This window comes from Dendrobates tinctorius, unplaced genomic scaffold (assembly GCF_039654945.1).
Source record: "Dendrobates tinctorius isolate UK_male_01 unplaced genomic scaffold, ASM3965494v1 ptg000184l, whole genome shotgun sequence".
NCBI classification, from domain to species: Eukaryota; Metazoa; Chordata; class Amphibia; order Anura; family Dendrobatidae; genus Dendrobates; species Dendrobates tinctorius.
Genome location: NW_027361851.1, coordinates 15,656,199 through 15,728,287, shown reverse-complemented (window position 1 = coordinate 15,728,287; position 72,089 = coordinate 15,656,199). Strand labels below are relative to the sequence as shown.

General features: G+C 45.5%; 1 long non-coding RNA gene across 1 annotated transcript; it reads left to right on the top strand.

The window, feature by feature from the left end:
- Nucleotides 1-24,756: 24,756 nt before the first annotated feature.
- LOC141055138 (uncharacterized) lies at nucleotides 24,757-58,077 on the top strand. Its single transcript, XR_012221479.1, has 3 exons — nucleotides 24,757-28,772; nucleotides 55,286-55,451; nucleotides 57,141-58,077. It is a non-coding gene; the product is annotated as an uncharacterized lncRNA (long non-coding RNA).
- The last annotated feature ends 14,012 nt before the right edge of the window (nucleotides 58,078-72,089 follow it).

Here is a 72,089-nt window from a genome sequence, read left to right as displayed (position 1 = left end):
TTTGGACACTGGACACTTTTGGATTGTGTGAGGCCCACTGATATCTGAGCGCTATGTGACAGGCTCGATGGCACAGCTGTGACCAAAGTGACTAGAGGATAAGGGAGATTTTGAATCTCTGCACACACTTTTGGACACTGGACACTTTTGGATTGTGTGAGGCCCAATGAATATCTGAGCGTTATGTGACAGGCTCGATGGCACAGCTGTGACAAAAGGGACTAGAGGATAAGGGAGATTGGATTGCTTTTAAAAAAGCAGTTTGCAGAGCAGTGGGTAAACAGCAATGCCAGCCTGTCAGGAAGCCTTAAAAGGCAGCCCAACAACCAACACCACTGATACACCACAATATAGCCTCCCCTTGCACTGCACACACAGTGACTGGTGTGTTGTGCAGGCCAAATTGCTAGCAGCAGAAGCAGTTTTTTTTTCTTCTCAGGACAAAAAAAAAAATTGGGATTGCTTTTAAAAAAGCAGTTTGCGGAGCAGTGGGTAAACAGCAATGCAGGAATGTCAGGAAGCCTTAGAAGGCAGCCCAACAACCAACACCACTGATACACCACTATATAGCCTCCCCTTGCACTGCACACACAGTGACTGGTGTGTTGTGCAGGCCAAATCGCTAGCAGCAGAAGCAGTTTTTTTTGTCTTCTTCCCTGCCTAACGCTCTCTCTACAGAATCAGCAGCAACCTCTCCCTATACTGAGATCGGCAGAAGTAAGATGGCGGTCGGCGTGCACTCCCTTTTATACCCCCTGTGACGCCCACCAAAGCAAGCCAATCACTTGCATGCCCTTCTGAAAGATGGTGGTGACCCCTGCCTATGTCATCACGTTGCCCACAGTGTCCGTGGATCCTGATTGGCTGAAAAAGAGCGCAAAACAAACTTTTGAAACGCGACTTTGGCGCGTAAGTCGCCGACCTCGTGGCCGACCTCATCCTAGGGTCGGGTTTCGTTTCATGAAACCCGACTTTGCCAAAAGTCGGCGACTTTTGAAATTTTTCGACCCGTTTCGCTCAACTCTACTCACTACACCCCTAGATGAATTCCTTAGGCAGTGAAGTTTCCAGTATCGGGTCACCTGGGGGCACATCAGGGGCTCAGTCTATTTAAATGGTATCTGCATTCTAAAAGCCAAGTAGCCCTCCTTTCCATCCAACCCTGGCCACTTGCTCCAACAGTAGTGTTCACAACCACATATGGGGTACTGCCAAATTCAGGAGAAATTGCTTAAAAAATTGGGGTCCAATTTCTCCGAGTACCCCAAGTGTACCAAATTATAAATTTGGTGATAAAACAGTATTTTAGTGGAAAAAAATACATTTTTTGTTCTCACATCTATTTATTATAAAGTTTTGTGAAACCACCTGTAGGATAAAATGCTCAGTACGCTTGATAAACAACAATTGTGTTTGAAATGCATCGCTTGTTCCTGTCCATTATATTTTTAATTGTTATTTGATGGAATAAAGATTACTCTGAAAATGTTACCAGAAGCTAGAACATTTCCTCTTTTTCCTGTAAAGTGCTCATTACACCTCTAGATGAATTCCTTGAGGGGTCTAGTATCCAAAATGGAGGGTTTCTTCTATTTTTGCATGTCAGAGGCTCTCCAAATGCGTTATGGCATTTAGGCTAGTCCAGACAAATAACACTTTCCTTTCCTAGCCCTGCCATCTGCCCAAACAGATATTTTTTACCACATATGGGGCATCATCAGTGTTTGGGAAAAATTGCCTGGCAAATTATTGGGTCCATTTTCACCTATTATCAATTGTGAAAATTACATTTTAGGGTTATAACAACATTTTCATGAAAAAAAAATGGAAATTTTCAATATGACAACCTAATGTTATCAAATTCTGTTTAGTACCTGTGGGTTCAAAATTCTAACTATACCCCTGAATAAAATCCTTGAGGGGTGAAGTTTCCAAAATGGGGTCACTTCTGGTGGGTTCTCATTGTTTAGGCACATCAGGGACTTTCCAAACGCTACATGACACCCCCAGACCATTCCATCAAAGTCTATGTTCCAAAACGTCACTCCTTCCTTTCCGAGCCCTGATGTGTGCCCAAACACTAGTTTTCCCTCACATATGGGGTATCTGCATAATCAGGAAAAATTGCACAACAAATATTGAGGTCCATTTTACCCTTGTGAAAATAACAAATTTGGAGATAAAGTAAAATTTTTGCGAAAAAAGTTAAATGTTAATTTTTTTTCCTTCAACATTACTTTAGTTCCTGTGAAGGGTTGATAAAATTCTTGAATGTAGTTTTGAGTACTTTGAGGGCCCCCAAAGACACTTCAAATGTGATGTGGCCCCTAAAAATGGTTTTGTAAATTTTGTTGGAAAAATGAGAAATTGCTGATCATTTTTTAACCCTTCTAACTTCCTAACAAAAAAAAAGTTTAAAAAATGATGCAGATGTAAAGTAGACTTGTGGGAAATGCTATTTATTGACTATTTTGTGTAACAAACTTTCTGATTTAAGGCCATAAGAATTAAATGTTTGAAAATTGAGGCATTTTTTAAATTATCGCCAAATTTCTGATATTTTCACAAACGCAATTGAGCAATATTCTGATAAAGAGAATGGACAGCATCTCCAAAAATCATGCATTGATCTAATGCTGCTAAGCAAAAATATATATGTAACTAAACATGAGGTTCTTAGTTTAACATTCTGATCAGTGGCCCACTGCCACTTCAAGTCGAACCTCTTAGTGGGTCCCTATTGCCTTAACGAAGCGGAGCCGTGGGCCAACCACCGTGACAGCAGCAATGCAACGGCAGACTGCAAAGGAAGGGGTCCAGCCTATTTTTGCTCTCACTGCAGAGCTTGAGGAAGATAAGTTTCAATGCCCCTTTCATTTGGTGTTGGTGCTGTGCGGTGGCCATTGTTACTGTGGTTTTGTGCTGGTGGAGATGTGCGGTCTGGAGTCATGGGGACTCGGCCTTGCAGAATGGGCGCTGTGAGGCACCAGGTCATCTGCCATGCTGGTGCATTGCCACTGTGGTGGTGGTCAGTGCATTTCTTCACGCCATAAGGCGATAGGGACCCACTGAGAGGTTCGCCGTGACATGGTAGTCGGCTTCATACAGTCTGATCAGAATGTTAAACTAGGAACCTCATGTTCAGTTATATATATTTTGCCTAGCGGCATTAGCTCAACATATGAATTTTTGGAGGGGCAGTGCATGCTCTTTTTTTTTTTTGGTGGATAGTAATATTGAACAAATGTTAGGACTATCATGAAGTACAATATTTCACAAGAAAACAGTGGGATTCGTTTAAGTGTTCCAGAGTTATTAATTCATAAAGTGACAGTGGTCAGATTTAAATATGTGGCCTGGTCATTAAGGACAAAATTGGCTCTGTCACTAAGGGGTTAATGTGCACATTGTTAAAACCTGTTTCCTAGGCCACACTCTGGCACTAGGCAGGGCCGGTTTTAGACAAAGTGGGGCCCTAGGCAAAAGTTTAAAGTGGGGCCCCAAATGTTAACATTGTAAAACCACACATTTAGGTTACATTACATGAGCAGGAAGTGGATACAGGTGGCAGAGGGGCCTGGAGCCAGTGCTGGCACTGTGGCCCCCATATTCAGGGGCCTTATATCGGTCAATGGGTCTGCCACTATTAGCATTACACAGGAGCGTGGCTAGGATCAGAAAAGATTGGAGGGCCAGGCCCCAAGACAAAGAGTTGTCCCCCAACCCCCTCTTAATTTTTTTTTAACACTGTAGATAACACAGCAGGGCTCCCAACTGTCCTGGATCCAGCGGAACAGTCCTGATTTTGACACTCCCACCCGATATCCAGGCCAGGATTGCAGTTTTCCCGCACTGCGAATCAGCCACCACGCCCACCTGTCATTTCAGAAGGGGCTGTGTACCGATCGCCATACAATTCCCTTAATGCATAGCACACTCCAGAACAGAAGCCCTCCCCGGCTCATGTGACCAGTCACATGACTCTGACCTCATCTTATGTAACACCAGAGATAGCAGTAATAACTCTTGGAGAACAGAGAATGTAGTAGATGTCACCTGCAGTCCTATGTAACACCACAGATAGTCTTACTCTGAAACGCTATGGCTATGTTCACATGCATTTTTTTCAGTAGCCAAAACCTGTTCAATTGGCAGTAAAAATGTTGCGTTCAAAACACCTGTTTTTCAGCTTGTTTTCTGGGGTTATTTACACTTTTCTCAGCTTTTTTATAAAGTGAGGATGATTGCTTTGTCTACAGTATGTTTAAGGCCACGTTCACACGTTGAGTATTCGGTCAGTATTTCACATCAGTATGTGCAAGTCAAAACCAGGAGGGTGAGAAATCCAGAAGTGGTGACCTGTTTCTGTTATACTTTTCCTCTGATTGTTCCACTGCTGTTTCTGCATTACAAATCCTGATTTGAAATACTGACCAAATACTGAACGTGTGAATGACACTTAATAGTTTAATTCACCAAAACCATTTCAAAAATTGCAGCAAAAAATACCGATGCAATATCTGCAGCTTTCTTTTTTATTCTTTCATTGCTTTCTAAAGGTGAAAACACACTGAAAGAAGTGACACGTTGTAGATTTAAAAAGTGCTACAGTTCTGAAATTCAGTCAGAAAAAAATCAAGCGCATGCAGGAGATTTCGGAAATCTCATATGTTTTGCTGGCACTTTAAAAAGCCGCTCTTGGCCACGTTCATATGCAGAATTTCTGCAGCTTTTTCTTCTGCAAATAAGAAGCTTACAGCATTTTACAGCACAAGCAAAGACTGAGATTTTCAGAGATCTCCCGCACACCCTTTTATTTTCTCCTGACTGAATTTCACAACTGCAGCGTTCTTTAAATCTGCAGCGTCACTTCTTTCAGCAATTTTTTGCACCTGTAGAAAGCAATGAAAAAGTTTTAGAAAATCTCACCCCTACCATGTACTGGACGCAGTGATTTCGCACGGTTCAGTGACCACATGTGGAATCACCTGCGTTCAAAAGATGGCAGCAGTTTAGACGGAGCACAAGTCCGCTACGTTCAAAGTGCTGCCATTTCCGGATCGTCTGCACATACCCTAAAAAATGGGCATTTTGAAAGCAGTGTTTTTACTGCCAAGAGAGCCAGCTTTAACATAGTAACATAGTTTTGAAGGCTGAAGGAAGACCTTATGTCCATCTAGTTCAGCCTATTTTTAGTGCAGCTGTTCTGCATTGTTGATCCTGGGGAAGGCAAAAAACCCACAGAGTAGAAGCCAATTTTCTCCATAGGGAAAAAAATTCCTTCCCCTAAGCTGGGTCAACCATCTACCTATAATATTATGTTATTCGTAACCTTCTATACTGTTACTCACAAGAAAAGCATCCATTCCTTTCTTAAATTCATTCAGTGAGTTGGCCATCACCACTTCCTCAGGAAGAGAATTCCAGAGCCTCACTGCTCTTACCGTGAAGAACCCTCTTCTATGCTGGTGCAGAAATTGTCTTTCCTCCAAATGAAGAGAATGCCCCATTGTTCTTGTCACAGTCCTTGGTACAAACAGTTCATTGGAGAGATCTCTGTATTGCCCTCTGATATACTTGTACATATATATTAAGTCTCCCCTAAGTCTTCTCTTTTCTAGAGTAAATAGACCTAATTTTAATAACATTTCTGGGTATTGTAGTGAACCAACTCCATTTATCATTTTAGTAGCCCACCTTTGAACCCTTTCAAGTTCAGTAATGTCTTTCTTGAGCACCGGCGTCCAAAATTGCACACAATACTCCAAGTGTGGTCTGACGAGTGATTTGTACAGAGGGAGAATTATGTTTTCATCTCGTGTCCCCAGGCATCTTCTAATGCAGGGGTCCCCAACCGCCGGTCCGCGGCCCAGCACCGGGCCGCTGCAGTGCCCTTGCCGGTCCGCGGACACAAGGGGAGCCAGGGGCGGTCAGTGGCGTAGCGGGGGCTGGGGCGGCGTGTGTAGCGGCGGCAGGGAGCGATCCAAGCAGCTCCGCTGCCTGCAAGAGGGAATAGCAGGAGCGGAGCTGCAAGGACCCGTCCAGCTTCCTGCCCGCCGCCCGCGCTTCCTGTCTCTGACTGACACAGAGAGGAGCGCGGCCGCTGCTGTGTCAGAGCGAGGAAGCGCGGGCGGCGGGCAGGTGAGAGGAGAGAGGTGGTGTCTGTGTGTGTGTGTACGTATAATATGTATGTGTGTGTATGTGTATGTATGTGTGTATGTGTGTGTGTATGTATGTGTGTGTTGGTCTGTGTTTGTGTAGCCTGGCCCTGGAGGAGATGGGGACATGAGGAGAAGGCCATGAGGGGAGTGATGGAGAGACAGCAGTGATGGGGTGAAGGCAATGATGGGGAGAGGGGAGTGATGGGGTGAAGGCAATGATGGGGAGAGGGGAGTGATGGGCTGAAGACAATGATGGGGAGAAGGGAGTGATGGGGTGAAGGTAATGATGGGGAGAAGGGGGTGATGGGGAGACGGCAGTGATGGGGAGACAGCAGTGATGGGGTGAAGGCAGTGATGGGGTGAAGGCAGTGATGGGGAGACGGCAGTGATGGGGTGAAGGCAGTGATGGGGAGAAGGGAGTGATGGGCTGAAGACAATGATGGGGAGAAGGGAGTGATAGGGTGAAGGCAATGATGGGGAGAAGGGAGTGATGGGGTGAAGGTAATGATGGGGAGAGGGGAGTGATTGGGAGAAGGGAGTGATGGGGTGAAGGCAATGATGGGGAGACAGCAGTGATGGGGTGATGGGGAGAGGGGAGTGATGGGGTGAAGGCAATGATGGGGAGAGGGGAGTGATGGGGTGAAGGCAATGATGGGGAGAGGGGAGTGATGGGGTGAAGGCAATGATGGAGAGAAGGGAGTGATGGGCTGAAGACAATGATGGGGAGAAGGGAGTGATGGGGTGAAGGCAATGATGGGGTGAAGGTAATGATGGGGAGAGGGGAGTGATGGGGAGAAGGGAGTGATGGGGTGAAGGCAATGATGGGGAGAGGGGAGTGATGGGCTGAAGGCAATGATGGGGAGAAGGGAGTGATGGGGTGAAGGCAATGATGGGGAGAGGGGAGTGATGGGGAGAAGGGAGTGATGGGGTGAAGGCAATTATGGGGAGAAGGGAGTGATGGGGTGAAGGCAATGATGGGGAGAAGGGAGTGATGGGGTGAAGGCAATGATGGGGAGAGGGGAGTGATGGGGTGAAGGCAATGATGGGGAGAAGGGGGTGATGGAGCACTCATTCAAAACCTATGGTGAGTTGAGTCACATTATAAATGTTATTTAATTATAAGTATGCACTGCTACACTACAACCGTGTTCATAGCCCCGCCCCCTTATGGCCAAAGCCCCGCCCCTGCCACACCTCCATCCCCGCCCTGCCGGGCCATGGAAGAATGGTCTTGCTTGAAACCGGTCCCTGGTGCAAAAAAGGTTGGGGACCACTGTTCTAATGCATCCCATGACCCTATTTGCTTTGGTGGCAGCTGCCTGACACTAGGCACTCCAATTTAGCTTCTTATTGACTAAGATGCCTAAGTCTTTTTCCATGTCTGATTTCCCCAGCAGTTTCCCATTTAGTAAGTAATTGTAGCATCAGTTTCTCCTTCCCATGTGCATAACCTTACACTTATCTGTGTTAAACCTCATTTGCCATTTTTCAGCCCAATTCTCCAATTTACTCAAATCTGTCTGTAGTTGCAAACTGTCCTCCTTTGTGTTAACTACCTTACATAGTTTTGCATCATCTGCAAATACTAATATTTTACTGTGTAAGCCATCCACTAGATCATTAATAATTTTTTGGCTGCAAAAAAAAAAGGCACCAAAAACGCTGATTCCTATGCAAACCTGTACTAGTACTATATATATGTATGGTTTACCCTTGTTATTTCACATGGGAATTCATTTATTTCTATATCATAAATCCCCTGATTCAGCAGACAATATCCTTGTCGTGTCATCCAGACAGTAGTGACAGGAGGTCGCCCTGTCACATTACAAGCAGTGATAAGTGACTGTGGTCAGAGCTGATGCTGATCGCTGCTGTATGTGGCTGTGAATCCTGATCCTACAGCAATCAGCTCAGAGCTCTGGGACCACAGTGAGTAAATCACTGCACTTTGACCTGATATTGCTGCTCTTACCAGGTTCTGTGGCTTCACTTAGGCATATCCATTCTCAGGTCAGTGCTAGGAGCAGCCATGACACAGGAGGAGACATAGAGCTGCAGTCATCTGCTGTGCTGTAATCGGACCCTCCCCCTCACTCTCAACTTTTAACCTAACTGCAGGGAGAGACAGGGGGGCTCAAGGGGCTTTGCGAGAGACACTCCAAGACTTCAGAGCAATGCACAGCGTTATTCACTGCTGTACACCCTCTGGGCACTTCATAAATGGACTGCAGATGCAGGGGGCCCCCTTTGTAGGTGGGGGCCCCAGGCATCTGCCTGGTCTGCCTGGTCCAAACGCCGGCCCTGGCACTAGGTTACTACTCCTATGACCGACATGATAACATATAGAGATTTGTAAATGTAATTGATATATGAGCTAGGTATGATTTAATATTACCCCTAAAGTGATGTCAAATGGCATTCAGTAATAGAGAGGTGGAATGCCCATCTACAGCTAATACAGGAATAATGAGTATCGAAAGAATATAAAAGGGGTAAGTAGTGGCACTGCACAAGAACGTGCCATGTGCATTGTCACCCGTGTAAATTATCTCATAGGAAATTTATCATACGGGAATGAGAACACCCCAAGGAGACCCCTGACAAAGCCACCTCCTGTGGCAATACGCGTGGGATCCTCATTCCTATATAATACTTTTCTCATGATTAACTTTACCTGGTTAACTATGCACACGGTACTTACAGTTGTGGCCAAAAGTATTGACACCCCTGCAATTCTGTCAGATAATACTCAGTTTCTTCCTGAAAATGATTGCGCAAACAAATTCTTTGGTATTATTATCTTCATTTAATTTGTCTTAAATGAAAAAACACAAAAAGAATTGTCCTAAAGCCAAATTGGATATAATTCCACACCAAACATAAAAAAGAGGAAGGGTGGACGAAAGTATTGGCACTGTTTGAAAAATCATGTGATGCTTCTCTAATTTGTGTAATTAACAGCACCTGTAACTTACCTGGGGCACCTAACAGGTGTTGGCAATAACTAAATCACACTTGCAGTCAGTTGACATGGATTAAAGTTGACTCAACCTCTGTCCTTTGTCCTTGTGTGTACCATATTGAGCATGGAGAAAAGAAAGAAGACCAAAGAACTGTGTGAGGACTTGAGAAACCAAATTGTGAGGAAGCATGAGCAATCTCAAGGCTACAAGTCCATCTCCAAAGACCTGAATGTTCCTGTGTCTACCATGCGCAGTGTCTAGCCCATGGCACTGTGGCTAACCTCCCTAGATGTGGACGGAAAAGAAAAATTGACAAGAGATTTCAACGCAAGATTGTGCGGATGTTGGATAAAGAACCTCGACTAACAAAAAAACAAGTTCAAGCTGCCCTGCAGTCCGAGGGTACAACAGTGTCAACCCGTACTATCCGTCGGCGTCTGAATGAAAAGGGACTGTATGGTAGGAGACCCAGGAAGACCCCACTTCTTACCCCGAGACATAAAAAAGCCCGGCTGGAGTTTGCCAAAACTTACCTGAAAAAGCCTAAAACGTTTTGGAAGAATGTTCTCTGGTCAGATGAGACAAAAGTAGAGCTTTTTGGGCAAAGGCATCAACATAGAGTTTACAGGAGAAAAAAAGAGGCATTCAAAGAAAAGAACACGGTCCCTACAGTCAAACATGGCGGAGGTTCCCTGATGTTTTGGGGTTGCTTTGCTGCCTCTGGCACTGGACTGCTTGACTGTGTGCATGGCTTTATGAAGTCTGAAGACTACCAACAAATTCTGCAGCATAATGTAGGGCCCAGTGTGAGAAAGCTGGGTCTCCCTCAGAGGTCATGGGTCTTCCAGCAGGACAATGACCCAAAACACACTTCAAAAAGCACTAGAAAATGGTTTGAGAGAAAGCACTGGAGACTTCTAAGGTGGCCAGCAATGAGTCCAGACCTGAATCCCATAGAACACCTGTGGAGAGATCTAAAAATGGCAATTTGGAGAAGGCACCCTTGAAATATCAGGCACCTGGAGCAGTTTGCCAAAGAAGAATGGTCTAAAATTCCAGCAGAACATTGTAAGAAACTCATTGATGGTTACCAGAAGCGGTTGATCGCAGTTATTTTGGCTAAAGGTTGTGCAACCAAGTATTAGGCTGTGGGTGCCAATACTTTTGTCTGGCCATTTTTGGAGTTTTGTGTGAAATGATCAATGTTTTGCTTTTTGCTTCATTCTCTTTTGTGTTTTTTCATTTAAGACAAATTAAATGAAGATAATAATACCAAAGAATTTGTGTTTGCAATCATTTTCAGGAAGAAACTGAGTATTATCTGACAGAATTGCAGGGGTGTCAATGCTTTTGTCCACAACTGTACCTCTTTTTTGATAATTCATTATTCATGTGTTTTCTGTACATGTGCATTCCACCTCTTCATTATTGAATACTACTAGCTGTCACATTAGGGGTAATTTCCATTCATACCTAGCTCATATATCCATTATATTCACATGACTTGGCTGGTTATCCTGTCGGTCATAAGGGTTTTATTTCAGTACCAGATTTTGGCCTAGGAAGCGGGTTCTGGAGCAATGTATGAATTCCTAAATGTTTTTATTTGTCTTCTTTAGGTTTGTGTTTTCTCAAATGTACGTAGAAAGCTCAACCTATCTTTTGTACGTCTTTCCTTTTCTATGACTTGCATATTATTGCTTGACATCATTATATTTATAAATGTTGCTACTAGTGATGAACGAGCATACTCGGTAATGCTCGGTACTTGCCCGAGCATCACTGTACTCGGGGAGCGCCGAGCATTTCCGGGTTTGCTCGGCGGGAGTTTGGGTCCTCGCCCTGCATGTTTGGTGCTCATTGAAAGAATTGTCTGCCACGCACTGTAATTCTGCAGCAATGTTGGTTGTGGTATTAAAGTGATTGGCTGGCTGCACAGCGTCATCCGGTCTATAAGAGACCTGCCACCGCACTGCTCATCACAGTCACCTCCGGAATCAGATAGTGTATTGAGAGTTGCTGCCGAGATAGGGTCACGTTTTGGGGTTTATAAGTTAGTGTGGGTATACCATAATAGAATACACAAATCCAGCTAAATCAACAGTCCTTCTAAGGGCTAATTACGGGGTATATAGACTGCAGTGCTAGGTAGGCAGGGAGTGTCTGTGGTTATATTGATATCAGTAGCAGGCAGGCATTGTATGTGGCACACTTCATTGCATACATCAAGAGGGTCCATTCCATTACTATCTACTGCAGCCTATTGCACATATTGACCGTATATACATAGCCCCAGGTATCAGTGGGCAGGAATATTTATTTTGAAACTTAATCCTGATTATTTTATTCCAAAGCAATCCAGAGCCCCCCCCTTTTTTTTTTTTTCTTCATTTGCTTGTTGACACTGCAGAATACATCCAGATCCTTTTCGTAGTACAGCGTGAAAATCCATTTTAATCTATTTCAAACGAGTTTGCCCGTCCCAGCCATCACATTTGAGTGCGCAGAAAATTCTGCCATTTCGTGGTACTGTAAAAAATGCTGCCGAAACATATTTAGCTGCCAAAATAATATTAAGCTACAGGGCAGATATTTTACACTGGGTTTTGTCCGCCACATGGATCGCATATCATTGCGCTCAAAATTATGCCATTTCAGGCCTCCATGGAATTTTTTGTTGTGTCTTAGCTTACTTATTGACACAATTTAGCTGGGCAAAAAGATACAGGCCAGATATTTGAAAGTGGGCTATCTCCGTCAGACGCCTCATCTATATGTGGGCTACAAATTGTGGCATTTCAGGCCTCCATTCAACCTACAGTCCAGATATTTTAAACTGTGGTTTTTCCGCACACGGCTCACATATAAGTTCGCTCACAATTCAGCCTTTTGTAGTGAACGTGGAAAATATTGTAGTCCATTTAAAATGGGCAAGGCGCGTAGCAAAGAACGGGGAAGTGGATGCTGATGGTGAATTACTAGTGGATCGCAGGACACCACTATGGAACCCAGAGCAGTGTCAAAAGGTTGTTGGTTGGATAGCGGATAATGCTTCCAGTCACTTTGCCACCACCACCAGCATGCTGTCTTCCACACGGTCAAGTCTGAGTAGCCGTGAGTCTGAACCGCATATTCCTCACTTGATCCTCCTGCCATGCTGAGGGCACGGAGACAGCTGATCCCACACGTGGACACTCCGAAGAGCTATTCATTTTTCCATTCACCTGTCGTTGCACACACTCAACTGCCACCATCATCAAGCACGTCCACGTCCTTGTCCCAGCGCAGCCTTCAGTTGTCCATACCCCAGTCATTGGAACGCAAGCGGAAATACACAGCCAAAGCCCCACAGGCCACAGTACTAAATTCACACATTTCTCAGCTGCTTGCTCTCGAAATGTTGCCTTTTAAGCTTGTCGGCCGTCCCAAGGTACTCGGTCTCCAGCCGCCACTATTTCTCCTGGTGTACCATCCCGGCATTACACAAGCACATATCCCACAACATTACCCAGGCCCTCAACAATGCTGTTACTGGGAAAGTCAACCTAACCACAGACACGAGGACAAGTGCATGTGGGCAGGGACGGTTCATCTCGCTAACGGCACACTGGGTTAATAGTGGAAGTTGGGACCCAGTCGGACCTTGAGATGGAACATGTCCTCCCGACGCCGAGGATTGGGGGCCCTACGTCAGTCAGGGTTGCCCACATAGTCTACAGCTCCTGCACCTCCTCTTCAGCCTCCATCTCCGAAATGAGCACATCAGTCACAAGCTGGAAGCACTGCCTCAGCCAAACAGCAACAGGCTGTGCTGAAGCTAATATGCTTAGGTGACAAACAGCACTATGCTGAAGAGTTGTGGACAGCTCTGAAACAGCAGGCTGATCTGTGGCTTACAACTCTGAACCTACAGCTAGGCATGGTTGTGAGTGATAATGGCTGGAATCTGGTGGTGGCTCTGAGGCGAGGCGAGCTCACACACTTACCATGCCTGGCACATGTGTTTAACCTCGTGGTTCAGCGGTTTCTCAAAACCTACCCGAGGCTGCCGAATCTGCTTGTCAAAGTATGCCGCCTGTGTGCCCATTTTAGAAAGTCAGCTACAGCTTCAGCTGCCCTTGCCATGCTTAGTAGCGTTTGCAGCTTCCGGCTCACCAACTGAGGTGTGACGTCCCCACGCGTTGGAACTCTATGCTGCGTTTGTTGGAAAGGATTTGTGAGCAGAGGAAGGCAGTTGTTGACTACTAGCATCAACAAGGCCGTTGCTATTCAGTTCAGACTCCACACATAAGACCTCAGGAATGGACTTGGATGTCAGACATATGTACCATCCTACAACACTTTGAATACTCCACCAAGATGGTGAGCGGCGATGATGCCATAATTAGCATCACCATCCCGCTTCTCTGCATTCTGAAAAGCTCTCTGCTCACAATTAAAGAGGATGCATTGAAGGCAGAGCACGATGAGATGGAGCAAGGAACCATACAGGGTGATTTACACACAGCCCTGCCTCATGTCATCCGAACGTGGATTGGTTGACAATGAGGAAGAGGAGGAGGAGGAAGAACAGGAGCTAATTTCATGCGCTATAGACGGTACTACAAGCACAACTGTCATACCGTCTGTTCAGCTTGGATGGCCTGAGGACAGGGAGGTGGAGGAAGAGGACAGCATGGTTAGTCGTCCTGTTGGGGAGGACACGGAAATCTTGCCTGTTAGCAGTCTGGCACGCATGGCAGACTTTATGTTGCGCTGTCTTTCCCGTGACCCTCGCATTATCAAAATTTTTGGTGACCCTCATTACTGGTTGGTGACACTTCTAGACCCATGCTACAAGGAGAAATTTCAATCTCTTCCAGAGGCAGATAGGTGTACAAAAGTGTTGCAGTACCAGAGGGCCATTGTTGCTGAATTATTAAAAAAATTAACATCTGAAAACACTGGTGGCAGAGGTCACAGTTCTTTGGACAACCAAGGAGTAGAGGTGAGAGAGACACAACTCCAATCCAGCAGAGACAGGGAAACACTGGCAAAGTTCTGGGAGAGTTTTCTTAGACCCTCCCATCGCCCTGGCCCAGAGGTGCGGGGTATTCTCGCAAGGAGTTCAAAGTTGCTGAGGGAGTACCTTGCTGACTGTACCAACATCCTCCATGTTTCCTCTGTGCCTTTTAATTATTGGGTATCCAAGCTGGACATGTGGCATGAACTGGCTCTCTACGCCTTGGACGTCCTGGCCTGCCTGCTGCTAGCGTTTTACATAGTAACATAGTTATTAAGGTTGAAGGAAGACTATAAGTTCATCTAGTTCAACCCATATCCTAACCTAACATGTTGATCCAGAGGAAGGCAAACGGTAAGTTTCACATTGGGGAAAAGAATTCCTTCCCGACTATACGGCAATCAGACTAGCTCCCTGGATCAACGCAATATCAAGGAAACTAATGTATATAACCTGTAACATTATACTTTTCAAGAAAGGCATCCAGTCCCCTCTTAAATTTAAGTATGGAATCACTCATTGCAACATCATATGGCAGAGAGTTCCATAGTCTCACTGCTCTTGCAGTAAAGAATCCGCATCTGTGATTATGCTTAAACCTTCTTTCCTCCAGACGTAGAGGATGCACCCTTGTCCCTGTCTGAGGTCTATGAGTAAAAAGGTCATTAGAATGGTCTTAGTACTGTCCCCTCATATTTTTATACATTAAAATAAGCTCACCCCATAGCCTTCATTTTTCCAAACTAAAGAACCCCAAATGTAATAACTTGTCTTGGTATTGCAGACCCCCCAGTTCTCTAATAACCTTGGTCACTCTTCTCTGCACCCGCTCTAGTTCAGCTATGTTTTTCTTATTCTAAGTGTGATCGCAGTAGTGACTTGTATAGAGGTAAAATTATGTTCTCATAAGTATCTATGCCTCTTTTAATGCATCCCATTATTTTACTTGCCTTAGCAGCAGCTGCCTGACATTGGCCACTAAATGTGAGTTTGTTGTCCACCCATACACGCAGGTCTTTTTCACTGACAGTTTTGCCCAGTGTTTTACAATTAAGCACATAATTATACATCTTATTTGCTGTACCCAAGTGCATGACCTTACATTTATCCCCATTATAGCTCATTTGCCATTTATCAGCCCAAGCTTCTAGTTTACATAAATCCTCCTGTAATATAAAATTGTCCTCCTCTGTATTGATTACCCTGCAGAGTTTAGTGTCATCTGAAAATATTGAAATTCTACTCTGTATGCCCCGTACAAGGTCATTAATAAATATGTTAAAAAGAAGCTGGCCCAATACTGACCCCTGTGGTACCCCACTGCTAACTGTGACCCAGCCCTAGTGTGCTCCATTAATAACCACCCTTTGTTTTCTATCCCTGAGCCAGCTCTTAACCCACTTACACATATTTTCCCCTATCCCCATTGTTGTCATTTTATTTATCAATCTTTTGTGTGGCACCATATCAAATGCTTTTGAAAAGTCCATATACACCTTGTCCACTGCGTCCCCTTGGTCCAGTCCGGAACTTACCTCTTCATAGAAGCTTATCAGATTAATCTGACAGGAACGGTCTCTCGTAAACCTATGTTGATATTGGGTCATGTGGTTATTCTTCAGATACTCCAGTATAGCATCTCTTAAGACAACCTTCCAGGATTTTTCGTCCCCTTTTTGTAAGAGTGGGTTTTTACTGACGCTGGTGGAATTATAATAGATAAGCGCATTCGCCTGTCAACTGAAAATGCTGACAGGCTGACTCATAAAATTGAACAAGGGCTGGATTGGGGCAGACTTCTCTACACCACTGAATGATAACAGCGAAACATAACCTCCAATACAGTGTCTTTTTTTGGGAGGTGTATTCCCGTGCACCTCTTCACACCCACACATGGGTATACGCTTCCTGATTTTTGGCTATTTGGTGTTATCCACCTCATCCTCATCATCCACCACCACAAGATCACCACCATGGTGACTGTGGTTTGTGATGCAACAGCCAACTTATTGTGTAAAAGGGTGTTTTTGATGTCCTTTAAAAAAAAGTCTACACAGTATGTTGAGGTGTACCCCCCCAAGGGAAAATGTTTTTCAGCCAATACACTTAGTGTATGGGCATTACAAGTATAGGAGACCCGCTCCTTTAAACTGGGAAAACATTTTTCGGAGGCCATCCTCCACATTTCTTCCTTGGGGGATTGGAATGCGTGCTGTTATGAGTTCATTTTCCCCTTCACCATTGAGGTCTGATGAACTCCCTCTTCTGGTGAAGGAAGGTAGTGAGGCTGATTACCAAGCACCTGAGCTGGGAGAGGATGACTGGGCGACGGGGATCTCTGACTGGATATAAGGCAGCCGACACCCTTCTGCCTCGCTGGTGATTTCTCTGTGGAATTCTAGGAGACCAGTCTGATTCCTGCTCCTCAAAAGCTAAGTTTTCTGCTTTGCCTTTTTGCATTTGTGTTTTGGTTTTAGTTTGCCTTGCTTTTCTGGATTCTGCCATTCCCTGCTGGGGTGAGCTGAATTCCTTTTTGCCTTTTTGCTCTGTCTTCAGAAAATACCTCAGTACTGACATAGTCTTTTTGAAGCTTAGCGTCTTCAGGGCCTTTTTCCCTATCAGTCTGTTGGCTCTTATTTTGATAGGGTTTTTCGCGGATTGCAGACAGCAGCTTTCCTATCCTGTCCTATCTAGTTAGCTTGGGCCCCATCATTTGCTCAGTCTATATTTCTATCTGTGTTAGTGTTTTTTCTTCTTGCTTCACCGTCATTATATGTTGGGGGCTGCCTATTGCTTTGGGGTCTGCTCTGGGGCAGTTTAGATTTCCCTTTCTGTATTTAGGCCATTTAGCTCTCCGGCTGTGATCGAGGGGTCTAGGGCACCGTAGGAACCCCCCACGGCTACTGCTAGTTGTTGTTGATCAGTTCAGGGGTCTGCAATCTGATAGCTGCCAACTTCTCTGGTTTTCTGGACTTAGCTAGCATTTCTGTTTTTGCCTCCTACGGTGACTCATTCATAGCAGAATCACCAGCCATACCGCAGATCCTAGGGTACTCAATAGCAGGAAAAAATTAAAAAAAAAAAAAAAAAAGTGTATATTTTTTCCTCTATATCTCTGAGGCTGTAGGGAGAATTTTTTTTTTTCTCTCAATGGAGATAAAGCAATTGTCAGATCGTGTGGAGCAGCTCGCTGCGGAAGTGCGCGGAATTTCCGCCTACCTTGCTTATTCACATGCTGCTGAACCAAAGATCCCTACTCCTGATGTGTTTTTTGGGGATCGGTCTAAATTTTTGAATTTCAAAAATAATTGGAAATTATTTTTTGCCTTGAAGCCTAACTCGTCAGGGAGCTCCGCGCAGCAGGTTAAAATTGTCATCTCTTTGCTGCGTGGTGATCCCCAGGATTGGGCGGTTTCTTTGAAACCTGATGATCCTAGTCTGACTAATGTGAACGCATTTTTTCAAGCCTTGGGGTTGTTGTATGACGAACCTAATGCTATTGATCAGGCTGAAAAGACCCTGTTGGCATTGAGCCAGGGTCGAGATTCTGCAGAATTGTACTGTCAAAAATTCCGAAAGTGGGCGGTCCTTACTGCCTGGAATGATAATGCCTTGGCAGCTCTCTTTCGGAAGGGTTTGTCAGAAGCCGTAAAAGATACTATGGTGGGATTTCCTGTTCCCTCTGGTCTTGACGATTCTATGTCATTAGCCATTCAGGTTGATCGGCATTTACATGAACGCAGGACTGCACGAGAGGTGTTGCCACCTGTTGAACAAGTGTCTGAACCTATGCAATGTGATAGAGTTTTGTCCAGGGAGCAATGTCAGGAGCTCAAAAAGCGTAATAAGCCGTGTTTTTTTTTGTGGAGATGCCTCGCATATTATTTCTGTCTGTCCTAAACGAGAGAAACGTTTTGCACACACGTTTTCTGTGGGTGGTGTTCAACCTAAGTTTCTTTTGGCAATTACTCTGATCTGCTCCCTCTCCACATTTTCCGCCAAGGCTTTTGTGGATTCGGGAGCAGCCCTGAGCCTAATGGACTTGGATTTTGCTAAAAGTTGTGGATTTCCTATGACACCTCTGCGGACGCCTATCCCGATGAGGGGGATTGATGCTACTCCTTTGGCGAAAAATAAACCTCAGTTTTGGACCCAGGTGGTAATGCGGGTCGCCCCAAACCATCAAGAAAATTGCAGATTTTTGGTGTTGCATAATTTGCATGATACCATTGTTCTGGGGTTTCCCTGGTTGCAAATTCATAATCCAGTTTTGGACTGGAAATCTGTGTCTGTGGTGAGTTGGGGTTGTCGGTGTGCCCTTATTGAGGCTCCGGTTTTTTCCACCTCTCCTAAGTCGCATGATGTTCCTGACTATTTGGCGGACTTTTATGATGTATTTAGTGAGAATGAGTCTGCGTCATTGCCTCCTCATAGGAGTTATGACTGTGCAATTGAACTGAGCCCGGGGTGTAAATTTCCCAAGGGTCGGCTCTTCAACTTATCTGTACCCAAGCACGAGGCTATGCGATCCTATATTAAGGAGGCGTTGGAGAAGGGTCATATTAGACCATCCTCTTCACCATTAGGTGCTGGGTTTTTTTTCGTGGCCAAAAAGGATGGTTCATTAAGGCCTTGTATTGATTATCGTGCCCTCAACAAAACTACTATTAAATATCAGTATCCGTTACCCCTGATTTCGGATCTGTTCTCCAGAGTTAAAGGTGCTTGCTGGTTTACCAAGCTTGACCTCAGGGGAGCGTATAATCTTATCCGCATTAAGCATGGGGATGAATGGAAGATGGCGTTTAATACTCCAGAGGGACATTTTGAGTACCTGGTGATGCCTTTTGGGCTCACTAGTGCCCCTTCTGTCTTCCAGTGCTTCATGAACGACATTTTCCGAGACTTTGTGGGTACATTTTTGATTATCTATCTGGATGATATTTTGATCTTCTCTAAGGATTGGGATTCTCATGTGGAACATGTTCGGACGGTGTTCCGGATCTTGAGGGAGAATTCCCTGTATGTCAAAGGATCGAAATGCCATTTTGGGGTACAGAGGATTTCATTTTTGGGATTTATTTTGTCTCCGTCAACTATTGAAATGGATCCGGCCAAGGTACAGGCCATTTATGATTGGGTTCAGCCCACTTCTTTGAAGGCCCTTCAGAAGTTTTTGGGCTTTGCTAATTTTTATCGGAAATTTATAGCAAAATTTTCTAGCATTGCCAACCCATTGACTGATCTGACTAAGAAGGGTGCTGATGTGTTGAATTGGTCTCCAGAGGCTGTTGCTTCCTTTCAGGAGCTGAAGTGAAGATTCACTTCTGCCCCGGTTTTGCGGCAACCTGATGTCTCACTCCTGTTCCAGGTAGAGGTGGACGCTTCTGAGATTGGTGCAGGAGCTGTTTTGTCCCAAAAGGATCCTGAAACATCTAAAATTAATCCCTGTGCTTTCTTTTCCCGAAAGTTCTCCCCATCTGAACGTAACTATGATGTGGGGAATCGGGAACTGTTGGCCATGAAATGGGCATTTGAGGAGTGGAGACATTAGTTGGAGGGAGCTAAACATCAAGTCGTGGTCCTCACTGACCACAAGAATTTGATTTACCTGGAGTCGGCCAAACGCTTGAACCCTAGACAGGCTAGATGGGCCTTGTTTTTTCCACGTTTTGATTTTGTGGTCTCTTTTCTTCCTGGCACTAAGAATGTCAAGGCTGACGCTCTTTCTAGGAGCTTCTTTGCTGATTCTCCTGTGGTGACCAAGCCTGCTACCATCTTAGGCGAAGGGATAGTTCTTTCTGCCATCTCGCCCGATTTGAGACGTGCTCTGGAAGAGTTCCAGGAGGACAAACCTGAGCGTTGTCCCAGTGGAAAGTTGTATGTTCCTGACCAGTGGAAAAAGAGAGTGATGTCTGAAGTTCATTGCTCTGCATTGGCTGGTCATCCAGGTATTTTTGGTACTAGAGATCTGGTGAGTCTGTCTTTTTGGTGGCCCGCCTTGTCTCGTGATGTCAGGAATTTTGTGCAGTCCTGTGGGACTTGCTCCCGGTCTAAACCTTGTTCTCGCTCTAGTGGGTTGTTGATGCCTTTGCTGGTCCCCAGGAGGCCATGGACCCATATTTCAATGGATTTCATCTCTGATATGCCTGTCTCTCAGAGAATGACTGACTGTTATTTGGGTGATTTGTGATAGGTTCTCTAAGATGGTTCATCTTGTACCACTCCCTAAGTTGCCATCTTCTTCTGAGTTGGTGCCCCTGTTTTTGCAACAGGTGGTTCGCTTGCACGGGATTCCTGAGAACATTGTATCTGACAGAGGAGTTCAGTTTGTGTCTAGATTTTGGAGGACTTTCTGTTCCAAGCTGGGAATTCAGTTGTCCTTCTCTGCGTTTCACCCTCAGACCAATGGGAAGACGAAGAGAACAAACCAGACCTTGGAGTCGTATTTGAGATGTTTTATTTCCGCTGATCAGGATGATTGGGTTTCATTTTTGCCCTTGGCCGAATTTGCTTTAAATAATAGAGCTAGTTCTGCCACTTTGTCACCTTTTTTTCTGTAACTTTGGGTTTCATCCTCGATTTTCTTCAGGGCAGGTGGAGCCCTCTGCCTGCCCAGGGGTTGACACTGTGGTGGAGAGAATGCACCAGATCTGGGACCAAGTGGTGGATAAGTTATCTCTCTCCCAGGAAAAGGCCCAGCGGTTTTCCATCCGACATAGGACCGTTGGTCCCCAGTTTAAGGTGGGTGATATGGTTTGGTTATCATCAAAAAATATCGCTATGAAGGTAGCTTCTCCTAAGTTTAAGCCTAGATTTATTGGGCCTTACAAGATTTTGGAGCTCATTAAACCGGTCTCTTTTCGGTTGGCTCTTCCTGTCACATTTAAAATCCATAATGTGTTTCATAAGTCCTTGTTGAAGAGGTTTGTTGAACCAGTAGTTCCTGGGGTGGCACTTCCGGAACCTGTATTGGTTGAAGGTAACATGGAATATGAGGTAGAGAAGATACTGGATTCCCGTCTGCCTAGACGGAGACTCCAGTATTTGGTTAAGTGGAAGGGTTATGGTCAGGAGGATAATTCCTGGGTCTCTGCCTCTGATATTCATGCCAAAAGATTGGTGCGTGCCTTTCATCGGGCTCACTCTGATCGCCCTGGTGGCGTGGATGAGGGTTCGGTGACCCCTCCTCAAGGGGGAAGTACTGTTATGAGTTAATTTTCCCCTTCACCATTGAGGTCTGATGAACTCCCTCTTCTGGTGAAGGAAGGTAGTGAGGCTGATTACCAAGCACCTGAGCTGGGAGAGGATGACTGGGCGACGGGGATCTCTGACTGGATATAAGGCAGCCGACGCCCTTCTGCCTCGCTGGAGATTTCTCTGGAATTCTAGGAGATCAGTCTGATTCCTGCTCCTCAAAAGCTAAGTTTTCTGCTTTGCCTTTTTGCATTTGTGTTTTGGTTTTAGTTTGCCTTGCTTTTCTGGATTCTGCCATTCCCTGCTGGGGTGAGCTGAATTCCTTTTTGCCTTTTTGCTCTGTCTTCAGAAAATACCTGAGTACTGACATAGTCTTTTTGAAGCCTAGCGTCTTCAGCGCCTTTTTCCCTATCAGTCTGTTGGCTATTATTTTGATAGGGTTTTTCGCGGATTGCAGACAGCAGCTTTCCTATCCTGTCCTATCTAGTTAGCTTGGGCCCCATCATTTGTTTAGTCTATCTTTCTATGTGTGTTAGTGTTTTTTCTTCTTGCTTCACCGTCATTATATGTTGGGGGCTGCCTATTGCTTTGGGGTCTGCTATGAGGCAGTTTAGATTTCCCTTTCTGTCTTTAGGCCATTTAGCTCTTCGGCTGTGATTGAGGGGTCTAGGGCACCGTAGGAACCCCCCACCGCTACTGCTAGTTGTTGATAGGTTCAGGGGTCTGCAATCCGGTAGCTGCCAACTTCTCTGGTTTTCTGGACTTAGCTAGCATTTCTGTTTTTGCCTCCTACGGTGACTCATTCATAACAGCGTGCAAATTTTAGGCAGACCTTGTATTCACTTCATGGGCTAACTTTAGTGACTTAAAAAAATCATAATAATGGAAACTTTGGTCTCATGTAGTCATCCAGTACATGTGTTCAAAGGCTTATTGGGGTGCATGTAACTTTGGGGCAGGGCTGGCCTTGCATTCAATGCATAAGCAAACAGTATAGGAGTACCAAATTAATAATTGGAAGTTTGGTTGCATGTGGTCATCCATGACGTCTGTTCAATGGGTTGTTGGGGTGCGTCCAAATTTTGGGCCACATTGCCACTCGCTGCATTTGCAGTAACAGTATAAGAGACCCACTGTTTAATAATGGGAACAGCAAAGCATAACCGGCTGAAAAGTGAGGGCCGACTGCTGGCCCTATAAAAATAGACTTTGAAAGTCACAAAGTCTCTCCTTCATAAATGAAACGGGATGTGTCAAAAGATGATGTGTCACACACCACATAAGGTTGGAAAATGTTAAAATGACATTTCCCAGTGAATGCATTTGTCTTGGTTGAAAGCAATGACTAAGCTGAAAAACGCATTAAAAACGCTATGTGTGAACATAGCCCAAGTGGTGGAGGAGTATTTTTGTTTTGGGTTATTTATTTTGCCTAACATACAAATTATTATCCTGGAAATGATGTTCCTTAACATATTTCCCAGGAAAATCCATTTTGCTTTTATTTTTGTATGTTTTAGTGTGCACCTGTAAAAATGGCATAACACTCTGAGAACATTGGTCACAGCTGTGACCTGGGAGTCAGAAATGCTTACAGAGGTATTCCCCATGATGTTCCCATGTCATTTGAGCACTGTTCCCAAAGATTTCAGACATTTTAAGGCCCTAAAAGGACCCCTGGGGTGATTGCGGCAAAAATGCTCCGTTTTCCCATAAACTTACATTGGTCTCGTTGTTCGGGTCGAGCACCCGAGCATTCCAATTTGCTCGACACGAGCACCCAAGCATTTTGGTGCTCGCTCATCACTAGTTGCTATACAATATACTATTTGTACCAATGCTTTTACTTTTTTTCTCCTTTCAGTGGCCAGGAAATAGGGTCAGCATTCATTCCCATATTATGCTAACTGTTTGCAATATATATAAAGTTTATTTAATGTTTATCATTTTAAATGGCAAGGTATAGACTTTGTTTTCTAACAATATGTTGTTGTACTGTAGGTTCCTTATCATCTGTATTCTGATTTGCAATGCTGAATGGATCCTGAAGTTTGGAGAATGGCAGCTAATGGCTTCAAAATTCTGAATAATCAAAAAGGCATATTTGTTTCAAAAATGCTTAAAGATAACCATGGCAAGTACATACCTACAAAAAGACTTCTTAAGAATCCAAGTAATATTGCACTAAGCAAAGAATTTGTAAAGGTAGAAGATGCTATAATAAGTGTTAATGGAATAGCAAACTGTGCAAATGTATTCAAATCCACTGAACAAGGTGAAATGGTAAAATCTTGTGTACAGCAAAGAAAACCAAACATCTGTAAGTCCTCAGTAGACAAATGCACTGACTTGATGCTCAATTCCAAGGACTATAGAAAAAATGAAGCACTTCGATCGTCTGATATGGAGTCCCAGAATGTGACAAAGTTCCCTTCTGAGGTAGAAAATAAAAGACTACCTAATTTGGTTGGTAATGTTGGTTATACTTTTATTCCACAAAGACAAGAAAGAAGCTCAATACTTTATAGACAAGATGGGATGTTCAATTACAGTAAAGTAAAAAATCTAGTTTCAAATCATTGCAGCAACACTAAAAGTGTGAGGCCAAATAATTTTCTGAAAAAAGAAGCCTTTTTCCAAGGTATAGAAGATGCTTGCTCTCAGGATACTCGTGCTCATCATGCAATTTCAATTAATCATTCCACAAATAGGGCTATATTGCACAAAAAAACTCCACATCATAGTGATACAATTGACCCCTGTGAAAGAATAAAGATTAGTGATGTTAGAACCGCAGCACACAAAGTATACCAGAAAATGTTCGATCATCAAGTGACACGCAGGCAGATGCCTCCTGAAAGTGGTGCGCTGGCTTACCCTGATTTTACCAGTTCTGTAAAATGTAAGACTGCAAAAAATGGCATGCAGAAAAATATATGTAGACATTCATCACCGGACGAAAGGAAAGAAGGACTACCAAATTTGAAAGAAAAAGACACAACTGAAGGAAACTCTACACGGAGGAGATTTTTGCTTATTGACAGTCAAGGACTTCCATATACTGTGGTTGTAGATGAACCCATATCTATTGGCTTAAGTAATTCAACTAGTACATCACGGTCCGATAGTCCACTCGTTGGGGTCTCAAAATCATCATCCCCACGAAAAGTATATAAGTGTCCGGTGTGTTTTAGACTATTTGAGTATCTTTCCTATCTCCAGAGGCACAGCATTGCTCATTCTCAACAAAAGCCTCATATCTGCAAGGTCTGTGGTAAAGCCTTTAAAAGAACATCACATCTTACACGCCATAAGTACACTCATTTTGGTGGAAAACCTTGTCAATGTCAAATATGTGAACGCAGATTTCGAGATGTTGGTGAGCTTACACGTCATCAGCTGAGCCATACTGGAGAAAAACCACTAATATGAAGTTTGCAATAGGTTTTCCAGAACTAAACACAATAGTACAACATCTTTTTTTTTCTTGGGGAAAAAAAAAAGGATAGTGGCTCATGGGAAAACAGACTGTCATGTGTGACAAAATTCTGATGCAACACACAACAAAGTTAGAGTAGTTTTTTAACAAAAGATGACTGAATCTTTACAGAGCACCAGAGTGTTTGCTATTGTTTCTAGATCATTTTTTCTTTCTGGGGGATTCTCACCATGTCAAGACTCAACTCAGTGAGGATTAATAATAAATTATGTGTGTGATAGATTCCTGGCCTGGATCTACAGTGTATCATGTTGTTCATACTGTATTTGAGACCTAGGGGAGAATCTCACAAATGTAAATTAGGTCTGTAAATTCAGTAAATGATTTGTAGTGGCATTAGCTCCCATTTATAAGATAGAGGTAAAATAAAACACAAAGTTACCTTTAATTTAAAATAGAGCTGTGTGAATGTATTTTGCATAACATCAGTGGTGTAGTAAAAAGCAAACTGGCAAACGAAGTGGGAATCACTCATTTGAGACAATCAATTAGCCAGAGTTGGAAGGGGCTGCAAAGCAATCTCACTCAAGGACCAGGCAGACCTGAATAACATAGACTGCCTACTGATTTCAAGGAGTGATATATTGTAGAACCGAAGGGCAATGAAATGCCTGATAGAGGTTCTGGACATTTTGCCCTTTTTTGTTAAAAACAAAAAACCTCTAAATTTAATCACTATAAATAAAAATAGGCACCTGATAGGTTGCCAAACCTCCAACTAACACTTTGCGCTGATGGGCACCTTTTGGATCAAAGTATAACTTTTATTGAAAAAACAAAAAGTCTGACCCAAGCATAGAGCAAATCTATTATAGTGGGAAGATCAAAAGACCACTTAGCACAGCCGAGAGATGTCAGAATCTTCCTAGAGGATCTTGGCTGGATGGTGAACACTTTCAAGTCAAGACCAAGACAATAGAGGATACAGTCCTTCTTGGGCCTGGTTTGGACCTGTCTTTTACCTGAGGACAAAATAATGAACCTTTCGTAACAGCAATAGATAATCCAAGAATGACCCTAAGGAAGGCAATGTCCCTGTTAGGATCCCTGACATCCTGCATCCTAGCATTAAATTGTGCCCTATACACATATATATGAGGATAGTACAAACTACCTCAGGAAAGGAATTAGCTTAGTTAGAAGGTATGTACAAACATGTAGTATACTAGTGTATCATAGGAAATGCTAATGTAAGGACTATATCGGGACCAATTGTCATATATGGCATGAACAGGGGGAGAAGAAAAAGCGATCAAGGAGTAACATATGGAGTAAAAAAAAAAGTACCATAATACCGCTTTATTAAATAGTAGAACAGGCATGGGAAAATGTGAACAAACAGCATACACAAAAACACATACAAGATATGTGCATAGGGACACATAGAGCAAGGGGCTATCGTATCCCACAATAATAGGGTATTAGTAATGAAGCATATATTGCAAAGTGAGAGCATATAAGGGGACCCTGCAATAAAAGTCAGAAGGTATGGTGTCAGATAGTACATGTAGAATTAGGTATCAGCATACACAGTGATCACCAAAGGAGAAGGGAATTAAAGGTAGATGGTCCTAAGGTAATGGCACAAACATTATAGCCAAAGGTGATGCCATGATGGTAAAAAATCGTAAATGATGTACCTGAGAACTGTCACCAGCAGGGGCTCACAAAGCCTGTGTGTCCGCCCCAACGCACATTTCGGATAGAAACCTTCAGGGAGCATTGCGAAATGCGCATTGGGGTGGACACACAGGCTTTGTGAGCCCCTGCTGGTGACACCATGCCTTCTGACTTCTATTGCAGGGTCCCCTTATATGCTATCTTGTGATATGTTTTTGTGTATGCTGTTTGTCCACGTTTTCCCGTGCCTGTTCTACTATTTAATGAAGATGTGTTACTTTTTTTTACTCCGTATGTGACTCTTGTATCATTTTTTCTCCTCCCCTTGTACAGATATACGAGGATAGGGTTATAAATAGACCTTACCCATAGGGTAAGTTCACACAAGAAATTTTTGCAGCGTTTTTTGCTGCTTTTTTTTATGCTAATTTTCAGCTGCTTTTTTCATTAACAACAAAGCCTATGAGTTTTCAGAAATCTCATACACACATTGTTTTTCTTTGTGATCAGGATTTTGTGCTTTGCAGCGTTTTTTAGACATAGAGCATGTCACTTCTTTCAGCGTTTTTGCAGTGTTTTTCACCCATTGACTTGAATGGATGGTGAAAAAAATGCTGCAAATACGCTGGTTGACTTTTCTTTCAGCGTATTTGCTGCAGAAAAGTCAAGGACAGCCGGATGTGACATCACTCGGCTCTGCTACATCTAGATGGCAGGCTGAATGATGATTCCATTCAGTCTGTCATCCAGCAGAGCAGACCCGAACCCCATTCACTTCAATGAATGGGGTTCGGGTCAATACAATACAGTGTTTGACACGCTGTCATATACATGACAGAGTGGCAAACACCGCTTCTGATCGGTGGGGAAACCAATAGAGGCGTTCCCACGCTGTTTTTTTAAATTATTTTAATAAATAATTTAAAAAACCGGGATGGGGTCCCCCCTATTTTTGACAGCCAACCTGACTAAAGCTCACAGCTGAGAGCTGATATTCTCAGGCTGGTAAGGGGCCATCAATATGGGCCCCCCACAACCTAAAAACAGCAGCCTGCAGCTGCCCTGATAAAGTGCAACTATTAGATGCACCTATTCTGGGGCTTTGCCCGCTTCTTCCCACTGCCCTGAAGAGTTGGCAAGTGGGGTTAATAAGGGGTTAATGTCACCTTGCTATTGTAAGGTGACATTAAGCCCGGCTTCGTAATGGAGAGGTGTCAATAAGACACCTATCCATTAATGATCATAGAGTTAAGTTATTCAAAGGTTAAATAAACACACACAATAAGAACAAAGCCTTTTAATGAAATAATACACTACACCTTTTTCATCTTTATTAAACTGCTATTCCAATATCAAAGCCCTCCTCCTACAAAAAAAAATAAAAAAAAATAAACCAACAATATACATTACCTGATCATACAATCAAGTCCCACGGCGTAAATTCATCTCAAGGGGTTAATCAGTTTACAACCGGGAGCGGTGGTAATGTAACTGCTCCCGGCTGTAAACTACTGGGGAATGAATGAGAATCAGCGGGCGCAGACTCAGTGAGTAGTGGTGACGTCACAGAGTCTGTGCTCGCTGCCGGCATGAATTCCTGTGACCTCAGCACAGTGGGAAAATGACGATGCTGAGGTCACAGGAGTTCATGCCAGCAGCGAGCACAGACTCTGACATCACTGCTACTCACTGAGTCTGTGCTCGCTGCCAGCTTGACCCAAGGTGAACTCTTCACCGTGGGAAAATGACAGTGAAGAGGGTACCCCAGGTAGTCAGTCCGTCCGTCCGATTTTACCATCCCCCCTCCCTGTCTGTGATTTTACCATCCCCCTCCCTGTCAGTGTGATTTTACTATCCCCCTCCCTGTCAGTGTGATTTGCAGGAAGTTATTTTTTTTCTCTGGGGGCATTCAACTTTATTAGCTTGCACATAGAGACGCAAAAACGCATGAAAAAAGCGCATCAAAAAAGCATCAAAATATGCACCTAAACCTGCGTTTTTGCCACAGCTTCTTTCCTGCCAAGAAATCAGGTTTTGCTGCAGGTGAAAAAGAAGCATCAAAAATGCCCTGTGTGAACTTACTCATAGGGTTATAAATAGACCTGACCCGATTTAATTTGCTAAGATAGCCCTCAAGTTCCATAGGAGCCAAGAGATGATTCTGCTTTCCTTTTTGTAATAACCCTAGGAATCCAGGGGAGGAAAGATTTCATAGGTTTGATGTCAGGAGGACCTTAAGGCATCAAGGCTTACTCCACCAGAGCCGTGGCAATTTGCTGTTGTGATGGGCCTGATTTTCAATATAACTGTCTAAATCCGGCCTTCAGGTAATGGACACATTTTGGAATCATTTTTTCTTTTACTTTTTGCCTGTTGATTGCCTGTTTTTGGGCTAAAAATATTTTTTGTAAAAAATGCACATTTTACCATCTATAGCCTCCATGTTGCATTGTCTATTACAGATTGCAAAATGGGTTAACTGTGTTTTACAGAACTCTTAGGCTGAGTTCACACGTGGCGTTTTTTTCGCGTTTCCGCGGCGGTTTTAACCGTGCGATTTTGCTGCGAAAACGCGAAAAATAAGCATCCCATGCATATTCCTATGGGATTCCGCAATGCTGTGCTAATGCTGCGGTTTTTACCGCGGCGGAATCGCTTCGCGGTAAAAACCGCAGCATGCTCATTAATTTGCGGAATCGCGGCGATCCCGCACCCATAGGAATGCATTGTTCTGCTTACTTCCCGCATGTGGCTGTGCACACCATGCGGAAAGTAAGCAGAACAATTGCGGATGGTACCCACGGCCCGGAGGAGAGGAGACTGTCCTCCGGGCTTTGGGTACCATATCCCTGTAAAAAATAGAATTTAAAAATAATAAATATTGTATTCTCACCCTCAGACGTCCCGCGCAGTCTTCCCGCTTCTCTTCACGCTCTCGTTCCCAGTAATCCTTTGCGAAAATGCCCGCGATGGCGTCTGTTCTCGCGGGATCGCGAAGTCTCACGGTCATTCGCGCGACGTCATCGCGAATTACCGCGAGAAATCGCAATCCCGCGAGAACGGACGTCATCGCGGGCATTTTCGCAAAGGATTACTGGGAACGACTGCGCAGGACATCGGAAGGTAAGAATAACACCATTTTTTATTTTTTTTTACATTTTATCTTTTACTACTGATGCTGCATAGGCAGCCTCAGTAGTAAAAAGTTGGTCACACTTGTCAAACACTATGTTTGACGAGTGTGACCAACCTGTCAATCAGTTCTCCAAGCGATGCTACAGATCGCTTGGAAAACGCTAGCATTTTGCAAGCTAAATACGCTTGCAAAATGCTAGTTTTTCCGCGGGAAAATCGCGGGAATTTAAAATGCGATTTTCCCGCGGACTGGAATTCCGGAATTCTCGCGGTAATTTCCGCGAGAGTTCCGGTACGTGTGCACTTAGCCTAACAGCTGATTTAGATGTAAATTAAAGTTAGCCTCTCCTTCATTGTGGTTTAAGGTCGTAAACTGTCAGAACTAGCTCACTGATGGATTCTACGTTACATTCACATATCCGTGCGTGTATTGGCATTCAAGAGAAATTAACCAGTATATTTTCAGGTGTCTTCCATGTTGCTTCATTTTTTTTTCTCTTCCATTTTTTCAAGAAGCGGAGTTCTTGCTTCCAAGCCAACAAAAAGCACTTGGAAGGCCACATGATTTTATTCAAGTTTATCACTCTGCAACAGATATGTGAGACTCTGAAGTAAAAGCAATGTTCACACCTTCATTATTTGGTTAGTAATTTGCATCGGTATTTGTAAGCCAAAACCAGGAGTGGGTGATAAATCCAGAAGTGGTGACGTGCTTCTATTATACATTTCCTCTGATTGTTTCACTCCTGGTTTTGACTTACAAATACTAATGTAAAATACTGAACATGTGACCGTGGCCAAAATGGAAGTAAGTCGGCAGCCTTCTGATTGGGATACGTCTCATGGATCCCCAAAGACTTGAATGGCCTAAGCTGATCCGCAGTTCCGATCAGTATAGGATCTGCTCAAAGTCACACGGGTCCCAGGTACATAATTTTAATGGATGTGTGAATACATCATTCTACTCTATGGGTCTGTGTGTTGTTCAAGCAAAAAAAAAATAGGCCAGCACACGTAGATGTGACAAGCCGCTACGGGGACCGCTCTCCAGTGGAGCTTCACTACCCTGCCTGCCTCACTGAGCACCAGCAACCTGAAGTAAGTGCACCAATCCATCACCTTGGTTGAGCAACGCACACAGCCTGTCACTCGCCTCCATTTACCACTTAAGGTCCGGGCTCCAACCGCCATATAGCTGGATCAATCAGGGTCTAATAGTAGATCTATTCAATCCAGCACATCGCTCTACCAGTGGGTCTAGACGGCTACCCATCTACAGCGCCTTGTTTCCAGCTGCTTCCATAAGGAATTAGCCATTTAATTCCACATGTCATTTCATTGCCCAGTAAGTTCAGCCTTCATTTACTTCTAATGTTCATTACTCCAGGCTGTACATGACATTATTACCATTGTTTGTTCCTTGCTGTATCATCAATTTATAATTAAATTTATCCTACCAAAGCACCTCAATCTGACTCCGGTACTATTCATCACAGGACCTGAACATACTCGAGTGAGTATCATCTGACCAGGAATCAGCCTGTTAGGATTTTTATTACACCGTTTAGTCGTAAAAAATTTTTTTCTCCTTTTTACCATATCATCCATCAGTTAGGCCGGGTTCACACTAGAGAGGAATACGGATGAGTGAGACGCGTTAAAAGCACGCATTACACACGGACAAATGATTCTCTATGGGTTTGCTCCCAACATCCGTATATTTCTCGTCTGTATTCTACGGTCCGTGCCAATCGCAGCATGCTGCGATTGTCAGCGTACTACGGCCGTAGTATGCCAATGCAAGTCTATGGGTGCGCTAAAAATACGGATTACACACGGACCAGATGTATGACTTGCGAGAAATACGCACCCGGTGTCCTTTAGAAAAGCCGGCAATTCAGTGCACGATACAGTAAAATCACACTGACAGGTTTAATAAAGAAACGAAAGAATAGATATAGGCACATAGAATACATACATATATATATATATATATATATATATATATATATATATATACACGTCATTGAGACACATATATATATATTTATATTTCACAGAGTTCTTCATAGCAGAATAGCCGCTAATTCAATTGCCGGCTTTTGTCAAATCATTCCCCAACCCGACATGAAATGACACATGGTTTACATACAGTAAACCATTTCATTTCATGTTTTTTTGTATGTCTTTCATTAGTAATTAGATGAGGGTTGATGTTTAAAATTAGGGAGGTGTAGGTGTTAATTTAAGGGGTTAATTTGTTGTAAAAAAAAATGTGTGGGCTCCCGCATTGACAAATTACCACGGGAGCCCACACATTTTTTAACAACGAATTAACCCCTTAAATTAAAACCTACACCTCCCAAATTTTACACATCAACCCTCATCTAATTACTAATGAAAGACATACAAAAAAAACATGAAATGAAATGGTTTACTGAATGTAAACCATGTGTGATTTCATGTCGGGTTGGGGAATGATTTGACAAAAGCCGGCAATTGAATTAGCGGCTGTTCTGCTATGAAGAACGCTGTGAAATATAAATATGTGTGTGTGTCTCAATGACATATATATATATATATATATATATATGTATTCTATGTGTCTATATCCTTTTGTTTGTGTTATAAAACCTGTCATAGGGCTCCATTATATGTCCATTTTGCAAGCCTGCAAGAAAATCTCGCCATACGGATTACATACGGATGCTTACATGCGCAAAATACGCGACCACAGCTTGCTTACGGATGACATACGGAGCACTGTTTAGGGGTCATTCATCCGTATTACGCCTGTAGACTACGGACCGTATTTTGCGTCGGTTAGTGTGACCCCGGCCTTACTCCTATATACGGATTTCCAAACATTGAGAAGCATCCCTACCAACGGGAAACAACGCTGACTTCGAGATTTTGTTCACACCACTCAGTGAGTATCCGTATATTCGGAGTTCCCTATATCTCAGTATTGCGCAGTGAATCTTTTCTTTTATTTACTGGTTGTACATGATGTTTCTATTGAACCCACAGAAGAGGGGATAGGTGAATACACTATACTGATGGTGCTGGCAAAACTTTTATTTGTGAGAAATCCACTTTAATTCTTTAATGTTCATTTCATTCCATGATTTACGTATATGCTGTATACTTTATGGTTTGTTTCTGGTCGTACTTTCTGTTTAAGCATTATATATGGCAATACGCTCAATTGCTTGCAATCAGGTGTTTGTATCATTTTTAACTGTCATTTGGAAGATCATTTGGATTTTTTATAAATGGCTCTCCGGTATATAAAGTGCTGAGCCTAAATGAGTACACCCCCTTTGAAAAGTAAGATTTTAATCAATATCTCACTGAACACAAGAACAATTCCCAAAATTTTGACAAGACTAAATTTCATAGAACATTTTTTAACCCATAACATGAAAGGAATGTAAATAATCAAAGTTTCATTACAAAATCTTCAGGTTTACTAAACTTTGTTGATGCAAACATGATTACACTCCACATTGAAAACTGCTACATGTATTTTGTAGGACCTCCATAATTTTTAAAGGGAACTTGTCAGCAGTTTTGGCCGATATAAGATGCATTCATCACCTTTCAGGGCTTATATACAGCATTCTATAATGCAGTATATAAGCCGACAACCCGACCTGGAAGAACTGAAAAATAAGTTTTATTATACTCACCTGCGGGGCCGTTCGGTCCGATGGGTGTCACAAGTCTTGGTCCGGCACCTCCAATCTTCGCTATCCTCCTCCTTGTGGATGACGCAACCCAGCATCATCCGCACAGGCATCACGCTCCTATGCAGGCGTACTTTGCTCCGTTAAGGGCATAGTGAAGTACTGCAGTGCGCAGGTGGCGGGGCTCTTTGACCTTTTCCAGCACCTGTGCACTGCAGTACTTTGCTCTGCCCTCAACTGGACAAAGAAGTACGCCTGCTTTTGAGCACAATGCCGGGGAGCCTGTGTGGATACGTCATCCACACAAAGCAAGCAGGAGGGCGGCGATCATAAGAAAATGGAAGGTGCCAGACCAAAACCTGCGACACCCATCGGACCGGACCACCCCGCAGGTGAGTATAATAAAACTTATTTTTCAGTTCTTCCAGGTCTGGTTGGGGGCTTATATACAGCATTATAGAATGCTGTGTATAAGCCCTGAAAGGTGATGGCTGCATCTTACATCGGCCAAAACAGCTGGCAGGTTCCCTTTAAGGACAACACCAAGTCTTCTAAGCGTGGAATGAACAAGTTGGCAGTATATTGTAACATCTATCTTAATTCATTATTCAAGAACAACTACTTTTTGAACCTGGATGCTGGATGTAGAGTGATGCTCAATTTGTCTCTTCAGAATTCCCTACAGTACATATGTGAATAAATGAGATCATCAATGAAATGTAGCTCCCTGGCACCAGCAGCACTCATGCATCCCTACATAATGACACTGCAACCACTATGTTTTACTGTAGGCATTGTGCATTTTTCTAAATGCATGGTAGTGGCAGTGTCCGTATGTGGGGCTGCATGAGTGCTGCTGGTGCCAGGGAGCTACTTTTCATTGGTGGTATAAAAAAATTCACAGATGCACTGCTCTATATGAAAATGAAGATGCTGCAGGGATTCACCAGTATCAGACCAGAGAACAGAGGGCCTCACTCTCCATACACTTGTAGGGAGTGTGTCACAGAGTGACTGCTGACTTACAGATTTTTACCGGACATCCCCTTTAAAATCTTACTTTCAAATGGGTGAACTCACTTATGCTGAGCACTGTGTAAATATATGTTACATAGATATATATTTCTTATCACAGATGTGTGGCGCCCCTGAGGGTTCAGTCGCCACAGAGGTACTGCACCTCCTCCTGAGGTGTGGTACCCCACCATCCGGGTAAGGTGGAGACTCCTGACCACACTCCAACACCTGCATCCCACACAACACAGTAGTGTAGCAAAGCAACCTTTGGTGGCTCCCTGGAACACGAAGCGTGCTGGGAGGCGGGTGGAGTTTAGTTGGCACCAAAAGAGAGGGAAGAGTTTAGGATTGGAGGGAGTCTGACAGAGGAAGAGAGAAGATCCCCTGAGTGGGATGGATGGAAGGAAGTGCTGCAGCCGACCTCAGTGACCTGGGTCCGCTGGCACAGGAAAGACACATTGATAGAAAGCCTGAATCTCTCCATAAGAAAGATTGTTTTGTACGGAACGTGAGGAGAAGAGAACTAAGGACTAGGGTTAGAGCAGAACCCTTCCCAAGTTCACAGCGCAAGGCCGGGGTCCGGTCCCCGAGGTTGTATGGATACTAATGGTCCTGCAGCAGACACCGGAGGAATAGAAGCTGTCACCACTTTATTCCCACACAAGACTTGGGGGCACAACAGCATCGTGAGTGAGCCAGAACCAGGTAGCAAGGAGTCCCAGAAGCAGGCTACAGCTGTCTGCCGTACAAGTAGAGTTCATAGGAACATCTGACAGGAGGAACTCCAGTGTAACTCAGTACTGTGAGTACTTCACTCTAGGCGCTAAGAGGGAGATGTTCAGAAAGGGCACATGTTGGCGGAGTGTTGGAAAGGAAGACATCATCTTGCCTGGAAGTTGGCTGAGCTCCGGACCCGGAGGACACGGCACGGATGCGGGTCCTTGTCCCACAACAGACTTTGAGTAAAGCTTTGGAACTACATGCCCTGGTGTCCTCCACTTATTCCTGCATCAACCTACTCAGCATTGCTACGTTCCCCACGCCTGACACTGCATCATCTACGTGTCACTTCACCCCCACTGCCCTGGGACTACAGCCCTGCCTGTGGAGGGCTATAACATCCTTGCTGCACCACACCATCTGTCCCAGAGTATCTGTCTGCAGCGTCGGCTCAACATCTTCATTGCCGAACACCACAGGTGGCGTCACTAATCATTTATAAACTTTAGTCAACATAAGCACACTGAACTTTCCCCCCTTTTACAATGGGCGCCAAGGGCCACAGGCCGGGTCCCAGCTACCGTGACATCTCCCAGTGAAGCTCATCGGGCCCGGTACCGAGTACCCCGCCAGCCCTGGGAGGGTGACCCAACTGTATGTACCTAAAAATAGCAAATGCAGATGTCCTTACTCACTGTCACTCAAGCACTGCTTCTCTGCTGCCTCTGGTCTTTGCTGTTGTCAATCACTGTGCTTATATGCAGGGTTGTGGCGTCAAAGTCATGGAGTTGGTGTCCATTTTAGTGGACTCAGGGTATGTGCACACGCTGCAGATTCTGCTGCGGATCCGCAGCAGATTTGGCCCTGCTGATCCGCAGTACTGCAGACATTGTACAGTACAATGTTAGCCAATTGGATTTCAAACCCGCAGTGCACATGCTGCGGATTTTTCCGTGGTTTTAAATCCGCAGCATGTCAATTCTTTCTGCGGATTCCGCAGCGGTTTGCCACCTGTTCCATTGTCCAGGTGTCAATCCGCAGGGTAAAACCGTGGGCAAATCCGCAGGAAAACCACAGGTCACTTTACCTGCAAATCCGCGAGGAAAAATCCGCAGGTGAATCCGCAGCGTGTGCACTCACCCTAAAATGGAAGTACTCCAAAAAAAAAAATAATAGGGTTCATTAGTTCAGTGCATGATGTGCTGTATATTTTTTCATATTCAGAATTGAGAGTCCTCAGTGGTTGATAACTTTCAATGGCTAACTGAAAAGATGGTAACACACTGCAAGCTTTCGAGACTACTCAGGTCTCTTCATCAGGCACAGACTAATACAAAATCTGAAGAGTCACATATTTATGCACAACACAGGACAGAAAAAATGCAGTAGATACGACAAGTGACGCCAAGCAGAACTATCATTGTGGGAGAGGGAGAAACATACAGTGGGGCAAAAAAGTATTTAGTCAGTCAGCAATAGTGCAAGTTCCACCACTTAAAAAGATGAGAGGCGTCTGTAATTTACATCATAGGTAGACCTCAACTATGGGAGACAAACTGAGAAAAAAAAATCCAGAAAATCACATTGTCTGTTTTTTTTTTCATTTTATTTGCATATTATGGTGGAAAATAAGTATTTGGTCAGAAACAAGCAATCAAGATTTCTGGCTCTCACAGACCTGTAACTTCTTCTTTAAGAGTCTCCTCTTTCCTCCACTCATTACCTGTAGTAATGGCACCTGTTTAAACTTGTTATCAGTATAAAAAGACACCTGTGCACACCCTCAAACAGTCTGACTCCAAACTCCGTTATGGTGAAGACCAAAGAGCTGTCAAAGGACACCAGAAACAAAATTGTAGCCCTGCACCAGGCTGGGAAGACTGAATCTGCAATAGCCAACCAGCTTGGAGTGAAGAAATCAACTGTGGGAGCAATAATTAGAAAATGGAAGACATACAAGACCACTGATAATCTCCCTCGATCTGGTGCTCCACGCAAAATCCCACCCCGTGGGGTCAGAATGATCACAAGAACGGTGAGCAAAAATCCCAGAACCACGCAGGGGGGGACCTAGTGAATGAACTGCAGAGAGCTGGGACCAATGTAACAAGGCCTACCATAAGTAACACACTACGCCACCATGGACTCAGATCCTGCAGTGCCAGACGTGTCCCACTGCTTAAGCCTGTACATGTCCGGGCCCGTCTGAAGTTTGCTAGAGAGCATTTGGATGATCCAGAGGAGTTTTGGGAGAATGTCCTATGGTCTGATGAAACCAAACTGGAACTGTTTGGTAGAAACACAACTTGTCGTGTTTGGAGGAAAAAGAATACTGAGTTGCATCCATCAAACACCATACCTACTGTAAAGCATGGTGGTGGAAACATCATGCTTTGGGGCTGTTTCTCTGCAAAGGGGCCAGGACGACTGATCCGGGTACATGAAAGAATGAATGGGGCCATGTATCGTGAGATTTTGAGTGCAAACCTCCTTCCATCAGCAAGGGCATTGAAGATGAAATGTGGCTGGGTCTTTCAACATGACAATGATCCAAAGCACACCGCCAGGGCAACGAAGGAGTGGCTTCGTAAGAAGCATTTCAAGGTCCTGGAGAGGCCTAGCCAGTCTCCAGATCTCAACCCTATAGAAAACCTTTGGAGGGAGTTGAAAGTCCGTGTTGCCAAGCGAAAAGCCAAAAACATCACTGCTCTAGAGGAGATCTGCATGGAGGAATGGGCCAACATACCAACAACAGTGTGTGGCAACCTTGTGAAGACTTACAGAAAAAGTTTGACCTCTGTCATTGCCAGCAAAGGATATATCACAAAGTATTGAGATGAAATTTTGTTTCTGACCAAATACTTATTTTCCACCATAATATGCAAATAAAATGAAAAAAAAACAGACAATGTGATTTTCTGGATTTTTTTTTTCTCAGTTTGTCTCCCATAGTTGAGGTCTACCTATGATGTAAATTACAGACGCCTCTCATCTTTTTAAGTGGTGGAACTTGCACTATTGCTGACTGACTAAATACTTTTTTGCCCCACTGTAAATATTGGACCAGTACATAGATAAGGAGTCTGGATGTTTTATTGTCCTTTGATTGGGGTCTCCTAATGTGTTGTGATACCCCCACAAGGTCGTAGGAGCAAATTCCTTAATTGATGTAAAAAGACATAAATCCATGCAACACATTCATTCCAGCATCCAGATTCCTTATCTATAAACTGGTCCAATATTTATGTTTCTCCCTTTCCCATAATGATAGTTCTGCTTCACGTCACTTGTCTTATCTATTGCATTTTTTTCTGTGCGGTGTTGTGCATAAATATGTGACTTCAGATTTTGTACTAGTCAATGCCTGATGAAGAGACCTGAGTAGTCTCGAAAGCTTGCAATGTGTTACCTTTTAATGGCTAACTGAAAAGATGGTATCAACCACTGAGGACTCTCAATTCTGAATATTTTTCTATCTACTGGCTAGCATGGTACAAAGATCTTTCCCGTATTTTTTTCATAAGAATTTGGTAAAGTTATGAAATGCCCTATAAATGTCTGTTCTGTTCCAGACTAAGGATCTCTGCTTTTAGTGGAGATGAATCTGTGCTGCACTTTATGTACAGGTTCAGAAGTGACCAGTGCTGTGGGGTCGGAGTTATGAAATCTAATATATAAAGCTCAATGTGTGTGTGTATGTATGGATGGATTGACATCTGCACTGTCGCAGCTACAGCAAAAAATTTGGCACAGTCACACGTCTGGACCCCAAGAGCATCATAGGCTATGTTGTGAGGCAAAATTTTAACCCCGCACGTTCCAATTCACCAAACAATTTTGCCCCTATCTACATAATGGGGAAAAGGTGAAAGGAAAAGTGTTGGAGGCAAATTGACAGCTGCCAGATGTGAACAAGGGGGACTTAAAGAATGAGCGCGATGGCGCCAAAGAGTATATACCGTACAGTTGCTAAGGTGGGGCCCTGACATGGGATACTCCCCACACACGGGGATATGAACACACACACAAAATGCGCCACACACTACCACGTGCGTCTACACATATACCACCCTCAGCACACATTTCACCACACATACACCAACCTCGCCACATAAAAGTCGAAACACAAAATTCGCCACTCAAAACTCGCCACGCTGTCCCAGAGCTGTTTAAAAGATGAAAAATGAGCTGTGATTGTGTTTTCTTTGTAGACAGTTGTGGTAACTGAGGCCTATTATTCTTATCATTTCTATGGTGTTATCGTCCTTCTGTAAAGCTGGAAATAACACAATTTATTACCGTGCCAACACAGACCACCCTCTGACACAGACTGCAGGGAAACCCAGTATCACACAGGATAGGATTAGATACACGGCTCAGCAGTCAGTATCACACAGGATAGGAATAAATACACGGCTCAGCAGTCAGTATCACACAGGATAGGATTAGATACACAGCTCAGCAGACAGTATCACACAGGATAGGATTAGATACACAGCTCAGCAGTCAGTATCACACAGGATAGGATTAGATACACGGCTCAGCAGTCAGTATCACACAGGAGAGGATTAGACACATGGCTCAGCAGGCAGTATCACACAGGATAGGATTAGATACACAGCTCAGCAGTCAGTATCACACAGGATAGGATTAGATATGCAGCTCAGCACACAGTATCACACAGAACAGTATTAGATACACAGCTCAGCAGACAGTATCACACAGGAGCGGATTAGATACACAGCTCAGCAGTCAGTATCACACAGGATAGGATTAGATACACAGCTCAGCAGACAGTATCACACAGGAGAGGATTAGATACACAGCTCAGCAGTCAGTATCACACAGGATAGGATTAGATGCACGGTTTTTATGTGCAATATAATCATTATAATTTGTTATAACTAACCACAGTTTGTTACTATGCCCAGGCAACGCTGGGCTCTTCAGCTAGTCTAATATATATAGCTCAATGTGGGTGTGTATGTATGTATGTCGGGATTGGCATCCGCACCGTCGCAGCTACAGCCACAAAATTTGGCACAGTCATACGTCTGGATCCTGAGAGCATCATAGGCTATGTTATGTTATGAGCTGTGATTGGTTGCTATCAGCAACAGTTTTCTTTGTAGACAGTTGTGGCAACTGAGGCCTATTATTCTTATCATTTCTATGGTGTTATCGTCCTTCTGTAAAGCTGGAAATAACACAATTTATTACCGTGCCACCCTCTGACACAGACAGCAGGGGGAGCCCAGTATTACACAGGATAGGATTAGATACACAGCTCAGCAGTCAATATCACACAGGATAGGATTAGAAACACAGCTCAGCAGTCAGTATCACACAGGAGAGGATTAGATACACAGCTCAGCAGTCAGTATCACACAGGATAGGAATAGATACTAGGCTCAGCAGACAGTATCACACAGGATAGGATTAGATACGCAGCTCAGCACACAGTATCACACAGAATAGTATTAGATACACGGCTCAGCAGACAGTATCACCCAGAATAGGATTAGATACATGGCTCAGCAGTCAGTATCACACAGAATAGGATTAGATGCTCGGTTTTTATGTGCAATATAGTCATTATAATTTGTTATAACTAACCACAGTTGGTTACTATGCCCAGGCAACGCCGGGCTCTTCAGCTAGTGTCCTATAAATGTCTGTTCTGTTCCTGATCTAAGGATCTGGGCTTTTAGCTGAGATGAATCTGTGCTGCACTTTATGTACAGGCTCAGAAGTGACCAGTGCTCTGGGGTCGGAGTTATGAAATCTAATATAGAAAGCTCAAAGTGTGTGTGTGTATGTATGTATGTATGTATGTATGTATGTATGTATGTATGTATGTGTATGTCCGGGATAGGCATCCGCACCGTCGCCGCTACAGCCACAAAATTTGGCACAGTCACACGTCTGGACCCCGAGAGCGTCCTAAGCTATGTTGTGAGGTGAAATTTTAACCCCACGCGTTCCAATTCACCAAACAATTTTGCCCCTATCTACATACTGGGGGAAAAGTGTGTGCGCGTCAAGCCCCGCCCCTCATTATGATGTCATAATGCCCCTATCTACATAATGGGAAAACAGTGCGTGCGTATCAAGCCCCACCCCTCATTATGATGTCACAATGGTTGCCATGGCGACGCTGATTCATCATAGGTTGCAAGCCCCGCGCTCATTATGATGTCATAATGGTTGACTATGGAATGGAGGATGTGTGATGGGTATATGGGCACTGGACTGTGGGATGGAGGATATGTATGATGGGTATATGGGCATGGGCCTATGGGATGGTGGATATGTATGACAGGTATATGGGCACGGGACTATGGGATGGAGGATGTGTGATGGGTATATGGGCACTGGACTATGGGATGTGTGATGGGTATATGGGCACTGGACTATGGGATGGAGGATATGTATGATGGGTATATGGGCATGGGACTATGGGATGGAGGATGTGTGATGGGTATATGGGCACTGAACTATGGGTTGGATGATATGTATGACGGGTATATGGGCACGGGACTATGGGATGGCAGATATGTATGATGGGTATATGGGCACGGGACTATGGGATGGAGGATATGTATTATGGGTATATGGGCACGGGCCTATGGGATGGTGGATATGTATGATGGGTATATGGGCACGGGACTATGGGATGGAGGATAATTATAATTTGTTATAACTAACCACAGTTACTATGCCCAGGCAGCGCCGGGCTCTTCAGCTAGTGTCCTATAAATGTCTGTTATGTTTCTGATCTAAGGATCTGGGCTTTTAGTGGAGTTGAATCTGTACTGCACTTTATGTACAGGCTCAGTAGTGACCAGTGCTGTGGGGTCGGAGTAATTAAATGTCCTATAAATGTCTGTTCTCTTCCTGATCTAAGGATCTGGGCTTTTAGTGGCGATGCATCTGTGCTGCACTTTATGTACAGGGTCAGTAGTGACCAGTGCAGTGGGGTCAGAGTTATGAAATGTCCTATAAATTTCTGTTCTGTTCCTGATCTAAGGATCTGGGCTTTTAGTGGAGATGAATTTGTGCTGCACTTTATGTTCATGCTCAGTAGTGACCAGTGCTGTGGAGTCGGAGTTATGAAATGTCCTTTAAATGTCTGTTCTGTTTCTGATCTAAGGATCTCTGCTTTTAGTGGAGATGAATCTGTGCTACACTTTATGTGCATGCTCAGTAGTGAGGCACGGCTGTGGAGTCGGAAGTCAGGAAATTGAGGAGTTGGAGGTTTGACATACCGACTTCACAGGCTCACATGTGATGCTTATGCAGAAGGCATTAGACAACAGAGTCCAATGATTGACTGCAGCAATGTGAAACACCGGAGGCAGCAAGGGAGAGCCAGCTGTGGATAACCACAGCTGTATTTGTTATGTTTTTGTTCAAGAAACCAATAAGATTACTAGTTCTTCCAGTTGATGCATTAGATGAGATGAAGTCAGTGTTTGAACTTAGATGAAATTCTCACAAGTAGAGCTGAGCGAAACGGGTCGAAAAATTTCAAAAGTCGACGACTTTTGGTAAAGTCGGGTTTCATGAAACGAAACCCGACCCTAGGGTGAGGTCGGCCACGAGCTCGGCGACTTTAGCGCCAAAGTCGCGTTTCAAAAGTTTGTTTTCCGCCCTTTTTCAGCCAATCAGGATCCACGGACACTGTGGGCAACGTGATGACATAGGCAGGGGTCACCACCATCTTTGAGAAGGGCATGCAAGTGATTGGCTTACTTTGGGGGGCGTCACAGGGGGTATAAAAGGGCATGCACGCCGACCGCCATGTTACTCATGCTGATCTCAGAATAGGGAGAGCTGCTGCTGCTGATTCTGTAGGGAGGGTGTTAGGCAGGGAAGAAGACACCAAAAACTGCTTCTGCTGCTAGCGATTTTGCTTGTACAACACACCAGTCACTGTGTGTGCAGTGCAAGTGGAGGCTATATTTTGCTGGATCAGCTGTGTTGGTTGTTAGGCTGCCTTATAAGGCTTCCTGATAGCTGCATTGCTGTTTTCCCACTGTTCTGCAAACTGCTTTTTTAAAAGCAATCCAGATTTTTTTTTTTTGCCCTGGTGAGGTACTGAGCGTGCATTTTTTCACACCATACAGCGGTGTACGCTCCTCACACAGTACTGTGTAACGGCTGTTATCACGGCCACAGAGAAGCTATCTGTGTCTGACTCTGTAAGGATAAGTCGAGTACATGTTCCGTTCTTACAGACCTCCACCTTCTAGTTTTGTCTGGTTTTCAAACAGTTAAGTATATTTGCTGTTTGATCACATTCAAAACTATAGAGAGACAGCGTGTGTCAGTCCGTATACTTAAAAAACACGGAGCTTGACAATTTTACGGACACCGGACAGCAGTGTACGTGCACGCTCCTCTCTCAGTACCGTGTAACGGCTGTTATCACGGCCACAGTGAAGCTGTGTGTGACTCTGTAAGGATAAGTCGAGGACTTGTTCCGTTCTTACAGACCTACACTCTAGGGAGATTCCTATTCTGCCCAATTCTATATACACCTTGTAGTTTGTCATGCACTAGTCAATTTCTGCCTGTGACATAGCGGTGTGATATTCACTGGGCCTCACACAATCCAACAGTGTCCACAAGTGTGTTCAGAAATTCTACATCTCCCCTGTCCTATAGTGACGTTTTTCACACCTACGACATGGAGCCTGTGACATAGCAGTGTGATATTCACTGGGCCTCACACAATCCAACAGTGTCCACAAGTTCTACATCTCCCCTGTCCTATAGTGACATTTTTCACACCTGCGACATTGAGCCTGTGACATAGCGGTGTGATATTCACTGGGCCTCACACAATCCAACAGTGTCCACAAGTGTGTTCAGAAATTCTACATCTCCCCTGTCCTATAGTGACATTTTTCACACCTGCGACATTGAGCCTGTGACATAGCGGTGTGATATTCACTGGGCCTCACACAATCCAACAGTGTCCACAAGTGTGTTCAGAAATTCTACATCTCCCCTGTCCTATAGTGACATTTTTCACACCTGCGACATTGAGCCTGTGACATAGCGGTGTGATATTCACTGGGCCTCACACAATCCAACAGTGTCCACAAGTGTGTTCAGAAATTCTACATCTCCCCTGTCCTATAGTGACATTTTTCACACCTGCGACATTGAGACTATGACATAGCGGTGTGATATTCACTGGGCCTCACACAATCCAACAGTGTCCACAAGTGTGTTCAGAAATTCTACATCTCCCCTGTTGTATAGTGACATTTTTCACACCTGCGACATTGAGACTGTGACATAGCGGTGTGATATTCACTGGGCCTCACACAATCCAACAGTGTCCACAAGTGTGTTCAGAAATTCTACATCTCCCCTGTCCTATATACACCTTGTACCTTGTTTTACATTACTATATAGTTTGTGGGATTTTGTGTACATTTTTACTAAAAATGAGGAAGGCTGGTGGAAGAGGCCGTGGAATTGGGCGGGGGGTTGCCAGCTGGTAATGATGGTCTTGGATCTGATGGTAGTGGCAAAAGCAAAATAGGACCGAATGCAGGAGGTGTTGAGCCTGCATCATCGTCTGGCTCCACAAGGCCTCGAAGGCTTAGTTTTCTAGGAGTTGGCTAACCGCTTTTAAAGCCAGAGCATCAGGAAAAAGTTTTGTCTTACATTGCTGACTCAGCCTCCAGCTCTATCGCCTCCTCTTCTAAAGTTGTAAAAATTAAAAGCACTGAGTCGTCATTGGAGGGTCATGTTCATGAACCACACCTTTCCTTGTGTCCTTCACCCCAACCAAGATTGAAGGATGACGCAGGCCATACAACTGATTACTCCATGGAGCTGTTTTCACATACCATGCCTGGGTTATCAAGTGAAATGGTGAATTACCCAGGCCAAGATGAATCCGACATGGAGTGCACTGATGCACAGCCACTGATAGATGATTCTGCTGGTACATTCAGTCAGAGCACTACATTGTCCTCGCAGTGTAATGAGCCAGATTCTGACCCTGATGAGACTCAGGTGCCCCTTCCCGCATACTATACCACCATACACGGTGACACAGAGGAAGGTGCACATGACATTGAAGAGGAGGTGATGGATGACCAAGTTGTTGACCCAGATTGGCATCCATTGGGGGAAGAGGGTGCTGCTTCCAATAGCTCAGATGAGGAGGAGGAGCATCCACAGCAGACATCGACATCGCAACAGCTGTTATCTGGCAGGCCTGGAGCACTCCAAAGACAGGTTCCAAAAATCAAAAGAGTTGCTGGACAGCTTGTCCAGACGGTCAAAATAGCACAGCGTGCTAGGCCGCAAAATGTCTGCCAAAGTAGGAAGAGTGCAGTGTGGCACTTTTTTGAACAAAATCCTCATGATCAGGCCAAGGTTATCTGTAAGAAGTGCGCAAAGACCTTTAGCCGAGGGAAAAATCTGAAAAATTTGAATACCAGTTGCATGCTTAGACATTTAACCAGCATGCACTTGCAAGCATGGACACAACACCAAACCTCAATACCACATGTGCAACTGATCACAAAGAAGGTAGTCAGCAACGCTACATTGTTTCCCCCACTGTAAGCCCACCGGTTAGCACAGCAGCAAATGTTGAGGTGTCGTTGCAAGGCCAAAGCAGTCAGGGAATCCCACTGTTATATCAACGAAAGACTGAATCTAGGCCATCAGCAAGAACACCAACTCCATCACCATCATCAACCCTCTCTCAGTCCGCCCTGTCCACCGCTAGTTCCACCATATGCAGCTCTCAAGTCCAGCTCACCCTCCCAGAGACTATGAGTAGGTCAAGAAAGTACTCAGTCTCTCATCCGCGTAGACTGGGTATGAATGCCCACATTGCGAAACTAATCTCGTTTGAGATGATGCCCTATCGGTTGGTGGAAAACGCAGCTTTCCGCGAACTCATGGCCTATGCAGTACCACGCTATGACCTACCCAGTCACCACTTCTTCTCTCGCAAAGCCATCCCAGCCCTCCACCATCATGTGAAAGACCGCATTGTCCATGCACTCAAGCAGTCAGTGAGTGGAAAGGTGCACCTCACAACAGATGCATGGTCCAGTCGGCATGGCCAGGGCCATTACGTGTCCATCATTTCGCACTGGGTTAATGTGGTGGATGCAGGGTCCACAGGGGACAGCGGTGGTGGGACAGTGCTGCCTGGCCCACGGTATAGGAAACAGTTGGCTGTAGGCGTTCAACCCTCCTCCTCCTTCAGAAGCGAAAGCTCGTCCACAGAGCGCAGTCGTACGAGCACTCCATCTGCAGCTGCCACTGTTGCACACGAGGTGTCCCCCTATCGAGCAGCTAGTGGAAAGCGTCAGCAGGCTGTGTTGCAGATGATGTGTTTCGGCGACAGACACACCGCGGAGGTGCTGGCCGAGTACTTTCAGCGACAAACTGAGTCATGGCTGGGCAGTATACATCTTGAGGCAGGCAAGGTAGTTAGTGATAACGGCCGTAATTTTGTGGCAGCCATAGCCCTTTCAAAACTCAGCCACATACCTTGCTTGGCTCACACCTTGAACCTGGTGGTGCAGTGCTTCCTCAACAATTATCCGGAGTTAACAGCCCTGCTCCAGAAGGTGCGAAGACTGTGCGCGCACATCCGCCGGTCGCCTGTACACTCCATTCGTATGCAGAAGCTGCAGCGATTGCTCCACCTTCCCAACCACCGCCTCATTATCGACATTGCAACAAGGTGGAACTCCACCCTGCACATGGTTGAGTGGCTGTGCGAACAGAGGCAGGCCATAATGCATTTGTGGGAGGATACACGGCCAGGCACTTTGAGAGCAGACATGGAGTTGACAGGTGTGCAGTGGTCGAAGCTGAAAGACCTCTGTAAAGTCCTTCAGTGTTTAGAGGAATGCACACGGCTGGTAAGCGCAGACGACGCCATCCTAAGCATGAGCATCCCACTTATGCGTCTGCTCATGCAAACTTTGACGCACCTTAAGGAGCAGGCGTCTGCATCCAATGTTGACGAGGAGGAAGAGGAGGAGGGAATCCTTGATGACATTCAGCCATTGTCTGCTCAGGGACCTCTCCTGGACAAGGTGGAGGAAGAAGAGGAGGAGGAGGATGATGATGGCGATGATTACTTCGTGGAGGAGGATGCATCTCGTGGGGCAAGTGAAAATATTGGCGTGGCAAGTTCTGGTACAGGGTTTGTGCATGACTGGAGGGATGTGGATTTGCCAGAAAGTGCTCCTCCAACCAGCACTCGCAGTGCATCATTGACACCAGGAACATTGGCCCACAAGTCAGATTATGCCTTGCAGATCCTAAAAAGGGACCCCCGCATTGCCAAAATGATGAACGATGACGACTACTGGTTGGCCAGCATCCTGGATCCACACTATAAAGGCAAATTACAAAACATCATGCCACAGGAGAACCTTGACCTAATATTGGCTAATAAACAAGCAACTCTGGTAAACTGGTTGGTTGAGGCATTCCCAGCACACAGCAGTGGTGATGGTTCTCACACGAGCCGTACGGGCTGGGGGCAGCTTGGCAGAGGTGTTCGGGTTGCACACAGCAGAAGTGGCGTTGGAGACAGGGGTTTCATGACAATGTTGTGGACTGATTTTTCAAGTACCGCTCACACAACTGGTAATACTGCATCGATGGAAAGTGACAGGAGACAGCAGTTGTCAACTATGGTTACAAACTACTTTTCCTCCCATATCGATGTTCTCCCGCACAGGTCATTCCCCTTTGACTATTGGGCCACTAAACTGGACACCTGGCCTGAATTGGCACAATATGCCTTACAGGAGCTCGCTTGCCCAGCTGCAAGTGTGCTATCGGAAAGAGTCTTCAGTGCAGCTGGATCAATCCTGACAGAAAAAAGGACCCATCTATCAACCCAAAATGTGGATGATCTAACCTTCATTAAAATGAACCATGCATGGGTTTCCAAGGATTTTGTCCCACCTTCCCTTGATGACACATAGGTTGCCAGAAAAATGGCTTGCTTTGGTCCTCCTCCTATTCCGTGAACTTGACCTATTTCGCCTTTTGCAGCAGCTGAATGTCCCACATCAACATATGCCACTTTGTAAACCGCCCTAACTGGGCGGCCCCCCCCATGGCCGGGGTCACCACCTAGCGCATGAAACCGTGCGAGTGCCGTTGCCCTGGACAGGTGGGTAGGCCGACTCTTGGGCGCGGGCACTGGCACAGGGTCCCTCATAGTGCAATCAAGTGTCTCTGACAGTGGTGGTGCACACCCGCCGTCAGACACACCGCCGTACTATGAGGGGCCCAGTGCCAGTACCGACGCCCACGAGTGTGCCCCCCTTGCTTGGGCAGGGCCCCAGCATTTGCAAAGTTTACTTCTCCCTGCTCCTCCGCTGTGTAGTCTGGGCTGTCAAATCCTTCACTGGGAGTGCCACTACAAATTGATTGAACTGAAAGATGATGGTTAAGATGTAGCTATGCCCTGTCCTGCTGGCCGGGCTCTAGCTCCAGATGATCAATGGCTTCCATTTCTTATGGACGTCGACTCACAATGACATGCAGTGGTGGTTTATTATCAGCTTTCACAGTTTTCCTACTCACAAACGTGTGACATTCCGGCGCACATTTTAAAACGTGCCCTCTCATGCCAATCAAATAAATCGCCTACGACCTGTGGCTTCTGTCTTTTGCACTCCAAAGTTACGTGACAGATCATGATAGCCAGTGAGCACCATGTTTACATCACTCCCTGTGATAAAAATTTGATTGAGATGAGTAACAGTGATGGAATCAACGGAAGTGCGATACAGCAAGACTTTATTCACAAAAAAATGTTTTCTGTTGTGAGTTCATTTTCCCCTTCACCATTGAGGTCTGATGAACTCCCTCTTCTGGTGAAGGAAGGTAGTGAGGCTGATTGGATATAAGGCAGCCGACGCCCTTCTGCCTTGCTGGTGATCTCTCTGAGGGATTCTAGGAGACCAGTCTGATTCCTGCTCCTCAAAAGCCAAGTTTTCTGCGCTGCTTTTTGCATTTGTGTTTTGGTTTTGTTTTGCCTTGTTTTTCTGGATTTCTGCCATTCCCTGCTGGGGTGAGCTGAATTCCTTTTTGCTCTGACTTCAGAAAATACCTGAGTACTGATATAGTCTTTTTGAAGCCTAGCGTCTTCAGGGCTTTTTTCCCTATCAGTCTGTTGGTTCTTGTTTTCATAGGGTTTTGGCGGATTGCAGACAGCAGCTTTTCTATCCTTTCCTATTTAGTTAGCTTGGGCTCCATCATTTGCTCAGCCTATCTTTCTATCTGTGTGAGTGTTTTTTCATCTTGCTTCACCGTCATTATATGTTGGGGGCTGCCTATTGCTTTGGGGTCTGCTCTGGGGCAGTTTAGATTTCCCTTTCTGTCTTTAGGCTATTTAGTTCTCCGGCTGTGATCGAGGGGTCTAGGGCACCGTAGGAACCCCCCACGGCTACTGCTAGTTGTTGATAGGTTCAGGGGTCTGCAATCCGATAGCTACCAACTTCTCTGGTTTTCTTGACTTAGCTAGTATTTCTGTTTTTGCCTCCTACGGTGACTCATTCATAACAGTTTTCACTGTCTCAACACACAAATTAATTGAGGGTCAGCATCGCCTATGAGAATTGTGATGGAAGTTTTTCCCATGAATAGTAATTCCTAGATTTCTGCAATCACTAGCCTTTATGTCAGTAATTGTATGCATCTCATTTCCTATTGCGGAGAGGCTGGACTGTATTACTGAGACAGAAATATATATGAAGATTTAAAAATAACACCAAAAGTATATAGTTGTGTACGCCTCAAATGCATTTCCTTTTTTCCACTTTTTAGATTGCTGTGTAATCCATACTGAGAACACGGAGATTTTACATGTTTAAACTATGCTATATATACCTGCTATCCAGTGATAAAGTACCCTTTTTCAACTTTGTACAATCTGGTCAAATCCATACTGGGCCTGAGAACATCTGAGTCTGCCTCCTGATCTATAGACATATATTTTTAATGTGTAAACTAGGCTACATATATACGTGTTATCCGGTGAAACTGTACCCTTTATCAACTTTCCACAATGTTGTTGAATCCATACTTGGCCTGAGAACGGCTGCCGAGCTGTTAAGCAAGCTACAGCACCTGTGGTTTGGACACGTAATTTTTTCAGGAATGACGGTTAGGCCTAACTCCGGAATTGCGGTTGACCTGAACTTACTGGGAAATCATCGTTCGCGGGGAATAATCTGAATCCCAGATCCCCATCACTAACGGAGTTCAGCAGGTTATCTGCACCTGTAAGCGACAAAAGCTGGTACTTTCAGTGTAGCGTGCATGCAGCCCTGGACATGTACGGGAATGCTAGACCTGTTATTGCTCGATCTCACGTGCCAGAGCCTCGCTTATCCCTCTAGTAAGCTTGACGCGTACTGCGGGGGCATGCCGCAGTCTCGGTTGTTAACGGAATAAAGCTGAGAAATCGCTAGCACAACTACAAACACACATACCACACCACACACAGAATCGACAAAGCTTTCAAAGTGTGCATCTTTTATTTAGGTGGCATGGTTGTGGTTTCCCGGGTGGAGTCCAATTAAGCCACAGGCTCCACTCCTGGTGGTGCCTTTTTGGGCATTCCTTTAAGGTTCAGCTTTGCAATCATACTGCCCCCGGAAACCAAAAACTTTGCCTTCATGGACGCTGTTTGGAGGTTTGTGGGAATAACGCCGCCCGATCATCAGTCGGCATATGGGTCGCCCTCCCAGGGCTGTGGGGTACTCAGTACCGGGCCGGTGTCAATGGGATGTGTCACAGCAGCGGTGACCCGGACGGTGGCCCTGGGCGCCCATGTAAATGGCGTGGTATAATGGTAAAGAGTTTATATAGATAGTTTGATGCCACCTGTGGTGTTCGGCAACATAGATGTTAGGCCGACGCTGCATGCAGATCCTCTGGGACTGATGGTGTTGTGCAGCAAAGGTGGTGAAGCTCCCCACAGGTGGAGCTGGAGTCCCAGGGAAGTGTAGATGTAGTGATTGGGGAAAGGCACAGGCGGTGTAGGTGCTGGTACCCAGATGTAGCGGTGCTGGAATAACTGTAGGACACCAGAGCGTGCAGTTCCAAAGCTTTACTCACAGTCTGCAGGTTACACAGATGCCTGCCTCCCTGCGGTGTCCTCCGGGTGAGGACCTCAGCCAACCTCCGGGACCAAAATGGAAAGCTCCCTTCCAACACTCCGCCAACATGTACCTTCCTGAACGTCTCCTTTCTAGCGCTTGTGGGGGAAGCACTCACAGGACCGTGGTTCACTGAAGCGCCTCCTGTCTAACAGATGTTCCTCAGACTTTACTTGTATGGCAGACAGCTGTAGCCTTTTCCTTCTTGCTCCCACACGTCGATGCTGGGGCCTCCGAGCCTTAGTTGGGTACAGAGCATTTATAGCTGCTACTTCCCCCGATTTCTGCTGCAGGAACGTCAGTGTCCCTACAAACTCGGAGACCGGAATCGGGGCCATGCGCTCCAGCTAGGAGTGAGCCTTAACTCTGCTCATCCTCCAGCTCCCCTTCTCATGTCCACACACTTCCCCTTCCCTGCACAGAGTGCCCTAACTTACCTCCTCCCGACCACAGAGAGCAGCTCCTCAGCAGTCAGGTTCAGAGGTCTCCCTGCTAGCCTGGAGTGGGAAATGTGTTGTGTGTTGGTTTCACTGCTAGAGAGATCCTTCGTTGCTCCCAAGCTTGACAACACACTCCCTAGGAGGAAGGTAATGCCACAGTGGTGACCGTACTCTTGGGGACGCCACAAGTGCACTGAGGCCCAGCCACTGCTGGATGATGCTGCTGGTACATTGACCCAGACCACTACATTACCCTCGCACTGTACACTGCCAGAATCTGACCCAGAGGAAACTCAGGTTCCCCTTCCCACATACTATACCACCTTACACGGTGACAAAGAGGAAGGTGCAGATGAAAGTGCAGGTTCCTTGAGCAGGTGGGAGGGGCATACTCATGGGCGATGGCACTGGCACAGGGCACCGCATAGTACGCAAAAGTGTCTCTGCCGGTAGGAGGGCCTAAACAGCCAAGTGCAGTGAGATGGAAGATGGGGACGACAAGGAGTTCAGAGTAGTGCAGGGATTCCCTAGCAAGGAGACTTATGTAATTGTTTTCAATGTTGGGACAGCAATTTTTGGGGAGCACTATACTCTGGTGAATGATATATGGGGCCCACCATACACTGGAGCATTCCAAAGGTGGACATCAGACACTGGAGCAGCATTTACAGGGCCCATTATACACTAGAGCAGTAGAAATGGGGCCCATTATATATGGAGCATTATTTGGGCCCATAAGACAGTGGAGCTTCATTCATTGGGACCAACATATACTATAGCATTATAGTATATAATGGAGCTCATCATATACGGTTTGAAACATTATATGGGATCAATGATTCCATATGGAGAAATATATGGGCCTCATTACTCTGTATAGCGCACTAAGCGCTGGCCATAATACTGTATGGAGTTATATACTGTCCGTTTTTGGAGGTATTGGAGAATTTAAAATGGATATCAGTCATGAGATGTAAGAAGTGAAGTATTTTTCATTGTACTATATTGCTATTTCTCTGCCGTATCGGAGCATCATGAGTTGTGGTATGTGTTAAAGGAGCGCTCTTTGGCCCTGGGCCCACGAAAACCTGGAGCCAGCCCTACCCCCCCACAACTGTAGCCAAATAAGGCTGGTTTCACATTTGCGTTTTTTAGCGCTGGAAAAAAACGCTAACCTGTGCATGCGTTTTTTCCCCTATATTTAACATGGGTGCGCATACCTGCGCGCTTGTAAGCGATTTTCATGCGCTGCGTTTTTTTGGGGTGTGCGATTGGATTTTCCAGACGCATCATGTTGCATTTTTTGGCCCTGCAAAAAAGCGCATGCGCACATATGCGCACGTTTTGCGCTAAAAATGGCCATTATAGCCTATGGATGCGCATATGTGCGCACTGGCATGCTCATGTAAGCGTTTTTTTGCATATGCGTTTTTTTTTTTTAACCATGGAATTTAGGGGTTTGGGTTAGAGTTAGGGTTAGTTAAGGGGGTTTAGGGTTAGGGTCAGGGTCAGGGTTAGGGTTGGGTTTTGGGTCAGGGTTAGGGTTAAGTATGGTTTGGTTAAGGGTTAGGGTCAGGGTTAGGGTCAGGATTAGGGTTAAGTATGGTTTTGTTAAGGGTTAGGGTCAGGGTTAGGGTTAGGGTTAGGGTCAGGGTTAGGGTTAGGGTTAGGGTCAGGGTTAGGGTTAGGGTCAGGGTTAGGGTTAAGTATGGTTTTGTTAAGGATTAGGGTCAGGGTTAGGGTCAGGATTAGGGTTAAGTATGGTTTGGTTAAGGGTTAGGGTCAGGGTTAGGGTTAGGGTTAGGGTCAGGGTTAGGGTTAGGGTCAGGGTTAGGGTTAAGTATGGTTTTGTTAAGGGTTAGGGTCAGGGTTAGGGTCAGGATTAGGGTTAAGTATGGTTTGGTTAAGGGTTAGGGTCAGGGTTAGGGTTAGGGTTAGGGTTAGGGTCAGGGTTAGGGTCAGGATTAGGGTTAAGTATGGTTTGGTTAAGGGTTAGGGTCAGGGTTAGGGTTAGGGTTAGGGTCAGGGTTAGGGTTAAGTATGGTTTTGTTAAGGGTTAGGGTCAGGGTTAGGGTTAGGGTTAGGGTCAGGGTTAGGGTTAGGGTTAGGGTTAGGGTCAGGGTTAGGGTCAGGGTTAGGGTTAGGGTTAGGGTTAGGGTTAGTTAGGGTTTAGGGCTTGGGTTAGGGTTAAGTATGATTTGGTTAAGGGTCAGGGTTAGGGTTAGGGTTAGGGTCAGGGTTAGGGTTAGGGTTAGGGTCAGGGTTAGGGTTAGTAAAGTCATGGTTTGGGTAGTGTGAGGGGCCACCTAAAAATGTTGGAAAAAAACGCAAACGCGGTAAAAACGCACTAAAAACGCATACAAACGCTTAAAAACGCTGCGTTTTTTTCATGCATGCTCATAAAAATGCTTGAAAAAATCGCAGCAGTTGTATGCTTTTGTATGCGTTTTTTCAATGCGTTTTTTTGCGGGAAAAACGCGCTGCAAAAAAAAGCAAGTGTGAAACTAGCCTAACCCCCATTTTTCAGTGCGTAACTAGTATTATGAAGTAAATTAAGATTGACAAGCTTAAGTAATAAGAATTGATGCTTTTGGCATTCAAATGGGCACTGTAGGTATGTTTCCTGTCCTCCTCTCACTGCCGACTTTAATTCCCCATTGACTTACATTGGGTTTCGTGTTTCGGTCGGACCCCCAACTTTTCCCTATAGTCGGCCGATTTTGCTCTACCCGACTTTTGGAAAAGTCGGGTTTCATGAAACGAAACTTGACCCTAAAAAAACCAAAAGTCGCTCAACTCTTCTCACAAGTGTAAGGGTCCCTTCACACTAAATGATGCACCAGCGATCCCGACAACGATACGACCTTGTCAGGATTGCTGGTGCCTCGCTACATGATCGCTGGTGAGCTGTCAAACAGGCAGACTCACCAGCGATCAGGACCAGCGAGGACGCTGGTATACAAGGTAAATATCGGGTAACTAAACGCGCGCGTCACTTAGCTACCTGCTGTGTACCTTGGATACCAGATACCAGCGCAAGCACGCAGGTATCCAAGGTACACAGCGGGTAACTAAGTGACGAGCGCTCTTAGTTACCCGATATTTACCATGGATACCAGCTCCCGGCGTCTGCTTACAGCGCTGGGAGTTCACTGATCGTTGGTCTCCTGCTGCCAGACAGACGCAGACCAACAATCAAAAAATAGCCCAGGACACTCCTGCATGATCAGCGATACCTGGTGGGGGGCTGGTCGCTGATGCATGCCACACACAGCGAGATCGCTGTTGCGTCACAAAATTAGCGATCTCGCTAGCGATCTTGCTGTGTGTGACGGGGCCTTAAGGTTCTCTGCAATTGTGGAGGTTAATCCATTCAAATTGCACTTGTGAATGGAAGGTTTTTTTACAAAACCACACTGAATACCCACTCTTATCAGTGTACTGGAAGCTGTAAAAGACTGAAGAAGATAAGTCAGCAATACAAAAGTGGCAACAGGTTGCAAATTATATTAAAATAACATGTGCAAAAACTTGATTGTGACACTCAAACTCATTTTTTTTAAGAAGCAATCACATGAAAGTATTTATCCTCTTAATATATTCATATTATATAGCACTGTGTACTTACAATTGGTAACTTTTCCTTTCTACGCAGCTAAAGCGTCACTACATGTGACACTTACCTCCGACCTCCCCCCCGCTGGATATTGCTGATCACGTGAGAACGTCCTGGGCCGTTTTCTTCTTGCTGGAGTCCCGCTGGCGCCGATGAGCGACACATGGACGCAGGCGAAAGACGTCATCATCGCTGCCATCTGACAGTTAAGTAACGGCCGCCGAGTGTTGCTGGTGAGATCTGCCTGTTTGGCAGCTCACTAGCAACCATTTAGCGATGCACCAGCGATCCTGACCGGGTCATATCGTTGTCGAGATCGCTGGTGCATCGCTAACTGTAATGGGACCTTAAATCTTTGCTTTATGTACAGTAGTATTGAAAATAATAGCAATGTGTTCAAAAACATGTTTATCTCAAAATCTTTATACTAGTTTTTATTTCCTTGCATTGGGAACATCACACACAGTTTTCTAATTCTAAACATGAAAAGAAATGTATGCAATTTGTAACTACTTAATAGAAAATAACAAAAAAATTAACATTAGGCTGTTCCACAAAATAGCAGTGTCTGCATTTGTCTTTACAAACTCTCAATATGTACTTTTTTGTGGATTTAGCATTCATGTGAATCAGTAACCTAATCTTTAGTTGTACACCCACAGTGTTTTAGAACTGCTTCGCATCTACAGTATGTTGCATAGAGTCAACCAACGTCTGGCACCTGTTAACTGTTATTCCAGCCCAGGTTGCTTGTACTATATCCCACAATTTTATGACATTTGTTGGCTTTGCCTCAAAAGTCATTTTTTTATGTCACCCCGCAAGTGTTCTATCAGATTAAGGTCCGGGGATTAGGCTGGCCACTCCATAACCTCAGATTGGATTGGATTGGAACCAAGATTTTGCTAGTTTACTGGTGTGTTTAGGGTCGCTGTCTTATTGAAACATCCATTTGTAATGACCGGAGGTCCGAATAAGATCCAGTGGGTCACGAACCGAGACTGAGGCTGGAGTCACACTAACCAGCGCAAAATCCGCTCTGTAGTTTACATGCGTAATACGGATGAATGACCCCTAAATAGTGCTCCGTAGGTCATCGGTAAGCCAGACGCGGTCGCGTATTTTGCGCCTGTCTGCATCCGTATGTAATCCGTATGGTATCCGTATGCAATCCGTATGGCGAGATTTTCTCGCAGCCTTGCAAAATGGACATTTAACGGTTTTGAGGCCTGCTAACTATTTAAATCATTAGCCTGCACCCTATTTCTACACTCAGAAACAGGTGGATGCCTCCATACTGTCCATTTGTGAGCTTGCTTTCACGAGGTGTGTTGGTGTTCTTTGTGCAACATGGCAGAGGGTCTGAGATTCAATACAACTGAGCAGGTTCTCTTGAACTGGCTTTTGTCATGGCGCTTTGGGCAACCATACCCAGTGATAGTGGATCTGCAGAGGAGGAGACGTATGTGGGTCCATCCACTTTTGAGGCAACGACTCACAAGAGGTCATTTTCACCGCCTCTATTCTTCTCTGCGGGAGCATCCTGAGAAATTTTACCAGTACTGTCGCATGAGCATTTCCACATTTGATCGACTCTTGGAGACAGTGCGCCCTGGGATAACCTTTCAGGACACAAGGATGCGCAAAGCGATATCTGCAGATATCTGTTTTTTTGCCTTCTTGGACAAAGTTTTATGCCCTCATCTTACTCCAAATATGTTTCAACTTACACACCAGAATGTTAGCTCTAATATGTACTGCATATCACTTAGTCATTGTGGAACCAAATATGTGTGTGTTATTCTATCTCAATTCCTCCCAAGTTTGGTCGGCATGTAACTGATGTTTTTGGACTTTAGGTATTCTAAACTTATCAATTTATGTTGTTATACAGCTTCCTGTCCACTGGCCTGTCTTATGCCGCCCTCCACCATGAGTTTCTCATTGGAAGATCAACAATTTCAGGCATAGTGGGGTCTACATGTACAGAAATCTGGACAAGACTCCATCAAGTGGTCATGCCCGAGCCCAGGATGGAAGACTGGTTGAGGATATGAAGGGACTTTGAGGAGGACTGCCAGTTTCAAAATTGTATTGGGGCCCTGGATGGCAAACATATCCGGGTGCGTAATCCGCCGAACTCTGGCTCCCAATTCTTCAATTATAAACAATACTTTTCTGTTGTATTGTTGTCTCTGGTAGACCCTCAATACAAGTTTATAATTGGTGACATTGGGGCCTATGGCAGGACGGGAGACTCTTCAAAACTTCCATAATGGCTCGGCGGCTGCGCACCAACCAGTTGGATCTACCACCACCACGCCAGCTACCAGGCTCCCCTGAAGAATCAGTCCCTTATGTCCTTGTGGCAGATGAGGCCTTTCTGTTATCGCGCAATGTCATGAGGCCATATCCCCGGCGCAACCTTGACCACAGGCGCTGAATTTGTAACTTGCGCCTATCACGTGCTAGGCGACTGGTGGAGTGTTCCTTTGGGATTCTTTGTGCCAAATGGCGGGTACTACAGTCTGCCATTCAGTTGAGTGAACAAAATGTGAATGAAGTTGTGAAAGCCTGTGTTGTTCTGCATAACTTTACCAGGATACATGATTGTTCCTCCTCTGATGGTGTTGTGCGTAGGCCGGACAATGTGCGCAGGGTGAGACCACCTATGAACCCTCAACGTAGACAGCTCTCTGGCCTCAAAGTGCGTGATATTTTCAATAATTACTTTATCTCACCTGAGGTGGCAACTTCTTGGCAAGAGCATGCTGTGTCTATGTTATAATTTGTTTCTTTAAGTGTGTCTAAATATATATTACTCAACCCCTTATGATTCTATGACTGTTTCATTGCATTGGTTAGTGTATGTTAGTATGTTGTGAGGGATTGTGAAAAATCACACAGACGTTAACTATAGTAGACAAATTTTTAGTTTTGCCTTTTTTTGTTTGCTTAAAGGCAAACATAATATTGCCATAAGAACATTTTGGCAATGGGCAAAATGACCCTTTGTGCCTTCTTTAACTTTTTTGAAAAGTAACATTACATAACATAACCCAAAAAAAGATTAGGCAATAACAACATTGCTGCATGAGAATATTAAACTAGATTTGAAAAAAAAAGGTGAGCTCCATCACCAAAATAAATGCAAAAAGATAACACTCACATTTCTTCATAATGTTTTCCAATCATAGAAAGATTCCACCATGACCGGCAAGGCTACCTCACGGCTTTCAGACAGATATTGCCTGTCTGTAGAACAGAGAATATTTAACCATGCTATACTGGAAAGGATGAAAAAACAAAACTCACTTGTTAAGACATAGAAAGAGCGTGATATTCTGAAGGCTGGTCGCCTTGATTTGTTTTACTAGAGATTGCTAGCAAAAAAGGTGACTACTTCACTAAGGCCAGCACGCCTTTCCTAGGCATTAGCAAGTGAGTAGTGTATTTTCATCCTTTCATTTTACAGTATAGTGCGTTGAAATATTATCTTTTGTACACACATGTAATATCTGTCTTGAAAGGCGTGAGGTAGCCTTGCCTGTCATGATGGTTTCTTTCATATGATTGGAAAACATTGTGAAAAAATTAGAATGTTAAATTATGTAAAAAAGTTTGGTGATGGAGAACACCTGTTTTTTCCTTTCTATTTGGAGCACCAGTTAAACCGCACTGGACATCTCTGGCCATCAGACTCATAAATCCTCATAGGTTGGGGAAGGGGGACGTGGAAGAGCAGCCTGTGGGTGCTGCTGGACACTGTGGCCAACATCGCCCTGTGTGGGGCCATACTGTTGCCCATGATGCTGGAATTGTCCTGCCTCCTGGGACTGTTGGGGATACTGGCCAGAGTAATGATGATGGTGAGGGGCATCTTGTTGGCTGTGGTAGGCACGTGGCTCATACCCACCAAGATAGCCAGATCGTCCCCAACCAGGTTGAGACCAGCCTCCAACACTGGGTGGGTACAAGTGGCCATATTGCTGGGGTTGGCTAGAGGCTGACATTTGGGGCTGCGGAATAGAAGGTTGGGTAGTGGGAGGAAGGGGTTGAGGTGTTGGCCCACGTATTAGGGGCTGTTCTGACCCTGCTTGAGCAAGCATCTGTGTGGATGGTCTCATGCGCATTAGATTTCGGGAGGAGAGCTGCCACCTCTCCAGAAATTCGAATACCTCATATGGGGTATTGGGGGGGTGCTTGCATCAAGTAGGATCTGAATACATCCCCTAATACGGAGCCTGACCTCACGGGTAAGGGCACGGAGATAAAGGGTGAGGCTACGTGCGTAGGCCTCCTCCCCATCATCTGTAGTTACTCTAGATAAATAATTGAGCACCCCTGTGTCCACATTGGTCCTGCTCTCTTGAATAGTGAGCTAGCGCCTTCTTCGTGTTCACCGTGATGTAAGAGCAGCCTGTGGGGAGGCCCTGATCTGGCCAGTTGGGCTGCTGCTCAAGTTGCCCGGCTCTTCCAGGATGGGTGATGGGGCAGCAGCAGACCGTCCTGGTGGTGTTGTGTGTTGGGCAGCCATTGGGTTGTCCTGTGATGCCTCATCTTCTGCCATCCTTCTTGTAGGGGGAGAAGATGGGCCAGCCACCTCATCCCCTACAGGATCTATTATGGGCTCTGCCTCTGAGGCCGTTCCTCGATCCGTAAGGTTGGATTGAGTTCTGTTATGAAATAGAACAGAGGCAAAAATACATCAATATTTTTGGCCCTGTAAAGTATTTGTGTAATGTGGTGTGAGGTATCTACTTACGGTCTCAGATCCAGAATTGGGGCGAGGAAGGACAGCCGGTCATAGTAGATGTACTTCCTTTTAACATATCCAGCATCCCCACTCCTGGACCGCTGCTGGCGTTCCCGGCGGTACTGGTCCCGGATGCTTCACCAGCGTTTCATCACATCTTCCACTGCAATGTGACAGGAAATATTGTTAAATTCACATATTTGAGAGGTCATATTTTCTACCAGTAGTCTAGGCATGGGGCCTTCTAGGGTGTGCTTTCTACCCATGGTGGCATATGTAATTTGGCAGATACACAGGGTCTCTTTAGCTACACTTAATAATTGTTTTGTCTAGGAGGATGAGGAGCTTGTGGCCTAACTCCAAATTATGGCTGTGTGAAGCCACGTGTCACATCCAAATGTAACGGCTTCATGAGGCTAAAAGTACGTGCACAGGAAGGGGGGTGCTGATTCTATATTCCTTTTTTCTTGCGCGCTAAGGTTACTGATGTTTTGCGTTGTACTTACGAATTTTATGCTGCTCCTCATGTGGTCGGTCACAAAAGTCATGGTACATCTGGCGACAGATGCGCCTCCATGACGCCTCCTTTCTTGCCCGGTTTGCATAATTTGCATCGCGTTGGTCCCAGATTTCGGGACGCTCCTGCACCAGGACAATGAGCATCTCAACATTTATGTACGTGGACGCCATGCTGCTGCTGTACTCCGTGGAGGCGTACTTCCTGGATGTTTGGAGCGCTTTTTGAGCTCATTTGCATGTCTAGGCTTCCTGATGATGGATTGGCCCATTTCCTGTCACCATCCAAAAGACCTGCGTATTGCTCGCAGGTCACACGTCTGGTCCGTGTGTAATCCGTATTTTTTGCGCGCCAATAGACTTGCATTGGCGTACTACGGGCGTAGTACGCTGACAATCGCAGCATGCTGCGATTGGCACGGAGCGTAGGATACGGATGAGAAATATACGCCTGGTGCGAGTGACCCCATAGAGAATCATTTGTCCGTGTCTAATGCGTGCTTTTAGCGCCTCTCACTCGGCCTTATTCCTCGCCAGTGTGACCCCGGCCTAAGGCAGAAATCCTAAAAGAGTCTTCGGCGCCAATCAGTTGCGGCAACACAAGGTTCCTCGTCTTGTTGGCAGGTGCCGAGCCCAAACGCCGGGGACTTATAGTTCTGTAGCCTCCAAATTTTCCTAGAAGCAAATACACCTGTTTCTGTATAAAATATCTGTCCAATATTGCTTCTCAGCTCATCATTAGAGTTGAGCGAAACGGGTCTGCCAAATTCAGAATCCGACGACGTTTCATAAAGTCGGATTTTGCCGATCGAAACCCGTTCATAGCGTGAGGTCGGCCATGAGGTCGCCGACTTGAGCGCCAAAGTCGCGTTTCAAATAATGCTTCCAGCACCTTTTCTCTGGCAATCATCAAGGACACACACTGTGGGCAACACGATTACCTCAGCAGCGGCCCCCACCTTGTTAGAGAAGGGCATGCAAGTGATTGACTGGCTTTGTGTGGCGTCACAGTGCCTATAAAAGGCCGTGACCGCCGACCGCCATCTTACTTCTGCCGATCTCAGAATAGGGAGAGGTGCTGCTGCTGATTCTGAATAGGGAAAGCGTTAGGCAGGGAAGAAGATAACAAATAGCTTCTGCTGATAGCACTTTTCACTGTACAGTTAGTGTGCAGTGAAAGGGGAGGATTTTTGTTGTGTGCAGCAGCGCTGGTGGTGATTAGGCTGCCTTTTAAGGCTACCTTATAGCTGCATTGCTGTGTGCACACTGCTGTTCAAACTGCTTTTTTCAAAGCACTCCAACTTTTATTATTTTGTTCTGCTCAGTTACCGAGCGTTCATTTTTTCACACACCGTATAGCGGTGTACGCTCCTAACACACTACCGTGTACGGGCTGGTATCACGGACAAATACAAGCTGTGTGTGTGACTCTGGAAAAGCAAAAAGAGGAGATTTTCCATTTTTCCAGACCTACACCGTATAGAGCTGTCCGCTTTTCAAACAGTGAAGCTATCTGTGTGTGACTCTGGAAAAACAAAAACAGGAGATTTTCCATTTTTCCAGACCTACACCGTATAGAGCTGTCCGCTTTTCAAACAGTGAAGCTATCTGTGTGTGACTCTGGAAAAACAAACAGAGGAGATTTTCCATTTTTCCAGACCTACACCGTATAGATCTGTGCGCTTTTCAAACAGTGAAGCTATCTGCGTGTGACTCTGGAAAAACAGAGGAGATTTTCCATTTTTCCAGACCTACACCGTATAGAGCTGTCCGCTTTTCAAACAGTGAAGCTATCTGTGTGTGACTCTGGAAAAACAAACAGAGGAGATTTTCCATTTTTCCAGACCTACACCGTATAGAGCTGTCCGCTTTTCAAACAGTGAAGCTATCTGCGTGTGACTTTGGAAAAACAGAGATTTTCCATTTTTCCAGACCTACACCGTATAGAGCTGTCCACTTTTCAAACAGTGAAGCTATCTGTGTGTGACTCTGGAAAAACAAACAGAGGAGATTTTCCATTTTTCCAGACCTACACCATATAGAGCTGTCCGCTTTTCAAACAGTGAAGCTATCTGTGTGTGACTCTGGAAAAACAAAAAGATGAGATTTTCCATTTTTCCAGACCTACACCGTATAGAGCTGTCCGCTTTTCAAACAGGGAAGCTATCTGTGTGTGACTCTGGAAAAGCAAAAAGAAGAGATTTTCCATTTTTCCAGACCTACACCGTATAGAGCTGTCCGCTTTTCAAACAGCGAAGCTATCTGTGTGTGACTCTGGAAAAGCAAAAAGAGATTTTCCATTTTTCCAGACATACACCGTATAGAGCTGTCCGCTTTTCAAACAGTGAAGCTATCTGCGTGTGACTCTGGAAAAACAGAGGAGATTTTCCATTTTTCCAGACCTACACCGTATAGAGCTGTCCACTTTTCAAACAGTGAAGCTATCTGTGTGTGACTCTGGAAAAACAAACAGAGGAGATTTTCCATTTTTCCAGACCTACACCGTATAGAGCTGTCCACTTTTCAAACAGTGAAGCTATCTGTGTGTGACTCTGGAAAAATAAACAGAGGAGATTTTCCATTTTTACAGACCTACACCGTATAGAGCTGTCTGCTTTTCAAACAGTGAAGCTATCTGTGTGTGACTCTGGAGAAACAAACAGAGGAGATTTTCTATTTTTCCAGACCTACACCGTATAGAGCTGTCCGCTTATCAAACAGTGAAGCTATCTGTGTGTGTGACTCTGGAAAAACAAACAGAGGAGATTTTCCATTTTTCCAGACCTACACTGTATAGAGCTGTCTGCTTTTCAAACAGGGAAGCTATCTGTGTGTGACTCTGGAAAAACAAAAAGAGGATATTTTCCATTTTTCCAGAGCTACACTGTATAGAGCTATCCGCTTTTCAAACAGTGAAGCTATCTGTGTGTGACTCTGGAAAAACAAAAAGAGAAGAATTTCCATTTTTCCAGACCTACACCGTATAGAGCTGTCCACTTTTCAAACAGTGAAGCTATCTGTGTGTGACTCTGGAAAAACAAAAAGAGGAGATTTTCCATTTTTCCAGACCTACACCGTATAGAGCTGTCCGCTTCTCAAACAGTGAAGCTGTGTGTGACTCTGGTAAACAAAAGGAGGAGATTTTCCATTTTTCCAGACCTACAACGTATAGAGCTGTCCGCTTTTCAAATATTGAAGCTATCTGTGTGTGACTCTGGAAAAACAAAAAGAGGAGATTTTCCATTTTTCCAGACCTACACAGTATAGAGCTGTCCGCTTTTCAAACAGTGAAGCTATCTGTGTGTGACTCTGGAAAAACAAAAAGAAGATATTTTCCATTTTTCCAGACCTACACCGTATAGAGCTGTCCGCTTTTCAAACAGTATCGTATATCTGCTGTTTGATAACGGTCAAATCAGTACAGGGACAGCGTTTGTCACTCCGTATAAAAATAGATGGAGATTTACAATTTTCCATACAGACACCATATAGAGCTGTCTGATTCTCAATCAGTATTGTATATCTGCCGTTCGCATTACGGTCACATCACAGAGTCAGCATGTGTGAGTGTGACACTCCGTAAATACATATACGGACATTTCCATTTCTCCATACACCGTATTGAGCTGTCCGATTCTCAAACAGTATTGTATATCTGCTGTTCGCATTACAGTCACATCTATACAGAGTCCGCGTGTGTGTGTGACACTCCGGAAATACATATACGGAGATTGTTAGTTTCACTAAAAACGTATACAGGTGTACACTTCTGATACAGTACCGTATATCTGCTTGTTGGATTACGGTCAAATACATACTGGTTGAGGGTCTGTGATTAACAAAATATATACAGAGATTTAATTTTTTTAATACACCTTACACAGGTGTACGCTCCTCATACAGTACCATCTCTCTTCTGGTATTTTTGGTACATTTTCCCAAACATGAGGAAGTATGGTGGAAGAGGCCGCGGACATGGGCAGAGGGGCGCAGCTGGTACTGATGGTGGTGGTGCATCGGCTTATTCTGGAAAAAGAACAATAGCAGCTGACGCAGGAGGTGTTGAGCCTGCGTCATTATCTGGCACAAGAAGGCCTTTAAGGTTCCCTTTTCTGGGAGTAGGTAAACCGCTTTTAAAGCCGGAGCATCAGGAACAGGTTTTGGCTTACATTGCCGAAACAGCCTCCAGCTCTATTGCCTCCTCTTCTGAAGTTACGAACACTGCAAGCACATAGTCGTCATTGCAGGTCTCTGGTCACGAACAACACCTTTCGTTGTGTCCTTCACCCACACCAAAAGTAAAGGATGCTGCAGCACACACTTCAGGTTACTCCATGGAGCTCTTTTCACATACCATTCTTGGGTTATCAAGTCAAATCCTGAATTCCCCAGTCCAAGATGAATCTGACATGGAGTGCACTGATGCACAGCCACTGCTAGATGAATGTGCTGGTACATTCACCCACAGCACTACATTGCCCTCGCAGTCTACTGAGCCTGAAGCAGACCCTGATGAAATTCAGGTGCCCCTTCCCGCATACTATACCACCTTACACGGTGACACAGAAGAAGGTACAGAGGAAAGTGCAGATGACATTGAAGATGAAGTCATGGATGACCCAGTTGTTGACCCGGATTGGCATCCATTGGGGGAAGAGGGTGCTGGTGACAATAGGTCAGAACAGGAGAAGGATCTGCAGCAGGCATCATCATCGCAGCAGCGGTTATCTGGCAGGCTCGTAGCTGTCAAAAAACTTGGCAAGAAAACTAAAAGAGTTGCAGGACAGCTTGGCCAGATGGTCAAATTAGCACAGCATGCCAGCCCTGAAAATTTGTACCATAGTAGGAAGAGTGCAATGTGGCACTTTTTTGAACAAAATCCTACTGATGACGCAAAGGTTATCTGTAAGAAGTGCTGAAGGACCTTTAGCAGAGGGAAAATGCTAAGAAATTTGAATACCAGTTGCATGCTTAGACATTTAACCAACATGCACTTGCAAGCGTGGACGGACTACAAAAGCTCAGGTAGCACATGTGCACCTGCTCCGACTGAAGTTAGCCAGCAACTCTCCATCACTTCCCCCTCTGTAAGGCCACCACTAAGCACACCACCATCAAGAAATGTTGAGGTGTCGTCGCTAGGCTAAACCAGTCAGGCAATCACAATATTTTCGCGAGGAAACACTGAATCGAGGCCATCAACACCCTCACCATCACTTAACCCTTCTCAGTCCGTCTTGTCCACTGCTAGTTCCCCCATATGCAGCTCTCAAGTCCAGCTCACCCTACCAGACATTTTGAGTAGGACAAGAAAGTACTCAACCTCTCATCCGCGTACACTGGCTTTGAACGCCTACATTGCCATACTGATCTCATTAGAGGTGATGCCCTTCCGTTTGGTAGAAAGCGAAGCTTTCCGAGAGCTCATGGCCTACGCTGTCCCACGCTATGACCAGTCGGCACTTCTTTTCTCGAAAAGCCATCCCTGCCCTCCACCGGCATGTGAAAGACCGCATTGTCCATGCACTAAAACAATCAGTGAGTGGAAAGGTGCACCTCACAACAGATGCATGGACCAGTAGGCATGGCCAGGGCCATTACGTGTCCATCACTGCGCACTGGGTTAATGTGGTGGATGCAGGCTCCACAGGGGACAGCGGCGGTGGAACAGTGCTGCCTTGCCCAGGGTATAGGAAACAGTTGGCTTTAAGTGTTCGACCCTCCTCCTCCTCCTCCAGAAGCGAAAGCTCGTCGACAGAGCGCAGTCGCACGAGCACTCCATCCACATCTGTCAGTGTTGGAAACGAGGTGTCCCACTATCGAACAGCTAGTGGTAAGTGGCAGCAGGCTGTTTTAAAAATGATGTCTTTGGGCAACAGTAGACACACCGCGGAGGTACTGGCCGACTACTTGCATTGACAAACTGAGTCATGGCTGGGCAGTCTACATCTTGAGCCAGGCAAGGTAGTCAGTGATAATGGGCGGAATTTCGTGGCATCCATAGCCCTTTCAAAACTCACACACATACCTTGCCTGGCTCACACCTTGATCCTGGTGGTGCAGTGCTTCCTAAATAATTATCCTGAGTTAACAGCCCTGCTCCATAAGGTGCGAAGACTCTGCTCGCACATCCGTCGCTCAAACGTCCACTCCAGTCGCATGCAGAAGCTGCAGCAATCACTCAACCTCCCCAAGCACCGCCTAATCATAGATGTTGTTACAAGATGGAGTAAGCGCAGACGACGCCATCATAAGCATGAGCATACCACTTATGCGTCTGCTCATGCAAACTATGACTCACATCAAGGATCAGGCGTCTGCAGCTGAGGAGCAACAGGAGGAGGAGGAAAGCCTTGATGACAGTCAGCCATTGTCTGGTCAGGGAACTGGCATGGAGGAGAAGAGGAAGATGAGGAGGAGGATGAGGGGGATGATTATTTTGGGGAGGAGGATGCTTCTCTGGAGGCAAGAGAACATATGGGCGTGCCAAGGTCAGGTACAGGGTTTGTGCGTGACTGGAGGGATGTGTATTTGCCAGAAAGTGCTCCTCCACCCACCATTGGCAGTGCAGCATTGACACCTGGAACATTGGCCCACATGTGTGACTATGCCTTGCGGATCCTAAAAAGGGACCCCCGCATTGCCAAAATGATGAGGGATGACGACTACTGGTTGGCCAGCATCCTCGATCCACGCTATAAAGGCAAATCACACAACATCATGCCACAGGAGAACCTAGAGCTAATACTGACTAACAAACAAGCAACTCTGGTAAACAGGTTGTTTGAGGCATTCCCAGCACACAGCAGCAGAGCTGGTTCTCCCACGAGCCGTAGAGGACAAAATGGAAGAGGTGTTTGTGGTGCACACAACCGAACTGGCATTGGAGACAGGGGTTTCCTGACCATGTTGTGGTCTGATTTCTCAAGTCCCGCGCACACGGCAGCTAATACAGAATCGATTGCAAGTGACAGGAGACAACAGTTGTCAACTATGGTTACAAACTTCTTAGCCTCCCATATCGAGGTTCTCCCTCACAGGTCATTCCCATTTGATTATTGGGCCTCAAAACTGGACAAATGGCCTGAATTGGCACAATAATACAGGAGCTCGCTTGCCCTGCTGGTAGTGTGCTATCTGAAAGAGTCTTCAGTGCTGCTGGATCAATCCTGATTAGTGTTGAGCGATACCACCCGATACTGAAAAATATCGTATCGGAATGGATCGGCCGATCTAAAAAAAAAGTATCGGGTATCGCCGATTCCGATCCCGGAAGTCCCATTCAAGTCAATGGAACAGAAATATCGGAATTAAAAAAAACCCTTTCTTTCCCTGTTGGTTAATTCTACATGGAGAAATACAACTAATAATAATGTAGAATGTATTGTGGGAGGTGTAGGAGACATTAAAGCCATAGAGCTTTAGCCCAATCAAATGGAATAGCAGGATTTTTTTTTTTTTAAAGACGTTCGTAGTTACAAAGATATTGACTATGTTAAAGTCTTTAATTTTTTGTCAGATATGTATGTTTCACTACTTCCATGCTCTTCACCTTCTTTTTTACTTCTCCCACACTTTCTCCTTCATCATCTTCAGCAGCAGCAGCAGCAGTATCTTCTTCTTCTTCTTCTTCTTTTATTCTTCTTCTTTTATTCTTCTTCATATTCTACTTCTTCATCTTCTTCCTATTCTTCTTCATCATATTCTTATTTGTGTCAGGCATTCCTGTAGTTGTTATCTATAAAAGTTTGAAGATTACACCTTCCGTTCAGCCTGTCACAAAAGATTTACAACAGGATTTGTCCGCGTTCAGTTTGGCCTGCAGCAGCAGGCCTTTTCCAGGGGCACCACGAGGAGGAACGGACTCACCCCCACACACTGGTTAGTCTTCTTCTGCTTCTAAATTAGATAATATCATTTGCTCTGATTTTTAGTCTTATGCTTCATGTTCTTCTGCTTTTGGTTTTTATGCTTCTTGGTTTTCTGTCTCTTGTTGTTCTGCATCTTGGTGGTTGTCTTCCTGTTCTTTGTCCTCTTGGTCATCTTCTTCAGGGTCATCTTTTAGGAATTCTTCTGTGTGGTCTTCAGGGTCGTCGTCTTCAGGGTCATTGTCAGGGAGATCCAGAGTGAGAATCAAAAACAATTTCCACAAGCTTGAACTTGGAAAAGTTCAGAAGGTACAAGAAGGCAGAGGAACTGCCGAGAACCAGCTGACGGTACTGGAACCCGGAGGGGCAGCAGAAGGAACAAGAGCCAATGGGAGAACCGTGGACCAGCTGACGGTGCTGTAACACGGTTTCTAAGCAGGAGGTACCTGTGCTACAAAGTACTACCAAGGACCAGGAGACGTTGCTGGAACTCGGATACCAAGAAGGAGGCACCTAGGCCAAAGGCTCTGCCGAGAAACAGCTGACTGTGCTGGAACCCGGATGTGTAGCAGAAGGTACCCAGGAAAAAAGCAAAGTTGCAAGGCCGTGAGCCGGCCGCAGTTACCGAAACCCACATTGCTACAGGGGGTGCTTGTCCTATTGGCACTACGGAACCAGCCTTTATTACCAGAACCCGCAGCCCACATAGGAAGCACCGAAACTGCAGGCACCATAGACTCGGCTAACCCGACCACAACACGACAGGACAACGTATTGGTGGCAAAGTGACGATGACACTACCCGGAAACAGCAGGCGTGCTGTAACCAGGCTGGGCAGGAGGGAGTGCCCGTGCCAAAGACACTTCCGAGAACCAGCTGACGGTGCTGGAACCCGGATGGGTAGCATTAGCTACAAGAGTCAATCGAACTACCGAGAAGCAGCTGACGGTGCTGGAACCCGGAGGGGCAGCAGAAGGAACAAGAGCCAATGGCACAACCGTGGACCAGCTGACGGTGCTGGAACACGGTTACTAAGCAGGAGGTATCTGTGCTCCAAAGCACTACCAAGGACCAGCAGACGTTGGTGGAACTCGGATACTGACAAGGAGGCACCTAGGCCAAAGGCTCTGCCGGGAACCAGCTGACGTTGCTGGAACCCGGATGGGTAGCAGAAGGTACCCATGATTAACAAAGTGTCGCGTCCGCGAGCAGGCCGCAGTTACCGAAACCCACAGTCCTACAGGGGGTGCTTTTCCTATTGGCACTATGGAACCAGCCTTTGTTACCAGAACCCGCAGTCCACATAGGAAGCACTGAAACTGCAGGCAACATAGACTCGGCTAACCCGACCGCAACACGACAGGACAACGTATCAGTGGCAAAGTGACGTTGACACAACCCGGAAACAGCAGGCGTGCTGTAACCAGGCTGGGCAGGAGGGAGTACCCGTGCCAAAGACACTGCCGAGAACCAGCTGACAGTGCTGGAACCCAGAGGGGCAGCAAAAGGAACAAGAGCCAATGGCACAACCGTGGACCAGCTGACGGTGCTGGAACATGGTTTCTAAGCAGGAGGTACTTGTGCTAAAAAGCACTACCAAGGACCAGCAGACGTTGCTTGAACTCGGATACCGACAAGGAGGCACCTCAGCCAAAGGCACTGCCGAGAACCAGCTGACGGTGCTGGAACCCAGATGGGTAGCAGAAGGTACCCATGAAAAACAAAGTTGCAAGGCTGCGAGCCGGCCGCAGTTACCGAAACCCACAGTCCTACAGGGAGTGCTTGTCATATTGGCACTATGGAACCAGCCTTTGTTACCAGAACCCGCAGCCCACATAGTTAGCACTGAAACTGCAGGCACCATAGACTCGGCTAACCCGACCGCAACACGACAGGGAAACGTATCAGTGGCAAAGTGACGTTGACACTACCCGGAAACAGCAGGCCTGCTGTAACCAGGCTGGGCAGGAGGTAGTACCCGTGCCAAAGACACTGCCGAGAACCAGCTGACGGTGCTGGAACCCGGAGGGGCAGCAAAAGAACAAGAGCCAATGGCACAACCGTTGACCAGCTGACGGTGCTGGAACACGGTTTCAAAGCAGGAGGTACCTGTGCTAAAAAGCACTACCAAGGACCAGCAGACGTTATTGGAACTCTGATACCAAGAAGGAGGCACCTAGGCCAAAGGCTCTGCCGAGAAACGGCTGACGGTGCTGGAACCCGGCTGGGCAGGAGGGAGTACCCGTGGCAAACACACTTCTGAGCAGCAACATGCGATGTTGAAGCCCAGGGGTCAATCATGCAGCAGGCTGAGGCCAACTTGGAGCGAGTTTTATTTGGGTTGTACACAACTACTGATTGTAACCGTGCTCCACTTTGGCCTCTGGCTCTACTGTCTCTAGTATTTCCCCTGGCCTCCAACCACGGCAGTTGCTGCCCTGCAGAGTTGTCTGCACAATCCACACTTGTTCCTGAGTTACTGGGGCTCAGTCACGTCAGTTGATCCCCTGATGTGTGTCCGGCAAGGTGTCCTGCTCTGTCCACATTCCCACAACTATTAATGGGAATGGGGACAGAGCAGGAGACATTGCCGGACACACATCAGGGGATCAACTGACGTGACTGAGCCCCAGTAACACAGGAAAAAGTGTGGATTGTGCAGACGGCACATCAGAGCAGCGACTGGCGGGGTTGGAGGCCAGGGGAAATACAAGAGACAGTACAGCCAGAGGCCTAAGTGGACCATGGTTAAAAGTCAGTAGTAGTGTGATGTTGGAGGCAGCAGGAGACTTTGCCATCCGCACAGCAGGGGAACAGCTGGCGTTACTGAACCCCACAGACACAGGAGCGAGTGTTTCTATCTGTGCGGACGGCACTTCCAAGCTACAACTGGCTGTGTTGAAGCCCAGGATCAATGCTCCGAGCAGGCTGAGGCCTACTTGGAGCAAGTGGAAAATAACATGTAGTGTGATGTTGGAGGCAGCAGGAGACTTTGCCATCCGCACAGCAGGGGAACAGCTGGCGTTACTGAACCCCACAGACACAGGAGCGAGTGTTTCTATCTGTGCGGACGGCACTTCCAAGCTACAACTGGCTGTGTTGAAGCCCAGGATCAATGCTCCGAGCAGGCTGAGGCCTACTTGGAGCAAGTGGAAAACAACATGTATTGTGATGTTGGAGGCAGCAGGAGACTTTGCCATCCGCACAGCAGGGGAACAGCTGGCATTACTGAACCCCACTAACACAGGAGCTAGTGTGTGTTTCTCTGTTAAGACGGCACTTCTGAACACCAACTGGCATTGTTGGAGCCCAGGATGAGGCATGGAGTTGGCTGAGGCCAACTTGCAGCACGTTTTATAGAGGTTGTAGACTACAACTGATTGTAACCGTGCTCCACTATGGCCTCTGGCTCCACTGTCTCTAGTATTTCCCCTGGCCTCCAACCCCGCCAGTGACAGCTCTGAAGTGGCGTCAGCACAATCCACACTTGTTCCTGTGTTACTTGGCCTCAGTCCCGTCAGTTGATCCCCCGATGTGTGTCCAGCAAGGTCTCTTGCTCTGTCCTCATTCACACTACTAGTAATGGGAATGTGGACAGAGCAGGAGACCTTTACGGACACACATCAGGGGATCAACTGACGTGACTGAGGCCAAGTAACACAGGAACAAGTGTGGATTGTGCAGACGCCACTTCAGAGCTGTC